General features: G+C 44.0%; 1 protein-coding gene across 3 annotated transcripts; it reads left to right on the forward strand.

The window, feature by feature from the left end:
- Positions 1 to 29,247: 29,247 nt before the first annotated feature.
- RAB9B (RAB9B, member RAS oncogene family) lies at positions 29,248 to 53,403 on the forward strand. 3 transcript variants are annotated; one of them, XM_085607697.1, is made up of 4 exons: positions 29,248 to 29,552; positions 33,631 to 33,696; positions 33,797 to 33,865; positions 45,417 to 53,403. In XM_085607697.1, exon 4 carries the CDS (start codon positions 45,443 to 45,445, stop codon positions 46,046 to 46,048), a length of 606 nt encoding a protein of 201 aa, XP_085463823.1. In that variant the 5' UTR covers positions 29,248 to 29,552; positions 33,631 to 33,696; positions 33,797 to 33,865; positions 45,417 to 45,442; the 3' UTR covers positions 46,049 to 53,403. The 3 variants fall into 3 exon arrangements, with proteins under 3 accessions (XP_085463823.1, XP_085463824.1, XP_085463822.1); XM_085607696.1 differs by lacking the exon at positions 33,631 to 33,696 and having other exon boundaries at positions 29,249 to 29,552; XM_085607698.1 differs by lacking the exons at positions 33,631 to 33,696; positions 33,797 to 33,865.
- Positions 53,404 to 72,089: the final 18,686 nt, after the last annotated feature.

Genomic DNA, 72,089 nt, shown 5'->3' on the forward strand with positions numbered 1-72,089 from the left:
GACAATTTGCTTGGATGGAGGCACCAACGAGATCTGGGCATAATGCTTAACCCTTGTGCAAAAGATCCCAGGGATCAAGTCATGTTGGTAAACTCTCTGAGTGTAAGTGATGATTGTTATGACAAATTCCCGGAAGTATTTTCAGATGCTTTAGGTTGTCTTAAGGGGTTTGAACATCGCATTGTCTTAAAAGAAAGAGCAGTACCGTGTGTGCACAAAGTAAGAAGGGTGCCGAACATGATGGTTGAACCACTAAAAGCTGAGTTGCAGAGGTTGCTTAAATTGAAGATTATTGAAGAGATTGAAGCCTCAGAATGGCTTGCACCCATTGTTCTTGCTCCTAAGGATGGAGGGGCAAGTGTTAGGATGTGTGTGGACTTAAGAGGGCTGAATGAGTGGATTTGGGTTGACCGTCAACCGTTACCCAACATTTCTGAGTCGATTAGTATGTTAAGAGGGGCCAAGATTTTCAGTTTGCTAGATTTATCTTCGGCCTACTACCAAGTCAAGACATCTTACATCTTTCGTGACGCCTTTGGGGGCTTATCGCTTTTTACGAATGCCTTTTGGGCTGGCTTCGGCGGCGGCCTGTTTTCAAAGGGTCATGAAGATGGTTCTTGGAAAAATACCCAATGTGATGTTTTTCCAAGATGATATTTTGATCTATGGGGAACACAAAGAGGAACATCATTTGACTCTCTATGCTGTGTTGGAGAAGCTGAGAGATGCAGGACTCACAGTTAAAAAACAAAAATGTCGTGTGGGTTTGAATTCTGTGACATATTTAGGGCATGTAATCTCGGGGGAGGGTATACAACCCAAGTTGGAGTTAGCCGAAGCTGTGGTGAAAGCTCCTGTCCCTCAAGATAAAGATCAGGTGAGATCATTTTTAGGGCTCGCCGAGTTTTACTCTAAGTTTGTTCCTGGGTTTGCTAGTGTAGCTGAACCGATTAGGACTCTACTCAAAAAAGAGACACAGTTTACATGGTCTGGGGAGTGCCAGGAGGCCTTTGCGTGCATAAAAGCTGAGATTGGTAGGATGCCCACTTTAGGTCATTTTGATGTGAATTGCAAGACGGTCTTGACGACGGATGCCAGTCTGAAAGGTTTGGGAGCGGTGCTCTCCCAAGTAGTGGATGGTGAAGACAGAGCAATAGCGTTTGCTTCCAGGGCCCTCAAAGATGCGGAGGCTAATTACTCTTGCATTGAAAGAGAAGCGTTGAGTGTCTTCTGGGCAATTCAACACTTTAAGTTTTATCTCTGGGGTATTCCCTTTCTGGTCCGGACAGATCATCGGCCTTTGGTTCAAGTCTTCTCGTGCCGTCCTAATGAAAATGTTACACCTAGACTCAAGCGTTGGAGTGAAGGACTCCAGGAATTCAATTTTGTGGTCCGTTATATTCCAGGTTTGTGTAACAAATCTGCGGATTGTCTTTCACGTCTACCGGTTGGACAGGTTTCAGACTGTGGTGTGGAGGAAGGTGTGCTGTGGGTGGCAGAATCTGCCTTTTCGTCTAAGGAGTGGGCGGAGGGTGTAAATAATGACAGTGATTTTGTTCTCCTTATAGAGTGGATAAGTCATGGTTGGCCTGATTACAAGACTTGGGATTTGGAAATGAGACCTTTTTGGGGTGTGAGAGAGAAGTTGTCTTTTTGTTACGACAACCTTATGAGAGGTGACAGAGTGATTCCTCCGAACGCTTTTAGGGATAGAGTAATTAACCTTGCTCATGAAGGTCACTTGGGCAGGAGTTTAACCAAAGCTCGGGTGAGGGAGAAGTATTGGTGGCCTAGTATGGATCACATGATCGAGGCTGTGGTTAAAGACTGTTTGTCTTGTGCTGCTAATGATAAGTCGCATACCCCTAGCAAAGTTCCTTTGTCTCCTGTTGAGGTTCCTGAGAGGGTTTGGACGAAGTTGGGCTTAGATATAGTGGGCCCATTTGAGCTGTTACCTTCTTTTGAAAGATTTGTTATTTTACTGGTGGATTATTCTTCAAAGTGGGTAGTTACCAAATGTGTGTCTGTGGCTAGCACTAAAACGGTGTTAAACTTCCTTAGGGAGGTTTTTGCGGCAGAAGGAGTTCCAAGTTTTTTGGTTACAGACAATGGGGTACAATTCGTTTCCCATGAAATGTGCAATTTTCTGAAAGATTTCAACATTGTTCACCAGAAGACAGCTTTGCACTCTCCCCAAGCTAATGGGTTAGCTGAAAGGATGAACAGGGTGGTTAAGAGTTGTGCTCAGCGGGCTCTGGAGTTGAGGTTACCCTTTGATACTGTTTTGAGGGACACCTGGTGGGCTCACCGCACCACACCTAATGCTATCACGCTTAAGTCTCCTTTTGAAGATTTGAGGGGGAGGAAGGCTTCTTCCAAGTTGAATCCTAGTTGGCTACCTGCTAGCATTGGCAATAGTATGTCTGCAGACATGAGACGCACCAGGGTTACTGATTATCAGAGGAGATATAAATCAAGTTATGATTCTAGGATGAATGTAAAATACAAGAAATGGTGTGTTGGTGATCGAGTACTGGTGAAGAATCCTAGACACACTTTTAAAGGTAGATCTGGTTTTCTAGGTCCTTTTACCATTGTGGCCATCAAGAAGAATGTGGTCAAAGTTGACACAGATTGCTGGTGGAGCATGTCTAGGTTGGTCAGGTATTCTGGTGGGTTCCATGATGAGGAAGTTTCCAGACCTGCGTTGACGGGGGTAAAATGTTCTGATGACAGTAGTGTTTCTGGTGGTAGGGAGTTCAGAATTCCTTCTGCTAGGTGCAGAAATATGCCCGTCAAATTGAGGGATTATGTGTTGCATTAGGGTCATTTTCATCCTTGTGTAGCTGCCCTAGTGTAGTTATTATGCTGTCCTGTGCTCACTTTTACTTTTCCTGTTTAAATTATGTTGTCACATAGTGTTATCTTTTGCAATTGTTTTATTGTTGTTTCCTTATTTTGAATGTCATTACTAATGTATTGGTGGTTGTTTATTAGGAGGGGGATGTGTTGTGATCTGTGTTTAGAACATTAGAATGCTCTCCATGTAATGGAATGGAGTGATGTACTTGATGATGTTCACTCATTCCAGTTGGAGATAGAGCAACGGAGTAACGTTGGTGCTGTGCTGTATAACCGGCTGTATGTCAAATAAACCTTTGACACCAAGTTTCCTGGAGAACAGACTCTTCATTACAAAGTTCGTGCCCGGGAGGGTAGGCGAACCCTCCTTGGTGCTCAGATATTGATATTTTAATATTTTGAATTCTTCAGAAACTACTGAAAAGACTTACACCATTTAAAAAAAAAAGCACTCTTTCTAGACCAAGGTCTACCTTTTTTGCCAAATTTGGTGTAATTCCTTTAAGCAGTTCGGGCTGCAGCTTTGTCTAAAGTTTCCTATGGAAATTAACATGTTTAGCAAATTTCGGAAAGATTTGTCAACTGGCGCCGAATATATTGGCAAATCAAAAGCCGCTTTTCCTAAGGCTAATAGGTCCTAACAGCAGGGCATCTCAGCCTTTCATCCTTTTGAGTAGTTTGGTCAAATATGTAGCATTAATATGACTAAGAGCCTCATTTGGAGCTTGGCGCATGGAAGAAATATGCAATAACACTGACATTGTTTCTGTTGTCACCATCCTTGGCCTCACTTCTTCGTTAACGCTAATTCTCTTTTTTCACTTGAAATTTGTCTGAATCTACCTTTATACATGAATTCATGGGGTTTTACACATGATCTGTCTCAAACTCATGAATTCCATCACTTTGTTTTGAGTTGGGGGAAGCCCCTTGTTTCCGATGACTGAGACTCTGCTAGCTAAAACCTTTGACAACTGGTCTGTCAGTGCATGTATGGCAGAACGTTGGTCTATTTTAAAGCAGCTGTTCTTTTATGCATTGTTCCTGTTCAGGACTGCAAGGGAAAGCCTGGGGTGGCCTCAGGTTGCATATCTGACCTGAGGACGGTATCCAGAGATGGCTAGACATGTGCCTGTCCAGTGATTCCTGCAGGCTCCACTAACTGTGGGTGTATCAACTCTGCAGTGATCCCTTGACGTGAGGAAGCATTCTCATTGCTGGAGGTTCTATAGAGGATGAAGGTACCTGCTAAGGGCAAGGCAGGGCAGTGCACCTCCTGCATTATAGTGGTGCAGCAAAAGCAGAGTGCAGTACTTCTGGATCCAGCAGAAAAACATAATGCCTTGACAATACTGGTATAATAACACAGGACATCCAGAGCAACTACACAGCGAGCTGAGAGAAATGTGAACATTGGGGCTCTTCTACACTGAATAGCATTGTATACATCCGAGACCCCCCATGTCCATAGTAAGTGCTGCTCACAAATGATAGTACCATAGACTATTGTCTATCCTTTAAACTGAGCCTGCTCAGTACAGATATCCACCCTGACTGGTTTTAGAGCTTTTTTGTTGTTTTAATGCTCACTTACAAAGGTTAAAGATCAACAAATAACACAGATCTAGGTGACCCAAATACTTTATTATACCACTAGACACAGGGGCCCTGACTGCAGACACAGTTGATCCTGCACTGGGGTGTCAGGTAGCTGTGGTGGAGACCACCCCCTCCGACATTTTGGCAGCCACTAAGATTTTCATTCTGAATTGGAGCATAACATCAAAACTGTTCCAATAGAGATGATACTTGTTGGAAATTTACTCTTTCTGCAGGGTAACACTGTTGTTTTGCCTTTTTGCTAAACATAGGAACATTGGTATACTCTTTATTGGCATATTTAACTTATCTACAGATCCTTAGTATGTAGTACGTATAGTCTACCCAGGTCCTGTAAGTTAAATGTTTTCAGTGGGCTGCAACACATATTGTACCCCCAAATGCAGTGACAGGATAAACATGAATGTAGGCCTGCAAAGTGTGAAACAGTAGGGCGGGTTTTAACTGCAAATCCAAACTGTCAAAGTAACTGCTTTTGACAGGCATAACCCCTCTTTTATTGACAAGTCACCCCTAAGTAGACCTTGCTGTCCATTAAGGCAGGGTGCATGGTATTTAAGAGTAGAACATGTAAAAGTTTGAAGTTTAACATGTCCTTAAAGTGAAAAGACCCAAAAGGCTAGTTTTCAGAGTAGCAGGGTTAGCTGTTCCATAGGAAAGCATTGGTATATAATATTAGGTTTAATTAATGTTATCTCTGCCTCTGAAACAACTAGTGAAATATTTGAAGGACTCTTTTTTAATAGTCAAATAAAATTCAACTTAATAGTGAAGTATGAATTTTGGCTAAGTACAGTATACAGACAGGGTACTTTACAAAATGTAGCTTTTGCCAGCCTAAAGCCTATAGTAGCCTTTCCGTAAGTATTCACCGGCTACCTAGCAGCTTGATGGCTCCCCTGTGGTGAGGTGTTAACTGCTCCCAGGAGCAAACAATGGCTGACCTGAATGGGCAGAGATTACCCATCTGAATCGGATAGGGTATGCAGGGGAGGCTGGGGGGATCCTCTTTGACATTAAAGTGTCAAGCCTTGCTTGAATGTCACACCCTGCCTGGGACTTTTCATATGACGCTTGAGGCACACTTGAAAGAGGCTTCCCCAGTCACAGGCAAATGTTAAGCGACACTTCGGCTTGATTCTTCCCTTGCCCTGTCAGGCACCAAACACAATGGGACACTGTTTGACAATACTGTGTCACAGATTGTTAGGCTGGTCTGCTGGGTTTACATAGAACATTTGGGGTACCCTTCAAAGGAGGGAAACAGAGTGCCCAAAACACTTTGCATGCATCCACTGTCTGATTGCTGAAAGCTCAGCTTTGACTTTACCAGACTTCTGTCTTTGAGTTTGTTGGGAGTACGGAGACTACAGAAAACTGGATTTTAGTGTTCAATGTGAGAGGACACCAGAATTGCCATAGTACCCTCCTCGCATAGTTCCTCAGTGCCCAGGTTTGTGTGGCCAAAGACTTCATCCATCTTGAAAGTGCCAGAACGGAGTAGGGTTAGCCTCAGGAACCTTTACCCCACTGGTTAAGGCATCCCACAGGGTCATTCCCACCCAGTAGCTTGTGCCAAGCATAAATGTGGCCCTTCCAGCCACCCACTTCAGAAACCTCCATGACCTGAGGAAAATCAGAAGAGGATTGAACCCGCTGTCTGCAACCTAAGAAGGACCCTGAAGGGGCGAACCTGCTCTCTTTCTCTTGTACCCAGTACAAAGAATTAGACTCCAAGGGTCATAAAGATGACATCATTTTAAAGCTACAGGAAAAAAAACCTACAAGTTGCCTTGTCATGCAACTGCTCAGCTGGCAGAGGCAACAGGACCTCCTGTTGGTGTCTGCCCTCCACTCTGTGAATCTCTTAGTGCTTCCCCTTAGGTTCTGGTGGGGGGGAGGCTTTAGAAATGTACTTCTGTGGTGGAATGGGACCTAAAAGACTAAAATCAGAAGGTAAAATGACAAACCTGGTTAGTATATCCGACTACACTCCATTGCAGTCAGAGTCAAACTGCACCTAGGTCCTGTACTACCGCAGTACTATCGCGACCATAGATTATCACTGGCACTTTGTACTTCTTGGTGCTATTTCTACTTAATCTTAAATCTTTAAAAATGTATATCTCTGGTTTCCCTTACATGGGTTATTGTCATTTTGCTCATTACATTTTACTCTATTTTTCTAATTCATTTTGGGAATTTTATTGTTCTGCATTTTGACTTCATTACTGTTTTAGTAATGGATAAATACTTTACACATTGCCTCTAAGTTGAGGCTGTCAGCTCTCTGCCATAGCTAGCAGGGAGTTGAACTCAGGATACATTAGTGACTTTAAGGTTTTACTATGGCAAGAATTCTAATTATTACTTGAGGTAGGTACCTACCCCCTCAATAACTCAATTTTTACAAATCTGATAAGAAAGGACCAAGGTGTCATAAGAGGCAGTAGATACCATCACCACCAGTATGAAGTAAATGAGGTTTGTGGTTATTAGGCTGAATTACACTACCTGGGTATTGGAGGCGAGAGTAGAAGAGCTAGAAAAGTCAACAAGAGATAATACCGAAAAAATGAGGAAAACAGTGCACACTCTATCACAAGAGCGGTTGTGATTGAGAGTGGTAGATTGGGGGTGCATTCTTGATTTAGTCTACCCAACTCCTTCTTATACAGGATTATGTAAGCTCATTAACATATGATGCCTTCTTTCTGTCAACCTCTCCTGCCACTGGGGAAAGAGGAACCACATAGATTGACAGCCCGGAACAGACCTTTGATGAAAGTTTAACTACATGGTCTGCCTGCCTCCCTACCCTGATGGAGCTCTAAATAGGACGCTACTAAAGAAATGCAAACATACAGACCAAATGGGTCTGGCAAATATGAGTATGGTGAATGGATTTTTTACAACTGAATGCACACCAATATGGTTCTAACAGGATCCTTGTGAGGTCCTGATGAAAGCCAACTAGCCCAATGAAGTATTGGGTGATGGCTGAAACTGTTGCCAAGAATACAGAGGATGCTAATTTCCTTAGTGCATCCCCGCCTGTTTTTAACTCTACCAGGTTATACTTTGAAAATAAAATTACCACTCTAGACACCCTAGACTATTTTAAATCTCTCCCACCAATAAGCAAATTGCTCCCCTTGCTACCGAGGTTGAGTCCGTCCATATGCACTAGGTATCTGGACTGTTGCATAAATTGAGTTTTTTGGCTCAGCCTCAAAAAGGTGTGTTTTCACACCCATGGGTGACACTAGTACGCTTAGTTCAATGCCCCAGTGCTGAATGTGAAAAATAGGTTATTGTAACCACGCAGAGCCCCCACCCAGTACATAAATGAAATAGTGTCAATGCTTTTGAGTTACTAACAGGGTGCAGCAGTAATCCAAATGATCATTAATTAGTGGTTTACATAGTCAAGATCACTCAAATTGGAATTTGTATTTCCACATTTTATTTTAGAATAGCTATTTAAAAGTATCGATATCTAGTGTACAGAATATTGGCAACACCACAGAAGATAATAAAAAGCAGCTAATCTTTTCAAGCGCAGTGAAAACAGGAAGGAATCATAACATCACAATTTATAGCCCCTACACCTTACAATGCTATCTCTAAACACTATGCTAGTTCTAGAAGATGAATAAATAATAAGCCTGAGTTTCAGAGGTGGTGCGCATACCTAGACAACAGGGTTTGTTGTCTGTTTGGATTAGCGTGTTAGCTATTTTGAGCACAAGGCCAAGAACTAGGAGATTGCATCTACAAGAGAACACAATTTGAGCACCAGTTTGTGAAGGCAGAATGGAATGCTTAGCACAGCCTTGGGGAGTCTTACTGGAGGTTTCTTCATCTACATGGAATCTGGCACGTGCTCATTTAGATCTGCGATCTCCATCTGTGACCTGGGTGAAGTTTCTTGCCTTACAAGAGGTTAAATGTCAATCCTTATATAATAAATCTTATCAGAGATTGGAATTCCTGACATAGGAGCACATTAATTCAGACTACACTATTTTGGCTTTATGTCTAGACATGTTCTTATTTGACCTAGACATGGTAACATGTAGACACTGGCCCCAGACTTAGTTTGCATCAGGTGTTATATCTATGTCAGTTGACCACACATTTTCACAAGGTCAGACAACATCTGTGTCAGATGGAAGATATGACCATGATTCTGCATAACTTGAGAAAGATAGGAGCCTGCATTGTCAAAGATGGCAGCCTCCATGGACTTAGATGGCAACCTCTATTACCTAAGATGGATTCAGGTCTAAAGGTAAACAAGCTGGACAGGCTAACTAAAATGGAGGCTAGAGCTAAAATGGAACCTGTCCAGTATGTGTTAATGAACCTAAATTAAAACAAAGAAGCCTAAAGGCTAGTGATTTCTGTAGATAAAATAATAGAATTATGAAGGGAAACAGTCATAAAATGTAAGACACTCCTGGAATACTTTCTAAGCTAACTAGTCGCAATTATTTCTGAATGTGTTTTTGACTAATCTTGTTTATCAGAGATATATTTACAGAATAAAATCATATGCTAGAAATGTGCATTTGATGAGGTAGCAATTCATCACTTGTTACATGTTCAATAACATGGGAAAAAGTGGTCTCTGAGCTGAAAGACACTATCCTGCCGCAGGACGTGGACTCTATGATGAAACATGCCACTTGGAATCCCAGTGGGTGAGAGTCCTTTTAACCCCATAGGGTGTTCCCTTGGGCAGGTACGGAGAGATAGGCTAAGTATGGTAGGAGTTCCCTCCTTTTGTTTTTGAAGTATTATATTTTTGCTCACATGATACATGATGGGTGTGCTGAAAAAAAGTGTTTTTTTGTGCTAGTTAGGTTTCCATCTTTCTACCTCCTTATCTTTTTAGGATAATTGATGACCTTATTATTATACGTCAGGAACAGTAGAACTATTGACATGGAATGCCAGTGGGTTAAACAATTATACAAAATTACTGGGGCCTAGTCATAAACTGAATTTTGTGGTGTGCAGAGTAATAGTAGAGTAGTGCTACTCAAATACTACAAAATGCTATTCACAAACCTATGAGTATTCTATGCAGGAATCTCCACCAATATGGCATGCATAGGCATACTTTTTTTTAGTAAATGAAGAATCAGCAAAGTGGAGCGCCTGCCTGAAAAATGTGGACTACTTAGTACTAAAAGGGAGGGAGGAGGGGATTTGTTATTAAGTGTTTGGGGAGGGGCATGCTAATACAAACACACACCAACAAAAGAGTAAGACCATTGCTATTCACAACCTATACTTCTAAAGTTACAGCAAGTCAAAAGGTGTTAAAACAGGTGCAAATGTACTCAAGCCCAGCCTTGGAGTAAGTCAAGCACCACACATGACCTCTCACAGGTACAGCAACACGCTTCAATGGAAAACACTGGAGGCAGGGAACAAAATAACATCTAGTAAGAAGTAAAATTAAATTAAATAAATTATATTTGTGTGTGTATGTGTGCGTTAAAATGATATATATATTCATCAATTAGATTATTTAAAAATTCAAAAAAATACATTTTACAATAATTAAATTAAACATTTAAACTCAAATTGAAACTCAAATTGAAAATAATTAACATTACTTTAACACATACATTTTCTCAAAACTTACTACATATTAAGTAAAAATAAAACTATCAGTGAGGCTGGGATATTTTTAGATAGTATTTAAAATAATTACATAATAGTTAATAATAATGACATAATAAAATAATTTGATGAGAATGTGATCTCAAAATGTTTTTTAAAGGGCTAGGTTAATAATACATATTGAAAATGTATTTAAATTTATATTATACATTAAAGAATTTTTATAATTTAAAAAATGTAACTAATATTTTCCCTATACTTTCCTATAGGAAGATATAGGCAACACTCGCACATCCTATTGTAGCAGACTACATTTCTTGATTTGAGTGGGTGGAGACATTTAAGTCCACACCTAACCCACTTTCAAAATTGGTGAATGGCAAAAAAGTTTAAAGTTACACCTAGGTGTAGGAGTAAATATACACAAGAATAAATATGCATGTGTATATATACCTTTGTGATTAGGCTCCCTAGGGTGTGTCAATCCTTAGGATGAAGGAGGTTGGGTTCCCTTTACTTTAGAAGACACACACAAATGCACTGGAACTGTTGCAAAGTCATCCTGTGCCGTGGGCATCCCCCAATCTTTTGCTGACTGGTACTGGTGGTAACTGACTTTGACTGACCCTGGGCTCTGCCTAACCAGGCCCAGGGCCAGTGCTTTGCTGAACACACTTAGAATACAGTGAAAACACCTACATACACTAGGGTACACTAAGAGTTGGGGTACCCATGTGATTGGCATGACCTACCCCATAGGGCCCTAGTATATATTAGGGCAGGGGGATTGCCACTACCTATCAGTCCCTAGTATATAATAGGGCGTGGCAGTTTAGAGGGCAGCAGACCTTTCTGCACTTGCATGTGTGCACTGCTGAAGCCTGCGGTATTTTTAGAAGTGGCTCTGTGTGGCAGGCCTGGTTTTAAAAAGTGAATTGTGCCCAAACTCGACTTTTGTGTTTGGGGCACTTAAGAATGGTTAACCTACAATGTTTGTGCATATTAGGTACCCTCAGGGTCTCCTCTATGTGTCCCAGGGGTGGGGGGTCAGGTATCTATAAGGTAGACCCTTTAAAATGAGTTTTATATGCCCTGTGTAAAGTGAAATTGCACATTTCACTCCCCACATTGTGATAAGGTGCTGCCCAAAATCAACGTTGGTGGTAGGAGCATTGTGGAGGGAGGATCTGCAATATTTCTGCATATTCAGAACCCCTAAAGTCTCCCCTAGGGATACCAAGGGTGGGGTTCCTGTAGATATAGGCAGAGAACTTATAAAATATGGTTTTATATGCCCTGGTATTGGAGAAATTGTCCAGTTCATTTCTCCATTGCAGATCCCCAGCCTATAGGTTAACATTGGAAAAGGTTATTAGTTAATAACTGGAGAAAGAAAAGCCATAAAACTAGGATTACAAGACTCAGTAGAATGGTAATGATAAGTCCAACAATAAGGTGGTGTTGAATTTATTGTAAAATGTACAGACAAGAAGTAATAGGACTTTCTTTTGTCTTTAAGCCAAAATTCAACCCTGTACTGCTCTGCCCTAATTGGTCAGAGATAAAGGGGTGAGCCTGGCTGCTTTGAAGAGGTGATAAATGACCCCTGGGGTTAGGAAGCCTCTCTGGAAGGAGAGGTTGCTGTGCATAGGAATGCCAGAGCAGGGGCAAGAGTCGTAAATCATGGTCTTCAAAGGAAAGAGAATGCCTCAGTGTCATTTACAACTTTAAACTGTTCACCTATAGGCAGATGCTAGGATTAAGGAAGGAATGAGCAGATGAAAGGGGGAGAGACTATGGAGTATATCCATCCTAGGGGTGTGTTTAACCAGGTCTTCTCTGCCTGCTAAAAATTCTGACATATTGAATTTTGGAAGAATAGTGGTTTCTGGGTCAGCATTTTGCCACACTCTGCAGGAAGTGGTCAGACCTTTGGGTGGAACCCTGCAGCTCATTGGACAGGAGTGCCCTCCTGCTTGACCCCAGAGAATACTGAATTAGTATCTGAGATGGCCAGAGCCCCTTAGATCTGCTGCTTGAAACTTAAGAGAATCAGGAGGGTCTGCGCTGAAGAGTTTGATGTGCCTTTCCAAAGGCCTGAACTCTGAAGATTGCACCTTTTTGCACCATTTGAAACTACAGCCCTGTGGATGAAACCTGCTTCAAAAGGACTAAAGAGTGAACTCCCTGCAAGCTACAGGTTAACAGAGCTCACATGGACATCACCACAAGGAATCCCCAGCCTGGAGCACTACCAGTGGATTTGTAAGGGTTTTGTTCAAGTGGATTGCGGGAATTGAATTCTCACACTTTCAAGGACCCTCTTGGAGATTCCAGAACCTTGGATTGTGTGTTGGATACTTTGGGACCCGCAAGAAGAACTTCAGGAAGGAGTTCTAACTGGCCTGCTGAAGGGGGCTGCACAAGAGTGGTACACCCTGCAGTGCCGACTCAGCTATTCATCCTTTCAAGGTAAATATGAGTACCATTGCATTGATTCTTATTACGTGTTACTCCGTCGATAAGGACAGTTCAGCGTGTGCTGTGGTGAGTGTGACAGCCATCTCACTCAGTACAAGGCCCGGATCTTTTTTCACATGAATGTATCTTTCTGAGAGGTGACAAATAACTTCCCAAAAGCGGCTAGATATAAATAGTAGTTTACTTTTTTCCATTTGAAGTTTTTTTTAATTATTATTGATACATACAGAAACAGGCAGGGCCGTGCTATGTTTGACCAAGGCATGGGATGGGCGGCCTTGAGATCTGATGTGTCAACTCAGAGAAATGAGGCGGCTGCAGCAGGCAGAGTAGTCACAGGCCTCCGAGCTGCGAGCCCATGCCCCCTCCTTCCTTGCTTGTTCCTTTTCTCTCCCCTACCCGTTTTTGTGGCTTTCCTCTCACCCCCACCCCACACTCCCCCTTCAGCTCTGCTATCTTGCATTGCCTGAGCCTGGACTTTTTTTTGTGTTCGAAACACTCTGTGATCTGAGTGTGGGAAGCAATCGGGTGGTGGGGGGCATGAGTGCAGCTGTGACCTGTAGATTTGAGGAGAATTGGGGTCAGTTCAGAGGTCACATGGCAGGGGTCAAGGCCACACCGAAACTTCCCAGCACAGATTGCCAGGATGTACTCCTACCCTAAAGTCTCAGTTTAAGGAGGTTCTCAAGGCGGGTATATAGTCAGCGATGCGTGATGCTCTGTCATATCGATGTACTACAAATTGATTGAGGTTTGTCCTTCATTAAAAAAAATGGAACTTAGAGTGGATGTCTTCATGGTGCTTTACTATTGACCCCAGATTCACCCAGCCTGTCGTTTGAATGACATGCAGCTTCTTTCTTGTTGGCGCCCTTTGGGTGCCTCGGTATGAATGCTACACGTCAGGCTGCCATGTTGTCAAGCTTCTATCCCATTGTATTGTGCATTGGCTCGCTGTGTGTTGAAGCGGCCTGCGGCCGAGCATGCGTGCAGATGATGCCCCTCATTAGAACAAGACGGCTGCATTAAGGAAGCCCAGGTACTTCAGTTTTAGCAGCAAGTGTGTGCTTCTGCTACATAGATCTCCAGCTATGGTTCCTTCTCTTCACCTGGTTAGGCTCTATTATCCCACCCTCCAGGCTCTTATCGACCAGATCGAAACCTCTGAGACTCGACCCCATCCCCGCTACAAACGGTTCCTCAAGAGTCCATCCTGTCCCGAACATTCTTATAGATCAGCTACTCTGGAAACTGGCTCCAGTAACTTATTGCCGGTTGTGCAGCTGACCCTGGGGGAGATGTATTGCTCATACTAAATAGGATGCACATTTAAATCCTAATTGAAGTGGCCAGGGTTTACGCTGCCTGCTTTGATGTCGATTTGAGACTTGCAGCACTTTGAAGCCCTCAAGTAGGACTACATTGAAACAGGGAGCATGAGGAGGAATGTTAGTGCATAGACTTCTAAAGCGCCACAGAAGTATTTGGACCTTCCCATGTGTTTTGAGCGGCAGCACAGACTAGTGTGAATTGAATTTGGTTGGTGTATACCCTACACTGAGCTTTTGCTATTGCCGAAACACACAATGTCCTGTTTGTGTGCATTTGTGTCAGAATGTGCCTTGACCAATAAGGAAAATAAGACGGTCTATTTTACATTTGAGAATTAGGAAAAGCATTGACGCCGTAGTAGCTAGCTTTATTGATGGCACTGGCCCGCAATCAACTGGGTGCATTTTAAAATGTATGGGCTTAGTCTTAAGAAAGCTTTTAAATTGCTCTCATCAAACTTTAGCTTTGTGCTCAAATCGTGAAAACTTTTTATTGACATTTATATTTACCTTTCTCCTTTTAATTCTTGTAAGTTAATGAAGACTTGCCTATTGCTACCAGTTTATTTTTACATTTCTAGTTCTGATTACAATGGTTTTAATTTATTGTGCAATTGAGGCCGATTTGCTACTGTATCTGCCCCACTGCAGAATTGAAGTGGACCTGAACCTCGTGTAGCCCTCCGCAGTGGCAGAGTGCCCTCACGGGAGTCCTCTTTTACACAAGGCACTGTGCAGCGGCCTGTGCACCCTATACATCATATATGCCACTGCGCAGAAGCCGATCTTTAAATGTTTGTGATGTATGTAAGACTGTTTATACATATATAAACAATTACATGGCTTTCTAGGCATCATTGAAGGCCTGAAGAAGTTACCTTAGGCTATTGCAGAGACATTTACAAAACGTTGTCAGACTCGTCACGTGTAATACTCAGGGGTCGAGACACCATGCACTGGGAAGCTCTGGGGCACTTGGGCACCCCCTTCCCAGCTCCGCATCCGAACTTTCCAATGAGTGCGACATAGTGGTGAGGAGGGTCTTACTACCCCTGAAAACCACGCAATGGTCTGGGTAATTCTCCTTCATTTTGACTCCGTTGCAGCCTGTGTGTAAAAGCGCACTTGTGCGTGCGACATTCGTGAATGGCGCTTCACGCTCCACCTGATTTATACTGTTGTAACAATAGTGCAGGGCCACAACAAGTAGGGCTGCAAGTGCAGGATATTTAACTTACAAGCATGGAAAAAACCACAATGAAAGCTCAGGGTCATCAGTGTGCCATTCAAAGGGACGTACTAATTCATTCCAATGGTTTCAACAAAGCTCCAAATCTGTTTATCGCATTTCTGCATTTTCATTGTTCTAGGTTTTTTATACTTGAAATCTCTTTATTGATGTCATAACTATAATTGTACAATTCCTTTATTAACCTTCTTGTTCACTCAAATTTGCTTGAAAATGCACCACTTGACAATCTTTTTTTTTTTATTTACCGGGGGAGACACCCCCGAACCTCCTTTATAGCAGTCGGGCTCGCTCACTCATCAAAAACCTTTACGCCACACTACTTTCAAATGTCACCAGCCGCCACTGCTAGTGGTGGAGCCTATGTCTGATATGTGTAGAGCACATATGTGGGATGGGGGCATTAATAGGAAATGTGATGCAGGTAATACTGTATCTACGGAGCATTCCTCCAAGATGTCTTATTCCATGACCCGTTGTTTCAGAAGAATGCCACTGAAATGCACTCATTACTTAGCATTTCCATAAGATGTCTTATTTTAAGATATGGTGCCACATCAGACTTCCATCGAAATACACTCATTAAATCACATGTACAAATTCTAGACTTATCTTTTAGCTGAGTTGCCCTTCTTGCACTTCTGCACAATTAATATGTAAAATTCTGTTGTTACCACTGGTCATGGATTGAGTATTTATCAGTGATTAATTTGTAAACAAATAAGTGCCTGGGCTCTCGCCGGAAGGCAGCTTGCACCAGCCCATTTCTCCTGTTAGCGCCACCTAAAACAGAACCAACTACAAACCATGAAGGTGAGGAGAGGGTGTGGCGTAATGACCAGAGCTGTCGACTTCGAAGCGGGAGAATCAGGTTTGTGTCTCGGCGTCAGATCAACTTCCGATGATTCTGGGCAAATCACTTAATCTCCCCTTGCCTACCATAAATAAATGTATCCTTAACTGGTGCTCATTAATAGCACTGGTATTGATGATTAAGTGCCAGTGCGGTCACCGGAAACCACCGGCTCAAATTAAGTCCTGGTTATTTATTCTGTCTTGTGGGGGCACCTTGCATAATCATGTGTTATTAATGTCTGTACCCATGTGTGTTTCTACAGCCAATATCATTCCATGCGGGCTGCATTTAATGCTATGAGATTACCCAAACAAAAGATAGTCAGGAAGATATGGTGGGAGATGAAACTTGGGTTCACCATAAAGAACCAAGGAGCTCAGATTCACCATTTTTCTGAGTGAGAGAGCCTGGGTAAGAGTCACCCCACCTAGCTGCAAGAGAGTTGTCTCCTGTCCTAACCTTACATTTTCCAACTAACATACGTTTATTATGTGCTGGTAACGTAGCATAAACGGACAATTAGCTAAAGAAATCTGTTTAAACAGTACGTTGTTAAGTCTTGTTAGGACGAGACCAATGGCACATCGTGTTTTCAAATGCTCTATTCCCTGGCTATTTTTCAGAAAATTGACATTCCATACTGGGTATTGCTCCAGAACAGAAAGGGGAGCCACCCTTGACTAATTCTAACTAAGATCTGAAGAAGGCTCTGCCCACTCTTTTAAGTATAAGCTCCCCGAGGTTTGGTTCTAGTTCAGCCTCGGTTTCCATCATATCATTACCATGACTTTCCACCTTAGATGACATAATCAATGATAAAGACATTGTCCCATTACTTGCTATCATATCATAACTTGTTAGATCTCACTCCTGATAATATTAAACATTCAAACTTAGTCAATTTTGACACCATGCTGGCACTTGTCGATTTATATATTTTATGCTAGCTTCAGACTCAGCAGCTAGTTAATCAATTTATTTTATTCTGCTGATCAAACTGATTTGTACACATCTGTAATCCATAATGAGTAACTCCTAGTTTTACTTTATATATATCCATGTACACTTTCCAATGTAACTATATAAATATCAAACTATATTATTATGTTGTTAAAAAGTGTGTTCCTTCTATCAGCTATAAAGTGCTCCGATGCCATCTTGCTGTGGTCAGCGCTATATAAAACGTCAAAAAAATAAAGTACCGAGCAAAAATGTTCCTCCAACATGTTTAACATCAACAACATATCACACTTGTTTTTGAGCGTTTCTTGAGTTAGAACAATTTAAGACCAGCTGCTGCTTTTAATGGATGGTCGAAGTGGAAGAGTGTGAAGGTTACTGAGACACTGTAGTTCATGTTGTTTTCTTTTTTTGTGATTAGGATAGAATTGCTCTCCAAAATGCACTAATAACAAGTATCTCGGAATAGTTGTTTCTCAGATACATGTTATCTCGTCCACTCATACGTATGCATGGTTATCCGAAAACTGCATTTTCGCGAGCACACCAGAACAGTTCATCTGCTTATTACTATAACGGCTTCCTGGTGCCGTTATTGATCAATCAGCTTTTTTCTATAAACTTGATGTGTTCATAGTTGTAATATTGGTAAGAATGTTATGCATCGCGCGGCCAGCGCGCGATACTTTAGAAGTAAATTACTGTATTCTTTTAAATGTGGCTCACGCATGGAGCGTCCACTGGATGAAGGTTCGAATGGCATGAGTCAGTTGCTCTTCGATCATCTAACCGGGAAGACGCTCTGTGTGTTGGGTGGAGTATTGATCTGAATAAACTCTACAAACCAAGATACGTCTATCTTGAACCTTTATTTCATTTAGCGACGAGCGGATACGACTCCACGCACATATCCACACCTCAGATTACCTACTGTCCAGTTTGTATCTGCGCCGACCTCTACCTCAGATTTTGACGGCAATTCCTCGGCGGACATTCAATGAATCTTACACTTTGTAGTCTTCACAATCAATTCCTGTGTAAGAACATACCTTTTGGTAGAGGTGCGTGTGTTTTAATTAACTTTACGGAGCCCCCGCACGTTCAGGCTCTCCTTCCTCGTGAAGAGCTACTGGTCATGAGACCCCTGAGCGCAACGAACATTCCTCGAGCAAGCGCTGTTGTCATTACGTTACGTGGCACCATCTTGAATCTGGATCGTTTAAAAAAAGCAACTCAATTAACGAAGAGTTTACATTAAAGCCCCTCTGCATAGTAACAGTTCCACATCCCGTCACGCACGTTTTTTTTTTGCAAGATTGATCAGCTGTATGATTTACAGTCAGCGTGTCTGCTATTTACATTTCAGCGACACGCATGCCTAATTGATTTACATCTACAATTACAGCGTGTCCAATTTTAACCCTACAGTGACACGCACACTTAATACTCTTCATACTCAGTGACACGCACACTTATGATCCTAAATTCCTTAGATTTAGAACCTGCGTGTTTGTTTCTTTGTTGTATTTCAGCGACACACACGCTATTATTTTCATGTGTCAAATTTAAAGCTGTTTTAAACATTTTCAGGGATTTACAGTGTTTACATTACCTGCGTGTTTAACGTTGGTGAAACGCACATCTTTTCTGCGTGTTAAACCTCAGTGACAGCCACATCTTTGTGCTTCTATTCTCTACTTTAATTACAGTGTGGTTTCCAGTTCGTCATGGCTAATGTCAAGCAAATAACACAACCTCCTCCATTTTTAAGCAAACCAGGGAGCCCATCAATTATTTGGTCAGAGTGGTGTTAAATGGTAGCGGCAGTTTCAGTCGATAACCTTTCAAGTATTGCCCGGCGGTAATTTACCAATGAAAGAGGCAGGCGCCGGAGACTGGAAGGCAGGAAACAAAGTTTTTATTCCGTCGGAGCAGAACACATCAGATCAGACAGCAAGGTATCGTCACGAGGTGCTCTAACTGCATCTCTGAGGCCTGGCCTCTTATACACAGGTTTATGACTTTATTGCAGGTTTATCACACATGGCACATTCTTGAGATCACTTTGATGCATAAAAGAACGTCTTCAGAATCCTTGGCTCAGATCCGATCCCACGCATAGCTACAGTAGAAGTTCCCACCCCACCCGCAGTAGGAGATGGCTATCACACAGCAGGATATTCCGCCAATTCCCGGGGGTGTGTGTGACCGGTCAGGTCTCAGGGGGTGGGGGGCCTTGATCTACTGTAATCCCTTTGATGTGAGGCGTTTCCCTTACAGTAGGGACAATAAACTGCATCCGCAGGGCTAGGTGATGGCCTGGGATCGGTTTGGACAATGGGGCGCAGAGGAAGGGGGTTATCAAAGGGATGCATGACCATGTATGGGATGTCGGTCAGGCGTGGGATGCGGTTCCATGGCAGGGTCGCGCAGAAGGAGAGGGTTTATGGCTCGTGTATGAGAGAGCGGGGGTGGCCGGCGCGCGGGGGATGCTTGCAGCGCCAGGGGGACGCGCTGGCGATCGGCAATGAGCAGGGAGAGACCAGGGTGCCTAAAATGGCTGCCGTGCGCTTTCCTGTGTGTCGCGCTGGGGAGAGACAAGATGGCGCAGATAATGTTCAGTTTGCAAGCTAAATTTCCACAGTCCTCCCTTTTAACATATCTCGCCAGCTTGTCTAGTTCGGATCTATCCCCATAATACTACGAACTTCCACCTCATACAGAGCTTTCATTCGTTCCGCTTCAAAGTTCAAAGTCTTAGGGCAGATGCAGTTCATAAAAAGCGAACATAAAGGTGGCAGACACTGAATCCCCAAGCAACATCCACATAGTATCACAATCGGTATTAGGATAAATGAAAACAGCCTCCATTCCCAACTTTTAATAGAGTCCCAAAACCAACTCCCAAGGGACCATCCTTCTTGCTCCTGATGAACCTATGCGGAAAGTCTGTGGAGGTGTTCAATTGCTTTGTAGACCGAGGGTGAGTTATCCGGTACGTAGGTACAACAGCTGGACCCAATGATGCGGCATGCTCCTCCACGATCAGCCAGAACCACATCTAGAACGAGGCGGTTCTGAAGAGCCACCAGGCGGACGGCCTGAAGCTCGGCGGTGTTGTTGGCGAGGATGCCAGCCGTAATGTTCATCGCCGTCTCGACTGCCTGAGTTAAGTGGCGGATGGCACGGCTGTTTGCCATTGGACCCCAGAGTGGAACAAGTCCCTTTACTGCATCCAGGAACTGTGCCCCGGTGGAGTCGGCTTGTACAAGGTCTTTGGCACGTTTCTGTCGGTGATGGTTTGCTGGAGCCACATATGTCGGAGGAAGGACAAAAGCGATGTAGCAGGTGCCTCCCCAACCTTTCGGGAGCCAGGTGTAGGCCTTAGTACCACAGATGAAGTACATATTCGGGGAGGCAACAAAGGAGGGTGGATCAACTGAGTCCAATGTTCGGGTGATGAGGCAGGAGCTGTGGCCCACCAGCTGCGCCCCCAGGCCTTCGAGGCACACAAATCCAGTGATGTTGATGACGGATAGGGCCACTGTCAGGGTGGCGGCCGTTCGTTTCCGGAGGTAAGAGAAGGTGGGTCTGGCTGGGTTGTTGAACACTTGCATTTCAACTCGTTCTTTGGCAGGGATGTTCATGTGAAAGGAAGTGTTTGATCTCAGAGGGCAGAAGGGTGCAGAAGTTTTTCCAGTTTTGTTCAGCCAGAACCCATGGTAGAAGTGCGACACAGTTTTGCCGGAAGTGGCATTGTCCCTGTAGCTTTCCTGCAGGAGGATTAGCCAGGCGAGGCAGGAACCATGGACAGAAAAAGGTGAAGGGATGAAAGGGATAGAGTGTCCAGTGGCATGTGGTAGCAATCCACAGATCCAGCAATTAGTGGCGTTGGCGGCAAGATTGTGTTGGTGGAGCAACTGCACAAAAGAGTTATTCCAGAACTCCTTACGCCTTTCTCGGAGTTGGGGTGAAAGCGAGATCAGATGGTGTTCTTTCATGGTGGTAGGTTGAACGGTGGTCAGCAATGTCTAAGTGGTGTTTAGTGGGGGTGGAACGCATTGATAGCAATGCTAGCGGGAGAGCGTCTGGCCATTTCAGTCCTGTGGTGGCAACTATTTTTGCTATCTTAAGCTTCAATGTGGCATTATGTCGCTCAACCAAGCCTGCAGATTGGGGATGGAAGACCGCATGGAATTTCTGTTTTACACCCAGCCCCTTTAAGATGAGTTGGATAACCTCGGCTACAAAGTGGGGGCCGTTATCGCTCCACAAAATTCGACAAAGGCCGTATCGGGGGAAGAATTCTTTCAGTAGTACTTTTGCGGTAGTCATAGCGGTGTTGTCGTGGGTTGGGTAGGCTTCCACCCACTTGCTGAAGGCACACACAACGACAAGTACGTACTTAAAACCTTGGCACATTTCTAACTGGACATAGTCCATTTGTAGGACATCAAAGGGGTGATTGAGAACCCCAAACCCTCCCCGGGGTACAGCAGTTCCTTTCCCAAGGTTGTGTTGGAGGCATACCAGGCATTGTTGGACCAGACGTTTGGCTGAGTCTGGGATTTTGTCGTTGTGCCAGACTTTGGAGATGAGTTCGATCATGGGGGCAGACCCTATGTGTGCGGGGGAGTGTGCCATGGTCAGCATGGGGATCAAGTATGAGTCGGGTAGCAACCATTTGTTCGAGTCTTTAGTTCGCCAGCAACCGTCATCGTCCTTCAATCCCACCCGGGCCCATTCAGTTAATTTGTGTGGTGTGCTGGCTAGTTGGATATCCCTAATCGTTTCCCTAGCATCCTTCCATTTCTCAGTTTGTGACCTGGTCACGTACATATGGGTCGTGGACCTATTCTCGGCTGTGGTTCGGGCAGTAATGTCAGCTAGTGCATTTCCCTGTCCTATAATGTCTGTCACCTTCTTGTGTGCCTGGCATTTGATCACAGCCAGCCGTGTGGGGAGGAGGACTGCTTCGGTCAGGGCAGAGACTAGATCTCGATGCAGGATGGGTGTGCCATGGGAAGTCAAGAATCCCCTCTCTTTCCATAAGAGCCCAAAGTGGTGAACTACCCCGAAGGCGTACTGACTGTCTGTGTAAATGTTTGCGGTTGTCCCTGCTGCCAGGATGCATGCTCGTGTGAGAGCAATTAGTTCCGCCGCCTGTGCGGATCGCTGTGTGATGCGGGCTGTCTCAACAACTGTTCGGGCTGTGGTGACTGCATAGGCAGCTGAGGTGGTGCCATCGGGGAGCTTGATACATGAGCCATCCACCCACAGTTCTCCGTCAGGGTCCGGGAAGGCAGTATCCCGGAGGTCAACCCTACTCTTGGTCTGTTCGTCGGTGAGGGTCACGCAGTCATGTATAGGGGACGCATTGGGGTCAGCGTCAGGGAGAGGTAGTAGAGTAGCTGGATTCAGAGTGGTGCATCGTTTCAATGTGATGTGGGGTGCAAGCAGAGTTAGTTCGTAACCAGTCAGTCGTGCGCTAGTCAGGTGTTGAGTCTTGGTTTGGTTCAGGAGGGTGTCAACCGCATGGGGTACCAATACTGTGAGGGGGTTCGAGAGCACGATCCCCTCACTTTGCCGGATAGAGACAGCAGCGGCGGCTACTGCTCGAAGGCAGGCAGGCAAAGCTCTGGCTACAGGGTCAAGAGTGGCAGAGAAGTAGGCACAAGGGCGTTGTTTAGGGCCTATGGACTGGGTTAGGACAGACAACGCACATCCCTCCCTTTCGTGGGTGTAGAGGGAGAAAGGTTTAGTGTAGTCTGGGGTTCCTAGGACTGGGGCCGAGCAGAGGGCGTCTCGTAATTCTTTGAAGGAGGATTGGCATTCGGGTGTCCAGGGGAGGGGCAAGGGGACATCTTTAGCCAGCAGGGAAAGCAGAGGTTTTACAATAAGACTGAAGTTTGGCAACCATTGTCGACAAAAGGAGGTGAGGCCTACTAGAGACCGCACTTGCTTCTGAGTTTTGGGAACAGGGGTTTCTAGGATGGTCTGAATTCGGTCAGGGGTAAGTTTCCTACCGTCTTTGGATAGTAGGTGGCCTAGATATGTCACTTGGGGTTGGCAGAATTGCAACTTCTTCCTGGAGACCTTGTGACCGTTTTCCGCGAGGAAGTGAAGGAGGTGAATGGTGGCTGTGACGGCAAGTGGAGTGGTGTCGGCCGCCAAAAGAATGTCATCGACGTACTGTATTAACACCACTCCATCGGGTAGTTGGACTGCATCTAGTTGTCTCTTGAGGGCTTGGCTATAAATGCTGGGACTCTCAGTGTAGCCTTGGGGTGCCCTACAGAATCTGTACGAACGGGCTTTTAAAGTGAAGCCGAACAGGTAGCGGCTGTCTGGGTGGATGGGGATGGAAAAGAATGCGTTCTTGAGATCAATAACGGTAAAAGTGGTGGCAGTGGACGGAATCAGGGTGAGGATGGTGGTGATGTCTGAGACCACGGGGTACTGAGGTATGACTACTTTGTTAACTTCTCGTAAGTCAACAATAAAGCGGTATGCTTTCTCATCTCCCTCGCCTTGCTTTTTTACAATGGGTAGGATAGGGCTGTTGCAAACATTACTGACTACTTCTTCTACCACTCCTGCATCGACTAGGGACTCGATGATTTCCACCAATGCCTTCTCGCCTTCGGGCGATATCCGATACTGTGGAAGCTTTGGGAGCACTGCGTCCGGTCGGACGGTTATGTGTACTGGGTCGATCACCATGCGCCCTACATCTGAGTCGGTTTTAGCCCATAGATGTGAAGGTAACGTGTCGAGTAGGGACAGGTCAGCATCGGTTATAGAGAGCATACGTCGTGTGTGACAAGGTCTGAACAGATCTGGGTTATCGTGCAGGATGACTCGAACTCCGTCTGGGGAGCATCTGATGGTAGCTCGAAAATGTTTTAGCAAATCAAGTCCCATAATAGCATCGGGGGTGTTGGAGGAGAGCAGAAAGGTCGTGTCAGTGGCGTTATCTTCTAAGTCAAAGGAGATTGGTGCTGATAAGGGGTTAGTGGAGGGCGTTCCATCGAAGCCTATTGAGGTTACGTGTGAGCCAGACAAGGGTGCCCCAGGAATCAGTTGTTTAGATAACGCACTACGTGTCGCCCCAGTATCTACCAGGAATGGAGACTTGGTGCCCAAGACCTTAGCAGTGACGTAAGGACCTTGCTGGTCAACACGGAGTTCGACTGGATCCCTCCCTTGCCCCTGGCGGTCCTATGCGAAGTCATGGGTGCTTTCGTAGTCGGACTGCTGACACTGGTTTTGTCGGGGGCGATTAAAGGTGTTTGGTCTGCCTGGCCTGTCGTTGATGGCGTCGTTCGTGTACCCTCGTCCCTGTCCTCTATTTCTGGGGTCATATGCTGTGTCTCTGGGGTCCCTATTTTTGTTCAATTCCAGAAGGATCGGGCACTGGGATTTCCAGTGTCCGAACCCTCTACAGAACGCACATTGGTTCCCATCTAAGTCTCTCCGTCCGTTGTAGGGTGCAGGTGTATGGTCTCTAGGGGGTAGCTTTCTAGGGGCGGTTGGTTGGTAATTCCCTTTCGGGGGTTCCCTTCCTATTGCAACTGTGCTATCATTACCCTCTCCTTCAGTTCCTTTTTCTTCCTCTCTGACGCCCTATCGTTCTCATTCTTTTGGTTTTCGTAGTATTGGGCCATCTGGAGGATTGCTGTGGGTTTGGAGGCTGCCCAACTACTCTCGCTGGTCTGTAGCTTCTAGGAGACTTCTTGTGACAGACCCTTCACATAATTCTGGACAAAGAGGTGATGTCCGGTTGCAGTGGTCATGTCCTGGCCACTATAATCGGAAAACACAGTCTCGAATCGAGAGAAGTATTCAGACACATCCTCCTGGGGTTTCTGGCGACAAGCCGTCACTATCGACCAGTCTACCTTTCTTTCTGGGATTAGAGTCTTCAACTTCTGTACAATCTTGTCTGGGAGCTCCAATATGGCTTTCGGGGGTTTCTGTCCCGGTTCTCGCTGTTTATCTATGGTATCGAGTTGTACCCAGGTATATCCGAACGGCTCAGCGTGGTCAACTTTCCGGATTTGCTTCCACACATCAGCCGGCAGACAAAACCCGAAGAACAAGTCGATATCTGCTAAGGTCATTATTGTTGAACCTAAGGCTGTACCTAGTGCGGTGTAGAAGGCAGTCGGGTTCTTTCTTAAGTCGGGTAGGGTTTTTCTAAAGGTCAAAATGTCTTGTCGGTCCCATGGCTGGTAGACCCAATTATATACAACCCTTCCCTTCGCATCTTGGTGGTTGATGTCGTCATGTGTTCCCTGACCTCGTGGGGGGACCCAGTAGGGGGCGGCCTCTTTGATGGGCATCATGGTATCAGTCCTTCCTTCCTGGGGCTTAGTCGCTATGGGGGTTTCTGCTTTGGTTGTCTGTCTGTGTTCTTTAAGGTGTCGATAGACCTCGAGTGTACGAGTGAAGAGGTTCGTCACATCGCCCTCTCCTTCTTCCCCAATGTCTACCTTTCTATATAGGGCCGCTAAGCCTTCGGGACCTTTATCGTGGTACCTATCCTCATATGTATTCAGGGCGTGATAACAAAGTCGTACGACAAAGTGTCGTCTGCGGCTGTCGGCATACGAGTTATACACGTCTGTTATATACTCCTCACTTTCCTTACGCTCCACCAGTGTCCCTACTATCTTGTCGATTCCTGCTCGTTCATCCTTTGTTAGTCGATTCATTCTGGTGGAATCTTTCTTTCTCATCTCAGGGTCATCCAACGTTATTGCCGACGTTGTGTTCAGTACAAGAGGCTCGGCCGGCGCGGAGGCCGTGAGGACCGAGGCCCCTGTACTGCTTTCGCTCGTGTTTGGGGGTTGTGGGTTTTGCACTACCGATTGGGAGGGTGCGTATTGAGGGGGCATGTAAATGATCAGGTGACCTAATAGTAATTCATCATTCGTTCGTTGCTTAGAGGACAACTCAGGGTAGAGCATAGAGGGGGTCCTAACAGCGTACTGGCCTGATGTTTCGGGCTCCTGTCTTAGTTTAGTTTCCCTTCTCTCCTTTATTTCTTCTTCTAACTTTCTAGCGGCAAGGTGAGCTGCCTTTCGTAATTCTTTTTCTGCTTTTACTTCTTCCCTCCTTTTCCGTTGTGTTGCTTCTTTGCGCCACATGCCGACACTGTCAAGCATAGTAGGCGTCGTCTTATTGCTACGCAGGGCTATTTCTAGCATTTCTATCTTATGGTCGTCGAAGGATCCCATCAGTGGCCACTGACTCTCGGGGTCCTTCCTTGTATATTTATGCCATAGCTTGCTATAAGCTACGGCGACTAGTCCATATTTAGTGAACATGTCCTTATTAGGGGTGCCTTCCAGTGGAGCCGGACGGTCCACCTCTAATAAGCGGTCCGGGCAGAACCAACTACCAATCAGTGGGGAGAAGATAGGCATGACGGGTTTCAACGGGGACAAAAGTCAGCACTACCTATCTTTTCACTGCTTGCAAAGACTAGACAGAATATCTCTATTCCTCGTTATTTGTAAGCAGAGAATACCTCCAAAGAACCAATATCGAACAACTAGTGTTCGGACAATCAATCAATCAATGGGGAGATAAAGATAGGCACGACGGGTTTCAACGGGGACAAAAGTCTGCGTTACCTACCCTTCACTATTTGCAAAGACTAGACAGAATATTTCTATTCTACGTTATTTGCAAACAGAGAATATCTCAAAGAGCACTATTCTTCAAAACAATCAATGTTCGGACAATCAATCAGTGGGGAGATAAAGATAGGCATGACGGGTTACAACGGGGACAAAAGTCTGCGTTACCTACGCTTCACTATCTGCAAAGGGAGAGAGAGAGAGTATTTCTACTCCTCCCCGTTTGTAGACAGCGAATATCTCAAAGAGAACAATCAATGAGCAATACTAGTATTTCAGTCAATCAATCAATTATTTCGCAATTTGTCGTGTTTCACGACCTTACCCGACCGCGTGGACAGTTTCTCGTCTTCCGCCTCCAGCGCCCGATCGTCCTCTACTCCCTGTATTTGCCGCGGCACTCCTGATGGTTCCCAGTCAGGACCGTAGATCACTCGAGAGAGGTCTGCTCGGAACCAGTGAAGTTCGGATGATCGGCTGCCAGACGAGGGTCTATCGGGCAGGAGCTCTCCCGATCGTTGCAGTCGTTCACTCTGTCGTCGGGACCTCTCCCACTGGATCCACGTGTCGCTGATGGGCCCCACGCTTGGGACGCCAATTGTTAAATGGTAGCGGCAGTTTCAGTCGATAACCTTTCAAGTATTGCCCGGCGGTAATCGCCTCTTATACCATTCGATAATTTACCAATGAAAGAGGCAGGCGCCGGAGACTGGAAGGCAGGAAACAAAGTTTTTATTCCGTCGGAGCAGAACACATCAGATCAGACAGCAAGGTATCGTCACGAGGTGCTCTAACTGCATCTCTGAGGCCTGGCCTCTTATACACAGGTTTATGACTTTATTGCAGGTTTATCACACATGGCACATTCTTGAGATCACTTTGATGCATAAAAGAACGTCTTCAGAATCCTTGGCTCAGATCCGATCCCACGCATAGCTACAGTAGAAGTTCCCACCCCACCCGCAGTAGGAGATGGCTATCACACAGCAGGATATTCCACCAATTCCCGGGGGTGTGTGTGACCGGTCGGGTCTCAGGGGGTGGGGGGCCTTGATCTACTGTAATCCCTTTGATGTGAGGCGTTTCCCTTACAGTAGGGACAATAAACTGCATCCGCAGGGCTAGGTGATGGCCTGGGATCGGTTTGGACAATGGGGCGCAGAGGAAGGGGGTTATCAAAGGGATGCATGACCATGTATGGGATGTCGGTCAGGCGTGGGATGCGGTTCCATGGCAGGATCGCGCAGAAGGAGAGGGTTTATGGCTCGTGTATGAGAGAGCGGGGGCGGCCGGCGCGCGGGGGATGCTTGCAGCGCCAGGGGGACGCGCTGGCGATCGGCAATAAGCAGGGAGAGACCAGGGTGCCTAAAATGGCTGCCGTGCGCTTTCCTGTGTGTCGCGCTGGGGAGAGACAAGATGGCGCAGATAATGTTCAGTTTGCAAGCTAAATTTCCACAGTGGTACAGACTCTTCGAAAATCATTTAGTGGCTATTGATGCTGTGGGTTATTCACCTGCACGTACATTTGCTTTATTATTTGGATGCCTTGGTCTAGAAGCCCAGAGGATTTTCGACAGTATTGTACCTATTCCACCTCCAGCATATCATTCTGGCAAGGGTCAATGGAACGTTTATTTGGAGGCGGTTGCACGTCTAAAAAAACAATTTTCCGACGAACCTAATATCATGCTTGAACGGCATAACTTTTATAAAAGGAAACAAAAAGAAGATGAGAAAGTGGAGGAATACATCTCGGCACTCAGAGTGTTAGCAACCACATGTGGCTTTGGTCCTTTAGCGGACAACTATTTGTATTTAACTGCGCATCTCGGAAGATCAAGGAAAGAATTTTGGGTTTCAAAAATCCTTCTTTGTCCGAAGTAATTGAGTTAGCTCTGAGTAGTGAACGTTCAGCTATATCTAGCAAAGCTATGCAAGAAGATTCCAAACCTGGGGTTAATCTGATAACTTTTCTTGATATTGAGCAAGAGATTTCATTAGGTGTTATGAATGTTAAAATTAAAAATGTTAATTTTCGTCAAAGGGAACAAGTTTTTTTCTGTTACAGGTGTGGATCTAAAAATCATATTGGGAAGTTCCCTGGTTGTCCCGCTATTCCAATGGCATGAGTCAGTTGCTGTTCGATCATCTAACCGCGAAGACGCTCCGTGTGTTGGGTGGAGTATTGATCTGAATAAACTCTACAAACCAAGATACTTCTATCTTGCACCTTTATTTCAATAGTGTTAGTGTTTTGTAAATATGATGGCATGTTGAGAAATTCATTAAAAAGCTTTACATCTTTTTTAAACAGACGGTCATCCTGAACCGGCACGGGGTGGGGGGGGAGGGGGTGCAGGGTAGTCTGTCCTGACCCTGTGTTACACCCGCAAGTTAAATCTGATATCGATAAATGAGTAAGAAAGCAAGGGATGAAAACATTAAGCACGAACCCAAAAACCGATTTAACAAACTAAGCGGTGGACCCATGATTGACGGATGGCTGAACCAGACAGGCTTTGTTTTAATTGTTGCGCCCTGCAGCAGGTCCTGCGAACAGCTGTCACTAACGGAACTACATCTTTCAGCACTGTGGAAAGGCATCTAGGCAGGGTCTTTCCACCCTTTTCCCTACCCCCGCCTTTTCTCGTCTCGCCCGTTCTCCAGCGCGCAGGCGCACGCACCAGAGTGCAAATCCAGGAGCGCGCGAGCGTCCCTTCTGTCTACCGCTGGTGCGCGCGCGTTGCTGAAGTCTTTGCGTTTATCCCGGCTGCTGCTAGTGATGTAATCGTGCCACCTGCACCTTTAACGCTCAGAACAGAGGAGTCCGAGGTAGCGCGGAGAAACCGACCGTGCAGTCAGAAGGCCGGTTCCTAGACTTTCACGGGGCCGGGGAGAAGCCCTCGCAGGTAAGTGAGGCTGCGACGCTTGCGGCTGGAGCACTGAATGAGAAACCCAGAATCGTGCTGAGTAATCGAATAGCGGGTGGTGAGGCTGCACACCGGCGTCCCAGCTCAGTGCGCCTGCGTGCTCGTCTTTACAGGGTTGCTGGCTCAGTACTTGGGAGGTGGGTGTGAGAGGAGAATCAATGCTCTCTGCATCTCCGATGGAAGAGAGGCACACGGACAGCATCGCCTAACAAGGAAAATCCCCCATACTACACATAGCCAACCATAAAATCCAGATACCAAATCAAACACGCATGCGGCTCAGATGAACCAGCTAGTGGGGATTTTAGTATTAATCATGCCACTCCTTACGTATAACGTGTACAACGAGGTTCATTTTGTCAGATTACAAGATATCATCATTTTAAATTAAAATAATGTTTGTATCTAGTACGGTTTTTCTATCTTAATGCAGTTCCATAGAGTATAAAAAGAGGAACAGGTGCTCCTTCGTTAAGAAATTGTTGCGAAATGGAGTGGTCTAAAAACCTGAGTCATTATTTTCAAGGGCAGATGACGTCCAAATTCTGATAAGTTGTGTCTGCTGCAAATACATTTTGGGAACAAAGCTAGCAAACCTTTCCAGACATGTTGACGCTGCATAGCTGAATCTATTTTAGGATTCATTGGACAGAATTACTCCTTTTTTTCCCAATGAAAATATTTTTACCAAGTGCTGAAAGCCCCGTTTTCACACCGATCTCGTGAAAACTAGTCACTGTTCTCAGTCAGGACATTTGTCTAACCACAAAAATAAAGCATTCAATCAGTAAACGATGTAGAAACTCCAATGCTACCACTATCAGACGTGAATTCAAAGAATAAATATGGAGGCTACTTGAAAATGCCACCACCCACCTAAGACATGCTAATCTAAAACAAAATGACCTCTGAGAACAGCAGGCTTTAATAGAGTGCTTGTACAACTTGTTAAGTCCCGCTGTTTCTGAAGTGTCAGGTGTCATTTTGACCTTGAAGTAAGTGATAAAATCACATGACTTGATTCCCCCCCACATTTTAATATTTGTGCCTGTTGTAAAATATAAATTAATTCTTACTATTCCTCAACTGCCAACAATAACACGTAATCAATCCTTTAGAACTGAGTTTTAAAGACAGCGGTAATACCTAGCAGCGATAATTGCATAACAGTAGATCCCTAGACGCGGATATTTCAGAATACTCAGTAGTTCCTGACAAAATAATTATATGGACACTACACAATGAAGAATATTCACTCAGTAATAACATATATGATGCCAACCTGAACTTCTATTTTGCATTCTACTGTGAAAGTTAGAGAAAGGCTGTCAACTGATTTCACGGACCCAATGACGCGCATATTCCTTCTCCAGTCTTATGCTCTTGCCTACAGAACACTTTGCAGATAATAAACAGGGCAAACTAATTTAACTTTAATATAGCCCCATTGCTCACATTTGAAAAGTTGAGAAGAATCAGTGTGTTACTTATTGCATCACCAGAAAACGATTAAGTAAAATGTATATGCTACAGTTTTTTGCCTTTTTGCATATCTACACATATACACTAATCTGAGATAAGTGATGTGTATGAACCAATGCATGAAATCTGCTAGCCAACCACATCGAATTTATTCAGTTGTATATTGCTTATGCTAGAGGCCGTGTGCTGTGAACGTGAAGCTTCCAAAGTCAAGCAGTCTTTGATATAAGCACTTTCTCCTACTACCCTGCAGAGCTGCATGGGGGCGTGAGTTACAAAGTTACTGTAATTTAGGGGAAAAACAACAGAAGGAAAGCGAAATGTCTATGGGGAATTTTAATTTAGGATAATAAATATAACGGACGAGAAGAGAGAGCATAGGGAGAGTTTTCAGTTCATACCAATGCTGCCAGTAACTCCACCAGTGGAGACGGAGATGCATTGTTATTTTATAAAAATCTAAATATTTGAACTCTGATCCATTTATTTACTTGTATTTACGTGTTTTCCTTTCATGTCAGTTTTCCACTTATATTTGTTTGTGTCATCCTGTATTCACTTTGGAATGCACCTACAAAATGATACGGATAGTTGCATAAAAGGCTTTAGCCACATTGTGCAGCTTTGCAGATGCTCTGCGGGGTGGCTAAAAAACATTGGCAAATCCCATAGGTCACAAAGGCAAGACCTATTGGCTTTGTCAATGCTCATGTTTGAATGTAGTAATCTTGGTCAGTATGGTGAAGGAAAAGCTGGCAAAGAAATAATAATGTTGGACAATTCTTGATGGATTTACAAATGTTTTCAATTTTAGATTTGGAAATCACTAGAGGTACTTGAAGTGCTGCTGGGTTTCACTGTAGGTGTTTTTTATTGGTCTTTGGGTCTTATGGTTAATTATGACTGTCTACTTTGGTTCTGTGTCTCCTTGATGTATTTGATTAAAGCCAATTTTTTGACATTTTTAATGACCTTGTGACAACCTCTGCTGCGGATTTAGCATCAGGTGTTTTTCGGCTGTGTGCCATAATGTGAGCCACTGTCGTTCTAAGTTACAGCTAAGTCTTTTTAGGCCTCTCTTGTATGTCTTTTAGGTCAGCCGGCTCACTGTTGTCCTACTTGGGGCCGCAATTCGTTTTAATATTCGATTTCTTTTCGTTTAGGCACTTTTTTGTTTGTGAATTAGCTATGTTCAGATGAGGATTTTATAGAAAGGTCTCTTAGCTTTTGCTGAGGCTCTTGTATATGTTGGGCCTAATTCATGAAAAAGAATGAATCTGAACTCGTAAAAGTAAACCCCTACATTAAGTGCAGATTTTTGCAAATCACGAATATTGCCAGGAGTACACCTGGAAACCTGCACCAGGCAGAACTTTACTATAATCCTACAGTGTCGCATAACAGCTACCTCTGGTTTCAATTCTCGCTGTCCATAATTCTAGCTCAGAATTACTAACAGGGGGACTGAGGTCTGTTGTTTTTCTCCAGAGTAAAACATTTTACCCTATGGAAAAATACCTTCCTACCACCCTCACCAAATCTGTGGTGATCTATTCTCCTTCCCATCTTGGAAGTGGACTTATTACTGTCATAGGCTGTAGTGAATCTCTAACCGTTTCCAGGGTGGGAAAGCACTCGATCTGTGCTTGGGACTATAATCACACCAGCTACCCAACTCTTTTGTCGGATTTACTCTTGCAGGTTACTGTGCACTTGTTGGCGACAAATCTGAAGTATTACAATTATTTATCCGTGCCAGGAATCCTTTTGTGAATCCTCGACAGTAATGGAAGTACGTTTACGTCCTGAAATACCTTTACAATTGGTCCCATTTAGTCAAAATCGTGCATGCTTATTTTGTTCGTGTCTCACTGGATGTGGTCTGGTTTGAACAGTGTAGGGCTCGGCGTGTTAGCTAAGAAGGTGATTATTGAGTAGACTGTCAAGAAGGAAGGCTGCATCCTCGCGAACAAACCCCCGAATGAGTATGAGTGATTTCTCGCATTGATCAAGGTTCTCAAGGATTTCTTCTCCGCTGTGTGCCCAAGTGGTGTCCGTTCTCTTCCTGCATCCGAGGCCATAATGCTGATCACCGAAAACAGTGATTTGTACTGAGAATATGGTTGGTTGGAAGTCATTCGTAATGTTGTCAAGAAATATGTGGGTCTACCCTTGGCTTATTCAAAGGGGGTGGGTTGATGGATTCAGTAGACAGGGAAGTGTTAAGGCACTTGTTGAGTTGGAGGGAAATATTTCATGTACGCCACTGGTTTTGCCAGCCTGGTTACCTCGTCTTTCATGGCTTTGAAGGTAATGAGCTTGGCTTTTTTGTGGTAGACGAGGAGGAAAAGTGCGGAGAATCTAATGCCTTGTATACAGCAATAGCCACCGGTGAGCATGTAGTGTAAAATGTCTTATTGATTTGAGAAGTTTTGGTCATACTTGGTGCTATTTCCTGAAATAAACAGAATTGGTTGAGTTTGTTTTCATTAAATATGATCAGCTGACAACTCTCAGCATGCTTTCTGATTTCCTGATATTCCTGATTTTACTTTTTTTTTTTTTTTTGCCGTAGGTCAAGGAGCTGCTGAAGAGTCACAATTCACCTGTTTATTAAAAATTGATTTTCAGTGTTACCCAGGTAGAAAGTACCACATAAAAAAAGACAAGAACAAACAAATGTGTCTTGCAGAAGTGTACCTCTAGTAAGCTAACTCTTATTTTATTTTTTTCGTTGCTAGATCTCAAGACCCAATGGGTACCTTCCTCAGGCAGTTACTGAACAACTGAAGGTTATCCTTACATTACAGGCAAGATCAATATAATTACATTTTTCTGGGAGAAAGATGCATGGATGTTTGGTAATCACGGGAGCGAAAGAAACATACACTGTTCACTATAATTACATTTTACAGTGAGCAAAAGTGTAAGCAGCGTTTGATTAAAAACCATAGCAATAGATAAATATAACTATCCGAGTGCTGTGTTCAACTGTTGTTTAGACCAGTAACGTGCACGAGGGAGCGCGTGATCTGCAAAATTCCCTTCGGTAAACACCCTTGCCTAATAAATGAAGAACGCCGCTTGGCAGGAAAAGGAATCTGTGAAGAGCTCTGCACCTTGAAAAACCAGTTCAGTGTTTACTTGGGAACAAAGCAAAGGAGTTTTCGTGTCTCCCTGTTTTTCTTCCTGACTGTCCGAACGTTTGGGAACGAGTGTTTCAGAGTTTCTTTTTTGTATAATTTTAATTTAAGATGTTCTCCTGTCTTTGGTTTTTAGGTACTTCCCAAGCCAGGCACTGTTTACATAGAATCAGCTTATTAGTAGATGAGCAAGTGAAGGAATCGTGTGTTCTCAAGCTCAAGTCAGTATTGCTTTGTGCTGTGCTGGTTTTATGTTACTCGATTTTGTGTGAGTTTGTTTTGGTTGGTTTTTGTGGAAATAAATAGGAAACACGAGGCAAGATTTAAAAGGTTTGTTCAGCATCGAGGCAAAACAAGATGAGCAAAGCTGCCCCCTCAGCGCAGTCTCACCCTCTCAATTGTCACCCAACGCGTCACCCCAGCAGAGGAGGAACATACCACGGGCAAGAGAAGAGGGTAGGAAAATAGTGAGGATCAAATCAAAGTGTAAGATCTTAACACAGACATTGGTACCATCGCATAAGGGGAAAATACAGCCGTATTTATTTTATTTTTTAAACTTGTAAGGCGCAACAGCTACCCAAAAAGGGTTTCCCAGCGCATAGACACAGCATAAGAATGTCAGGCGAAATTACTAGCTATTCTTGTTATTGTTCGAATAGCCAGGTCTTAACGTGTCTTCGGAACCTGACGTGGTTTTCCTCTTTTCGAATGAAAGGAGGGAGTGCGTTCCAAAGGGAAGGTCCAAGGTGGGCGAAAGATCTGCCTCCCATTCTTGCCAATTTAAATCTTGGTACACAGAAGTTGGAAGCTGATTGCGAACGAAGATTGCGCTTGGGAATATAGGGGTGAGCCAGAGCTAGAAGGTATTTGCGTGCCGTACCTGCTTTGATTCTGAACATATAATTCAGGGCTTTAAAACGGATTCTGCTTTCTACCCTGAGCCAGTGGAGTTCCCGACGGTAGCTTGAGACCCCGGAATTTTTAGGGATTCTGCACAGTAGTCGGACTGCAGCGTTCTGGGCAAGTTGTAGTCAACTGACTACCGCTTTATTAGAACCAAGGTACAGAATATTGCCATAGTCAAGCCGTGATGTTATGAGGGCATTGACTACGGTCTTTTGAGTGGAAGAGGGCAGCATCCAAATAACTTTCCTCAGCCATTTGATGATGGTAAGGCATAAACCGACGACTTTATTGGCCTGTTGACTCATGGAAAGGGAGCTATCCAAGATGACTCCCAGATTGCGAACTTGAGTCACTGGGGTAGGAAAAGTAGCCATCTGGTCTGGCCAGTGTGAAGGATTCCAAAGATCTTGACGTTTTCCTAAGAGAAGAATCTCTGTCTTGTGTCCGTTGAGCTTTAATTGGTTTCTTGTCATCCAATTAAGGATGTTTTGAAGCCCTGATTTGAGGGGAGATGGGAATGTCGGACCGGGTTCAGATAGGGAGAATATAATTTGGGAATCATCGGCATAGGTCATGAGGGAGAGTCCGGCTAAATCAGCTAGGGGTCTGAGGTAAAGATTAAAAAACAGGGGACTCAATATAGATCCCTGTGGCACGCCGTGGAGGGCATTGAAGGTGTCGGAGCAGGCCAGTGAGGATGTTATTTGGAAAGTCCGTTCTGCTAGGAAGGATCGAATCCAGTTAAGCGCTTTTCCACGGACACCATTTCTGTATAATGCCTTGATGAGAGTTTCGTGGGATATGGTGTCAAAGGCCGCGCTCAGATCTAAAAGCACGAGCGCGACCGTCTGGCTTTTATCGAGGAGATTTCGGATGTGTTCCGTAACTCCTAGAAGAGTGGTTTCTGTCGAGAAACCAACTCGAAAGCCCGATTGTGAGGGGTGCAAAAGCGAGTTTTCTTCGACAAAGGTGGAAAGGACTGCGTGGACGTGTCGCTCCAAGCATTTGGAGAAGGCAGGGAGCAGGGATATGGGTCTATAGTTGGCTAGACTTTCCTCGATTTGCTGTGGGCTTTTTTAACAATGGCGTAATCATGGCGTGTTTCCAGAGGGTCGGGACTGTGGAGAATTCAAACGAAGCGTTAAGCGTATCAACGATGACTCCCAGGGAATGATCATCCAATTGTTTAATAATTTTAATCGGGATAGGATCCCTGGGAGAGCCGGACTTGATGTTTTTGAATATGGTTTTCAGTATTTCCACCGAAATGGGAGGCCAGGCTTCCAGGGTATTTTCACAGGAGGGGGCATGTTCCGAGTCAGACAATGGTGGTGGTTCGTTATTGTTGGTGTTAATGTCCCTGATGATTTTCTCAACTTTTTCAGTAAAGAAACATGCTAGATCTTGGCATTGTTGAGTATTCAGTGGGGGAGCCGAGGCTGTGGTTTGTGCGCCTGCTAGTTCCTTGACTATATTGAACAAAGTTTTCGGCTTATTTGTTGCTTCCGTGATAGTATTAGAAACGAAAGAGGCATGTGTTTTTGCACAGGCAGTATGATATAAATTCCTGCCTTCATGATAGGTGTTTTTTGCGTCAGGGGCGTAGTCTTTACGCCATTGACGCTCCAGTGCCTTGCATTTTGATTTTTCAACTTTTAAAAGGTCATTAAACCGTGGGGCAGGGTGGCGGTGTCTATTTCCTTTGATATAAGTGGTGGATAAACAGTGGTCAGCGGCATCGCTGAGCAATATGTGATTAGCTGCCGCCATGCTGTCCATGTTATGACCATTTCTAGGCGGGTTTTCATGAAGTGCTGAATTTAGTTTGGCCAAGTCCAGTAGCTTCCAGTTTTTCCTAGACGTAGCTGGAACGTCAGGTTGCGTATTGGAGGTAGGAGGAAGATTTATGCTGAATTTTATTAAGTGATGGTCAGACCAAATAGGAGTGGTATTGTGCCATTTTAGCTCGTTGATATTGGAGATAATGGGGTCGAGCAAGTGGCCCTTTTTATGTGTCGGTCCGGTATTGACTAAGGTCAAATTTAGGGCCTTCAGGTCCTCTAGCAAATTAGAGCAAAAGGGAATGGAAGGGTCATCCAGATGTAAATTTAGATCACCAATGAGTGAGAAATCTTTTGATGCAATGTGGTAAGGAGTGATATAGTTGGCTAAATTTGGTGCCCATTTGGATGAATTTCCGGGGGGCCGGTATATCAATATGCCTGACATCGTAAAGTTCGGATTCAGGGAAATTTTGAAAAAGCCGGCTTCGCAGTCGGGGATGGCAATTTGTTCTAATGTACATTTCAAGTCTCTATTAAAAATGATTGCTATTCCACCTCCTAGCTGGTTATTTCGGTCTATCCTAGTGATAGCATAATTAGCGGGGAGGGCAGTAGCAACGTCGGGGCCAGCACTCTCGTGCAGCCACGTCTCTGTCAGAAAGAGGACACTAGGGTTAACATCCAATAGGAGGTTGAAGATGTCCAATTTGTGTTTAGGTAGTGAGCGGCAGTTAGTACTGTAGAGCATGTACTTTTGTGCCTCAACATTGCGAGGCTGTTTGCTTTTCCTGTGCCTCCTTGCAGCGTCAGGGTAAGGTTGGTGGATGGTAGTGGTAAGTTTGCAATTTTTACAGGAGGTAACTCCTGTTTTGTGGGGATTGAGTGTTGTGCATCTTATGTTTGTAATTGGGTGTAGCGCTCTTAGTTCCATAGGGGATCTTACCAGCTTTTTATGGGCGGGGGAGCATAAACTTCTGCCCCATGCCCCGTACTGGCCCGGACGGGCACAGACGGGCTGGTCTTTGGCGTGTCTTCGGCGTGCTGAGGGCGCGCCCACTGTGCTCGTCTGCTGCGCTTCCGAGGAGTGTGCCTAGTTATGGGGAGGAGGAGGAGGCGTGGCTAGCTGTAAGGGGCGTGGCCCAGTGTCTCGTGGGTGCCGATGGCGGCTGAGAACTCGCCCTTCCCACAACAGCACTGTCTCCGCTGTGCAGGGAGGTGTCCTCACCAGCCCAAAAGCCACAGAATAAAGGTGGGTAACCAGAAACAGAAACACAGTGGTTTAAAATCGGCAATGTACAAATTACCCGTTGTTAAAAGTTAAGGAGCGACACCCCCGGCTTCCGCCTCAAGGGTAGCTGTCTATCCGCCTCAAGGGTAGCTGTCTATCAAGCCGTATTGGTTGGCAGGGGTATATCCCAGGTACTGTTGCTTTGACAATCAGATATTTCAACTTTGTAGGCTACCTGAAGTCAAGTTGTGCAGTCTCTTGTAAAATATCTATCAGTCTTTGGTCTTGCAGAATTATCCAGAGGTGTTTAGCAATCTTGCCCTCGACTTCCAATGAGGCACAGGTGATTACCAAGAGAGAGAGACTACTATTGCCCCGTAGGAGTGTATTTAAGTAGTTTTGTTTGTTCATTCTCTTAATGTACTCGTTACATTTTGTTATTTGCGTTTGTTTCCATATATTACTAATTCAACTCTGTGGGTGTCTGTCTGTCCTCATTTGGTGCATCCGAGCATATTAGATTGTAATGTATTGCTAGGCAAGAATGATGGTAATATGTGTGTAATTAGGGTGTTAGCAGTGTGTTTATCAATAGTGCAAAGGCACTCACAGTAAGTGTATCCTGCTCTTAACGAATTGCCAATTTATGGTTCATAATAATAATGTGGTTTTCTTGATCCAGTTGCTTGGTTCCTATTAAGTTTACCTTTCTTACGTTGATGTGGAGTTTTTAGTCTGTTTTAACATTTGTTTGGTTAATGCACTAACTGTTCATTTTTATTCCTTTACCAGTTGTCTATAATGGTGGTGATCTCTTCCTGGATCTTCCTATGTGGTTGCAGCTAACGTCAGAGAAATTATTTCATATTCTGTTTTTGTTTTAATAAGGGATTATTGTGCAAGCTGGTGGTGTAGCTATGGATGATTGGGCTCTGACAAGTTAATCCTTTTGGGATGATGTTCTCTTCCTTGTGATCACTGACAAAAAATATATAATTAAGTGATGCAAATGGTTTGTTTCAGCCGCAGCATCTTCCAAATGGCTTTGTTGAGTCATAAAATTCCACAGTGGGGTGACCTCTAGGAAGATGCCATTGTGGTAGCTTCTTTGCCTGTGTGTTATTCTGATCCGCTCAATCATAAGTTCTGGGTCCGCAGTAGTATCCTTTACCCGAATATGCAGGGTGTTGGAACACCGGACCCGATTTTACGAACCAGAAATTCTGGCCAGGTAAATTACTTGTGGTTCTGGCTACAAACGCAGAGAACCTTGGTCCACAAACCCCACCGACCCCCCAGCAACAGCCATATGGGAGCATGCAGTGCTCCCCCTTCCAAACCTGCTTCCTCCTCTACAACCTGCCCCTATCCCCCACCCTACAACCTGCCCCTTACCCCCCACCTCCAGCCTTGCCTTGTAAGGTCTTGGGCTATTCTCTACAGTCCTGGGGCTTTCATCAGCAAAAGCAGATCTGATGGCAAAGAATCAAGATAGCTCAAATTTGAAAGAATTTGTGTTGGCACAAGCTTGGCACTGTCTGGTCTAAACTGTCTGTCTGATTGGTCACAATTTCAAGCCCAATTCATCCATTCTTGCCTAAGTTGCCTACCCTCTTTACTGCAATCTGGAGAGAGGTGTTTGATTTAGGACATAACTTTCCTGGTAATTTCCTGGGTTGCCAAAGTGGCTTCTGCAATTTTTCCTGGGACGCTTTTTTGTCAGTGAGTTTGACCTCCTTTAGGTGACAATAAACGCGAGTTTGACCTCCCTTTGGTGACAACAAACACTATTGCTTCAGTGAATCTGCTCTCTCCCTTTGTGCAAAGGACCTGCATATCTAACGAAAAGACCTTCTGTTGTCCTCCCCACAATAGATTACATCCCTGTGGTTATTTTACAGCAATAACCTTCATCGAAGAGGCAAGGCTCTGAATTATAGATGTGCAAAATAAGAAATAAAAGCACATGGGATTTCCTTAGTACTGACAATAACTTCGCAATAGGCATTCCAATAGCCCTGTCAACAATAAACTTGGCTAAAATGATAATGTTATAGAAAAATGTATCAAACTTTTGCTTGATTTGAAAAAATTATATTTTCACTTGTAAATATAAAATATATGCACGATATCTATGTCTGTGAAAAGCGCCATGCATATATCATGGTGTTCAGTTAAGGACCCATGAAAGTGGTTGTTGAACTAAAAATCAGTAAAATATGTGTACCGGATTTCAGAAGCAAATTGTGTAATGCAGGCGGCTTTACTCAAGGCTGCTGCCATGACAGAAGAATGTTAATTAGGCATTATGGCATCTCTGATACTGTATTGACCAGGGCAGTAGCCAGTTTGTGTGAAGGCCCTTGTAGTGGCCATGTTGTGCCCTCAGTCACTACTGTCCAGGCATATTAAGTGAGTGAGGCCTACTAGCCTTTGCAGGTCTTTGCCATTACAGTTTCCTGACTTGCCATTGAAGAGATGAAGGCCTTCGTTTGGTCTGCAACCTGGGTCAAGATGAGAGGATAAAGATCTAGGAAAACAGTTTCTAGGGGCCCACAGGAGGGATGGATACCATTTAGTATTTCATGTAGGCCTGGGCGGTAAATTCCGTTCCGTCCGCGAAATTTGCGGAATTTGGGTAATTTTGCGTTCCGCGGAGAACGCGAAATTGCCCAAAAATCTGCGTTCCGCAACTTCGCGAAATTTTTTGCTTGTTCGCGTTCTCAATATGCGTGTTCGCGAGATATTTCACCCCGAGCACGCAAACAGCGATCGCGAACAGGAAAAAAGTATCGCGAACAAGCAATTCTGCGTGTTCGCGGAGATTTTTTGCCGTTTCGCGGAGATTTGCGTAACGCGATTACGCAAATTCCGCCCACCCCTAATTTCATGCTCACTGACAGAAATGACTCCACTCTAGAATGAACATATTTCTGTGTTGATGATAAGATAATTATTCCAAAGGTAAAACTGCAATTGAATGTTCTTATCTTATATTCTCGAAATATTGGCATCATGCTGTTTGCTTTTTAGACTTTTGGCTAAGATCACCCCTTGGACTGCAGTCATAGGTCCTGAGACTCACCATGGGTTGACAACCATTTTGATGAGGTTGAGGAATGCACTTAGGATGTGTATGACTCTATTGAGACAACTGTCCCAGACGAACGCTTAACAGACTTTTACTCTGGCCTGAGGCAGAATGGGTGATATAAGGGTATAACAAGTTCTGACGTTACTATGATGACTACGTTTGACAAGACTCGCGTTACATGCCGTCACACACTAGTTAGGTGTTAAACTCAACAATACTGAAACGTGTCTGGGGCTGCTTGTGTTCCTATACTAATTGGATATGGCCTAGTAATTTAACGTGAACTGTCCCTTGTAGGCAGTGCCCAGACTGATTTGGATGTTTTTGTCCTTGATTGTAGTGGAGCAGTGACGAAAAAATGATGGCCCAGTATGGCTATCGGTGCATAGCAATCATTTAAGCATTCCCTCAGTCACTTATTGTTTTTACATCGATTTTCAGACTTTTATTAAGATGACTGCACCTGATTTATTATTATCATTATTATTTTTCAGTCTTTGTAGTTCCTTCCGCACTCTTGTGATCTGTTTCCTTATTAATTACATTGCGTCCAGTAACTTTAATTGTTATGTAAATTGCACTACTATAATTTACTTCTCTTAAGTTTTAAACACCGTGACTACAGCTTGTTTTCCACCATTCACTTGTCATAACTGGAGCCTCAAATGTAGTTTTGGTGAGGTGAACAATTTGCTTCATTTACTGTTTCAGTTAGTGTAGCATTTGTTTTTACATTATGAATGTGGCTCTGACTTACAAACTAATGAGTGCATTATTTTGCACTTCCTGTGTGTCTCATATGCTGATTGTTAGGGAGTCAAAGTAACAAGCAACTTTGGCAGTATCACACAGTCGGTGTGCAGACGTCACAAGACCTTGTGCTCTCTGAAACATGGGTATCCCACTTAACATCCCTATATAAGAAACCACCCTTCGTTAACCCACTCCAGGATGCACACTATGAGGAATCCTTGCTTATCTCAGTTAACATTGTGAATTTGATGAAAATGATCAAGTTTCTAAAATCGAGTCGATCTTGGGGTCCTGATTGGGTCCCTAGTGTTGTCCAGGTTGTGGAATTTAATAAGATATCTCCTTGTCCATGGGGCAGGTTGCTTCATAAATGTTCTGTAACAAAATCCACTTGCCCCTTTGGTGCCATGTAGTGCAGCAACAAATTATGGCAGCAATTTCATTATATAAGAGCTCTGATATAGCCGCTCTGATTATGCCAGGGCTCATATAGTAGTAGTGTTTGAATACTTGCAATTTCCTTATGCCGCCATGTTTCCCCAGATCCTCATACTGGGGGCTGAAGGTAGTGGAAAGCAACAGTTCCAGGGTTAGAATGCCCTTTTGAGTCTGTGCAAACCTACTAACTTGCATGTTTCAAGGGTTTTCAACAACTCTTCTCTAATTTTTTGCCATACTGAGAAATGTTGGCAATTTGTTCCTGACAATGGTAGACGTAAACCTTTTTCCAGAGTTGGGGGAAAAAAGTGGTTGTAGGGAAAGCGAATTGGAAACACTCAGATATTCGCATGAGCAAATCTACACATGCATATTTGCTCATGCTAAAATGCAGTTCACCAACATTTTCTAGGAGTATTATTTCTTGTTCTACTTCTGTAAATTCTTGGGGATTCACGAAAGTCGTAAAGCTGCACTTAATGCAAGGACATATACCATGGGTGCGCTTTTGAGACTTTCTTTAATAATTGGTCCCCTAATTTGGTCTGGCGTTGACTGTGACCTTTTGCATTTATTAAAATTATTTCTCTCTCTCTCTGTATCGACGGCTGGCTTCACTGTGAGTGACAGCATTTTGCTATTTCACAAGGAGAATATCGGCCCACAAAGTAGTTTTGATCAGTGCCAGTAACTGTGTGCTTTTTGAGACCAAAAAACAATTTTTGCTTTTGCCAATCTTTGTTATAATGGTTAGGGCCCGGCAGCTCTCCCACCAATAAGGTTTTACAAAAACAATGTCAAAATAAGTCACACATTGCCAAAACTAAAAAGCTGACCACCAATTTCAGACCTACTGACTTTGCCAATGCTCGTTTATTTTTTTCCCCATAATCTTATTGAAACTGGTTACACTGATTTTCCATTATGAATATTTTTGGGAAATACTAGCATGCATCAACACATGTTACTAAATGATGCTGCAAAGAAATGCTACCTGTAATGTTACAGTAGTTTAGCAAAATGTTTTTTTTCCTGCTTTCATATTTTGTATGAACATTTTATTTTGAAAGCAAAGAATCATCAATCTTGCTTTCAAGCTTCTGCAAATATTTACATCAAATCTGAGAGCATTCTGGGAGCATTATGCATAGCCTCATATTGCTAAACTTTGAAAACGTGTGTACACATTTTTAAACTGGAACCACTGACAGTAAGTAGTGCAGTCGGAGGTTACAACGTTTACTCAGAGCGCTCACCTAAATAATAAAGGAACTCAATTAATGAACCATAAATACAAGTTTGAACAGCCTTAACATATGGGCAAAAATATTACCTTAACTACAGACAGTGCCCTTCCCTGATCCATATTGTGGTACTTCAAACTGGCAGCCAAAGGGTTTGTGCTGCAGGGAGTTGTGCCTACTTGTCCCAAGGACAAAATACACATGAAAACCTGTTGCCCTTGACCCCAAACAATATGTAGTGGACGTCGGGCTGTAGGAATTCCACGTCCAAATACAGAATGGTAAGTTAAATAAAAATGGTGAGCCCAATTGATGAACTTAATATCACTATCTTCACACCTTTAAAATGAAAGAACGACTATTGACAAAACTTAGGGGCCTAATAGGATGGCGGGCGGTTCACAACCGCTGGGCCCGCGATGGCTACCGCCGGCCCGGTGGGGGCGAACCGCTCACCATCCACACCAGAAAGACCCCCCACCATATTAGGATGGCTGGGGGGTCCGCTGTGGACGGAAAGACTGTCTGCCGCTTTTCCGCCGGTCGACTCATCGACCGGACGGAAAACATGTATAATATGGTGCCATCCATATTAGGATATTTGCGGAGATCAGCTTTTCCATGGCATGCGGTCTTTGCTTTTGGGGACCCGTTGAGGGCCCCCAGGAGGGTGGGGGATGTACATGGGGGGGTACCTATAGTACCCCCCTGCATTGGCATGGACAAGGTGGCAGGCACCGCGCGGTGCCTGTCACCTTGTGCATGCCAATGCATAAGGTGCATTCCCAGCATTGTGGCGGGCGGTGCTGTGAGCACCGCTTGCCACAATGCTGGGAATAGGGGATGCAACTGCCCGCCATCCACACCAGAAAGAACCCCCCTGCCATATTAGGATGGCTGGGGAGTCCACGGTGGTTGGAAAGACTGTCTGCCGGTTGACTCGTCGACCGGGTGGAAAACATATATAATATGGTGGCGGTGTCTGCAAGACACCGCCATCCGTATTAGGATATTTGCGGAGATCAGCCTTTCGCCATGGAAAGGCATGTGGTCTTTGCTTTTGTGGGCCTGTTGAGGGCCCCCAGGAGGTTGGGGGGGTGGGGGATGCACATGGAGTGTACCTATGGTACCCCCCTGCATTGGCATGGACATGGTGGCAGGCACCGCGCTGTGCCTGTCACCTTGTGCATGTCCATGCACAACGTGCCTTCCCAGCATTGTGGCGGGCGGTGCTGTGAGCACTGCCCGACACAATCCTGGGAATAGGGGATGCCACCGCCACGGTGGCGGTGGCATCCTAATTGCAGGTGCGGGACCGCCGCACCCCTGGCGGACGGTCCCGCATTCCGTTCCATGGACTTTGTCCGCCCGCCATCGTAAGAGACCCCTCAGTTGTTGAGATACACAAGTAAGAGTATTATGCTAGTGCTTGCTAACCTGTTAAAACAAACAGAAGAATGAATTAGTAACGGGTTATGTGAACACCAATGTATCAATAGTCTTAAAAGGGTCAGAGCAAGTATTCCAGATGTATTTACCCAGCATGTTTTATTACATGTTATGAAACCTTTATTTCATACGTTTAAATCCTTATCCATTCAAGGTGGATAACACGAATTACATTTTTTGTTTTATCATCGTTGTGATTAAATTGTTCTGGTTCTCATTCTGTTTCCATGTCATATTCAAATAATACTTTAGTCTTACCATAATAGGTTATTATTGTGGCTCATATTCTTATCCATTCTATTTACTGTACCCTTAACAGGTATTTTGAGTTGTACTGGTGCAACAATGAGTGGAAAGTCTCTGCTTCTCAAGGTTATTCTTCTCGGTGATGGTGGAGTTGGAAAAAGTTCGCTCATGAATCGATATGTGACCAACAAGTTTGATTCCCAAGCCTTTCATACAATAGGCGTTGAATTCTTAAACCGTGATCTGGAGGTAGATGGAAGATTTGTGACTCTTCAAATCTGGGACACCGCAGGCCAGGAACGATTCAAAAGTCTACGAACACCTTTCTATCGAGGAGCAGACTGTTGCTTGTTGACCTTCAGTGTGGATGACCGTCAGAGCTTTGAGAATTTGGGAAACTGGCGGAAAGAATTCATTTTCTATGCAGATGTGAAGGACCCAGACCACTTCCCATTTGTAGTCCTTGGTAACAAGGTAGACAAAAGTGACAGAGAGGTCACCACAGAGGTAGCACAAGCTTGGTGTATTGAAAATGGAAACTATCCTTATCTAGAAACTAGTGCTAAGGATGCTACAAACGTGGATGTTGCCTTTGAGGAATCAGTAAGGCAGGTACTTGCTGTAGAAGAGCATATGGAGCATTCTATGCTTGGGAATACTATTGATTTGCACAGCGAGTACAAATCTAGTTCTTCATGCTGCTGAGAGTAGAGTGCTGCTAATTGCCTGTGAAACAGGATGCTGTCCATTGGCTTTTGGCTACCAATCAAGGTTGCTCAAAAAATGGCAAAGGAAGGGATATTTCCTGGTGAAGGCTTTTCCTTTCTGTTCAAATGGAGGATGCCGTTTGCGAACCTGCTATAGGGGGAAAAAAGATGGAGTAGTGTTTGCAGGTGATTGTCTCATTTTGGTTGCTGGCACAATTAAGGGGAAATAACATGTGAGCATTTTCTTTATTGGAGGAAGAATGAACTAATCAGCCAGCACTTGGAATTAGCGTAAAGACCAATGCATATGCACTGTGAAAGTATCGCCGTATGAACAAATGCATATGCATTCCCTTCAGCATTTATTCCTCAAGAATTTTAATATCAGAAGATATAAAATCAGTAAATGACTGCTGAGAAATAAATGTTCTCTTAAACTTAAGCAGTAGCTAATTGACTGTAAACGTTATCTCCTCTTCAAACAGTCTATTCACCCTCAACGCAGTTCTGCCTGCATCAGTTCTCCCAATTGATGTCTACTGTGTTGGGCAGTGTCTGAACCTGTGAGGTGTTAATTGATAATGAAATATTTAAGTAACACCACAGTATAAGAGTTTCCCAATTTTACACCTGAGCAATTCTTACATTCCAGCAATATATAAGTGTATTTTTTTTAACTAGGAATGTTAATGTCTGTTTTGATATTGTGAAATGTAATAGTTTGTTCGTAAAAAGGTGGGCAAAACTGTAGGCAGCAGTATGGCAAACTGACTTGTTTGCTTTTGTTAATTGGTAAACTACTATTTGTACAATCAACTGAATCAACAACATAATAATGTACGTGTATACAAAGAGTATACGTCAAATATCTTGTCAAATTCTCATCGGGAAAAATTTGTTCAGAAACTTGAATAGAATTTAACGGAAATACGTAGGAAATGTATAATGCCAGTTTCGCAGTACTAATGTCATGTGGGACAAATGTTAAACCTTTGGAGATACAAAAGGCATTTGATGAAGTACACAGCTATTAACTGCGAAAGTGCTTAGCTAATTTACTTGAGTGTCTTGTTTTTATATTGCCTGGTACAATCCCTGCTTCTAGAAGCCCTCCATTGTATTTGAGAGAATTCCACATATAGCATCCCTTTATGCCATAAACAAACATGCTTGAAAAAGCACTCAAATTGCACAACCACACGTTCCCTTTTTTTACCCACAAACAAAGAGCAGGCCTTTTTTTAAAAATTCATTTTTTTGCTCTATTTATTTTTAATATAGAAAAATTTGCTTCTATTTCTAGAACGAAGTCGATGGGCAGAATGCTTAATAAGTGATGCTCTTCTTGCAGAAAAAGACTATAGTGATAAAAACGAATTATTTGTCAATAATTGAATGCTTAACATTGGCCCTTTTGTAATTTGAAAAAGAAAAGGGAAACATAAGTGATTCAGGGTGCATTTATCTGCATTTAGAGAAATACTATAATAAACTCAGGCTAGGTATTTAACAGATTTCTGTATGTATTAATACATGTTTGTATTATATGTTTTGCCAGTGATTCCATCATGCATCTCCATTCTTTTCCCTTCAAGCTGAGCACGAGGTTTCCAGTGGTTTACCGAAAGCTGTCAGTGAAGACCTAATTGGCTCAAAGCACAACTGCTAAAGCCCCTCCTAGTTATCTGATATTTGAGCGAATAAAACCTAAGAGCAGAAGTAGTGGAAGTTGATAGTATTTCAGGGCTTTGATGGGTACACATGTCCTCAAAAAACATAAAGGAATATTGCTATCAGGGGTGAACCTGGGGGCTCTGTAAAGTGTGTTTTCTCTTAAGAAATATAACTGAGCTGGCTAAATATACTCTCTGAGGATACTTGAGGTTTTATTACTATGCTCAGTTCTCAAATGGAAATTTGATATGTGTAGTTTGGTGCGACTCAAAGAAACCATAACCTCTTTCACAAGTATTAAGTAGGAAATTGCACCAACTGTATTCTGTCAGCCCCTAAATTGTAAGTACTTTCTGGCTAGCACAAGCATGGTCTTGACTAAACTGACTGTAACCTCATTTTAAGCAGGTCATTCCTGGCAAACTAGTTCTTTGTCCCATATATTTCTTTGAGCACCAGCCACACAGGATGAAGACCACTTCAGCCTCACTTGCTGCACACCCAGATGTGTTCCTGTCCTTCCAAAGGGACATCTCTTTATTCATGCCACTGATCTCAATCCCTTCAGCACTCCTACTTGGACCCAAGTGAACTGGACGAGTCACTAGGACCGATTCACTCCATTCATATGCTTTATTAGTGGGTCCATGATGTAGCACCCACCTGCATTAGACCTGGCATCCTTTGCTTCTGTCCCTGTCTCTGGTCCTCAGTGGCTCATGAGTGTAACTTGCCCACAAATGAAAGATGACAAAGTGATCACTCAGCTAGTGGCAGGCATAACTCATGCTGTATGAGATCTCTGAAATGTTTACTTCTTGATTTGTAAACCACGACTGCCCTTTAAGCAGATAATCCAGAGCTCTGTCTGTTGAGGTCTGTGAAGCAAAAGGTTATCTTCTAGAACAGACTCAGAAACGTAAGTGATGATGGGTGTAGGTAAATTTGGCTTTCCCAAAATTTGACTTTTTGCTATAGTCCAGGACAGGACTTCTTTTCAACTGGTTGTAGGTTCAGGGATAGAAGTGCATTCAATATGTGAGTCATATCTACTTGTCCAATGCCCTTTGTAGATTATGTAGTGATAGCATTTAAAATGGTAAGGATTAAGACTCATCTAGCTAGACAGTAGTATTCACATAAACCTATAGGAAGTATTCAACAACAAGGATGGAATTTGAAGAACAGTTTCCCACCTATTCGTCACAGTAGGCAACACTTCATAAGACATGCATACTTAGTGGCAAACCATGTGTATAGCATAAGAGTCCTTTTATGGAGATTGTGTTTCGACCAGTTCGGACTGAAGAAGACCAGAGAATCTCAGACGATTATTTTCTGTCATCTGACTTGCACTTCGCCATTCTCATATGTATCACATTATTGTGGACAGCCGCTATATGTTTCATAGGTGGGAATACAGAATCTCTTACAAGATTGTCATTCCCAGGATCAAAAGGTCAAGTGCAGTATCAAGGCATTTCTAAATCGTGCTAGTTCTTCAAAATGTATTTTGCATATACATGACAGATTCTATCGGGTCAAAGACAGCGTTTACAGTCAAGTGTCACATCATTGTCTCTGCAGCAGGCAGAGCAGACCTATTTACTCCGTTACAGTTTTTCATAGATCACACGTATGCAAAAGTAACCTGCTAAGGAGCTAAAAGTTAATTCACTAATATACACCTGCATTAATAGTTTCAGATACTTCTCTTCTAACCTGAACTGCACACTGAAAATATGAAAAGTGAGGTATGGCAGAATTAAAACTGCTCATAAATCTATTTCTGATTAAAGGTTTTATGTTTTTTTATTTTAGGTATGTGTTTAGTACCAACCTTGCCACAGGAGAGGCAAAAGGATGACTGTAGTAATTACAGTACAATGTCAAGGGGTGGGTCTCGTACATTAGTATCATTTAGATGGGTTACAGAGGCTTGCTGTGAAGACATACTTAGCATTTCTATCAGAATGATATGGCAGAAGACCTGATTAAGGTTTCTGGGAATGTTGGTTGCCTGTAGGTATTCCACATGCGGTGCAACAGGGGTGTGGTCATCTTAAAGGCATCGGTTGGCTCCCAAGTCTTTACTTTTTGAGTTTGAGCATTAAAAGTACTGATTATGTCACACAATACTGAAATGGTCTACCTGACCTTAGCAAGACGCTTACTCAAAGTCCTGTTTTCAGGCTAACTATACATTAGTATGGACTAGACCTGTCCGAACACGTGTGCCAATATCTTGTGAAGTCAAGAAATTGATCTAAAGAAAAACATATGGAAATATTTTAAGCTTGTGCAAGAGCAAGGGAAATCATCTTGTTCTTTTCACCCAAGCTGAATTGTTGCCCATTCCTCGTTCCTGGTTAAATGTGATTCAGCTGCAGTTGCATTTGTAAATGAAGTTCGGACAGTTGGATCTATGAAGAACTTAATTTTAAAATATTAGTAAAATTTGTGAAACATTCTGCTCTCGCGAAAGCCTGTGGTTCCATGGGAAATACATATGATCCTTTACCAGTGATGACACCCTTTATTTTTAATGCAAAGACTTTTATTCTTACCATCACTTTTTGTATGGAAAGTTATTTTTCATTAGAACACACCACACTCTCCTGCCATGGAAAGTGTCTCTGATGTTTACCATTATAAATCCATTATTTAAATTGTATTTCTTTTCCATTCTTTTCCATGTCCACATATTTTCAATGCAGACAGGATATTGAATTTCATGAATTATAGAAGGGTGATGCATCAAATGAAAAGCTTACAAATACGGCTGCGCAAGCAGAGTGTGCGTGACTTTCTCGTAGCTCATGGGATGTTAAAAAAATAACCTTATTAAGACACGTCATATCTGTATTGCAATGTGCAGGGTACATGCATGGAAAGAGGCTTCTGTGCAACCAAGGCTAATTTTACCTGTGACAAAGTTATACTGATAACGAATCTAACTTTGTTGGCACCAAATACATCTTGGGTAACTCTCTCCCACATTTGAAGCCTGCATTTTGAATTTCAGTGAACTCATTGTTTTAACTCAGATTCAAGAGCAGTAGTTCAAGGTAGCCCATAAAATCAAAGATTTTGCAAAGTTCATTTTGGACTCTGCTTCATGCAGTGTTTGTCATTTAACTGAATGAGCACAGCTAGGCATTACTTTACAAGAGTTTCACTGTTGTGAAAAGTATCCGTAATCAAAGTGTTTTAGCCAGAACCAGCAACTTGCAGCAATGCAGCTTCACTAGTTAATGCTGACCTAACAACCTCCATACTGCAGTTGATGAAAGGTATGGTTTACCTTTTCTAGATATGCGGACTTGTTCTTGTTATGTTATGGTCAGTGGTGCTGGTAGCTGCTTTATACAGATAAGTTCATTAGCGGACTTGTGATCCTCTGCATTAGTGTAAGTAGACATTTTATAGTCGTCTGTGTCTTTCTTTCTGGCACTAAGCAAGAATGGGTCTATAAAGATAATGTGAAATGAAGGTCAACTGGATTCGAGATAGTAGTCTTTTTGTATATATGTCCTGCAACAGAGCTTGGTCAATGTGGTTGAGGTCAATTAAGGAATATATTGATCTCTTGTACTCCATCCAGCTTATGCCTAGTGCAACAAGCATTTCAGCTTCTCCTGCAGTTTGGAACAGGCTAAGGCTCTGATTCTGAGTCATGCAGAGAATTTTGCTCCGCCTTATTGAGTTGGTAGGTTTTCTATATGTAGTAGAGCCACTTAGAAAATCCAAGCCTCATTCCCTGTTTTTTTAAAATTAAATTTGTCCCCCAGCCAGAGATGTCTTTCCCTCCCCTACTCCCCCCTTCCTTGCTACCCCACCACACCCCACCCATAGGTCCTAGCAAACATTTAGCACTGGCTCAGGATAGATGGTACCTGTATATGCTAAACTGCGCGGAACTGGGAATTCCCTCTAGTTTTAGGACCAGAGTAATCAGTCCCTTACAGTAATTCTACACCCCACAGGGTTCAGCTTATAATTGGAAACATTATTTTGCAGACAACTGCACAGTACTGGTAAATTCATGTGGAAATCTACCAATCAAACTATTTTTCAGAATGAACTTTACAATGGAGCAATTCATATTTGAAAGTTTACCACAAACTAAAGGCGCACAGACACTTAACATAAAGATGGCTCCCAGGTTTCTGTTTCTACTGATTTCTTCTTATAAATACAGACAGAAAAATCTTTCCATTCCATTTCTAATCTGTATTTTATTTTTTCAATAAAGATAATAAGAACACATCGGTAGATTTTTGAAGGATTCCCATTGCTGGCAATCATGACTGTCAGGCCAGTATCTGTGCCTGTTGACAGAGATGATGCACTAGTTGCAGCTTATTTTTTTCAGAAACCCAAAATGTGGAAAAATGCAGATAAAATGAGCAACAAATGAATATCGATAAATATAGACTCAAATTAGAATAAATGCATTAAAAACGGGAATGCTAATATAATTAGTAATCTGACTCCACACATTGTCTTTTTTATGACTATGCAAATAGCATTCATTGACCTCTTAAAAAAAAAAAAAAAAAGTGTGCTTATTGGAATTTGAGTTTCTTTGGGGGGGGTACACTTTGTTTGAGGCAGTTTGTGTTTGTAAACAAATGTTCTTCTGTTTAAACAATATCTGCTAGTAATATCTTAGAAATTACCAAATGACCCTGCCATAGACTCGAGAAGTTGTCAAGGTAACATATTTTGGGCACTTAACTATGATGCAAGTATTCGAAATGCATCATATGGCACATTAAATTTGGTACTTATAAAAAGTTATTTCTGCTGTACAGCTGTGAGCAGATTTTGCATTGACAAAATGGTTCTCTGTAAGTTTAACGTTTGACAGTTATCTTTTTTCATTGTGTTGGGGGTGTATATATTCTTAAGCTCACAAGTTCACATGGATTGTATCTGACATATTTAACAAGGCGCCTTGTAGAAACCTTTTTACTTTGAAAGCACACGCCATTGCACTAGACCGTCTGGTGGATGAGCGACGAAGTTTGCTTCTATGTTATGTTTCATTTATGCTCACTCTTGCAGACATTGTCTTTCTGATATATCTGCAAATCCAACTAACCAAATGAGGAGTTAAGCAGAGGTGGGTGGCCTATCTTACCAAATTACATTGCTTGTACATTAACATTTTTTTCTTCTCAGACTTGCACAATTTAATCCCTAAACATTTTGTCAGATTGTTTTGCATTTCATTCAGAAAATAAAGGAAACCTAACAATCGGTTCGCTATGTGAAATGTTACAAATTCTGAGTGTCTGACAATTACTTTCCCACACTTGTTGGAACTATTGCAAAATATGTTTGGCTACTCTTCATGCCCGTTGGCATCCAGTTTAGGAAAATAGCCAAAGCCATCTATTGCTCTTTTAATTCTGTATTTTGTATGTGAGGTGCATGAATTGGCAAGTACAAAAATAGATCTTGGCTGCCATTGCTCTTATTTGTTTATTGAAAAGATTGTGAGTACAAGTAACTTCATAAAGTTCTGTTTCAAGCACCATCTGCTAGAAGGAAGGCTGCGAGAATTCCATCTGTTTTGCTGATGCCTGTTTTTTTTTCTCTCCTAACTGAAGTACTTTAACTCATGATGTCACCTAACCACTTTAGCACTGTGGGCAGGTACCCTCTGGTGTTATGTACTGCGTCCCCAAAATATATCGGAACATTATTGACATGTTAACTTCTATTTATTGTATTTGTAATCCATTTTCAAAATAGCTGTGTATTTTTTATAATTCATGCAAATTTGTTTCTGTCGGAGAGATAGGAGTTTAACCTGATGGAATGGATGCCTTTTTATTTGACTTTCCCTCTATTACTACAATTTCCTATTGTCCCTTTAAATATATTGAGGTGAATCCAGATGGCTGATTGTAGCTGTACTACCTTCCTAGACGCCTAAAAAAGATGCTCTCTTTTTAGTTTTCCAAAATGTTTATTTAATGTTCCAAGGCAGAAGTATAAAACTGGAATGTATCATTTTTTTTCTCGGTTTCTTTCGAATGGCATTTTATTGTATTAGATAAGGGGATTTAACCTCTCTCTTGCATCCCTGAAGGCCTACTTCGGTAAATGGGCATGCCTGACTGGGGCATTGAGTAGTTAAATGAAATATGCACTCCGTGCATAGCCCCGTTTTTCTATAAAGATGCTCGATGCTAGGAATATGAGTTCTCTATTGGGAGAACATATCTGTATTAATACTGCTCTATCCTGCTAAGGCCACAGAAGACTGAATGCCACAGCTGAAAGAGTTCTTCAGGAACGAGTTAGACAATTCTCAGGTAGAATATGCAGGTCTTATGCAAATTCTCTGAATACCAGAAACAAATATTTCCTGAAGCCATGGCTCCTCACTTATGGTGAAGTGTGGGCATCTTCTGGTTAGAACTGCTTGCCCTTATGACTCCCCCCTCCCCCCCTATCTTTTGAAAGGCGATTCTGGGCCTGATTTAGAGTGTGCCAGGTGGGTACCCCGTCACGGTGGTGACAGATATCCCCTCTGCCTTATCATAAGTACATTCTATCCTAATACACCTGTAATAGGGTGAAGGGATATCTGTCATTTGATGGAACACCTGTCCACAGAACGGTTAACCAGGCTCCTTGTCTCCTCCTGTTCTAGTCATCACTTTATGGGCTTACATACACACTTTTGATTTCTAGTGTCCTTATGGACATACTTCACTATCTCGTCAGAACTTCCCAACACTTGGCAGACCATTACAGCACCAGCTGCACACCTTCGCTCCTAAACCATTGCTCACACAGAGTTCTGTCTTATTAGCAGTTTTTTCCACTTTTGAACTCTCGCCTACTGGATATCCTTGTAAGGGTGTATTGGCAGGCAGTCAAATGACAATCTCCAGTGATGGATTGTCCATTGCAATAAGGCTTATGACGTGCAAACTCTGCGTATGTAGTATGCACTGTGCTTAAGGAAATTATGCACATCTGGAGAATATTTGTTACTCCACAGTATACCCAAAAGAAACAAGAGAAGCCAAAGTGAATTTGATACTGCTGTCTGGGATCTAGCTGGATCACCCTCTGTCCTGATGATGATGATTTGCAAGTGAAGAGAAGGACTAACTATCATTTGTAGAGAGCTTTGTTAAAACGTGATTCTGGTGCTAGATCGAAGCTGAGGGAACCACTCTAAAGAGATTCCAGGTTTTAAGGGATGTATAAAACTGGGAATGGAAGGACTGTAATCTTAGTGCAATTGATAGCTGATTCCACAACATAGTATCCAGGAAAGAGAAAGCATAACTCCACCATCGTGCCTTTTTAATCCTCTGGACATTAAGAAGATGAAGATGGGAAGACAGAGAAAGCAAGATGGGGCATAAGACAGTAACATTCTGAAAACAAAGACAGTCCTCTTGATGGCACAATTAAAAATAAACGCTTACACAGCATTTATTTCTAAGTCAGGAACCAGTGCAACTCAGGCAAGAGTTGGTAAAGAGAAGTACGCAGAGAGGGGGCAGAAGTAGTGAAAGGCATGCACTAGCGTTTTTTACCACGTGAAGCAGCTTGCTTCAGTTTGTACATGACAACTCTTGACTGTTTCATCCGTTTAGGCCTTTATGTCATGACCTATGCGGATGACATCACAGAGCAAGAGATTTTGGAAAAGAAACTTAGCAGGTAAATCTAGATATAGCGATTTACAGTAATCCTGTCATAGACTGGATGTTAGACCTGCCATCATTGGTGTTGGTTTCCCCTGTATTTTTGCCTTTGCCTCCTGTGTTTTTGCTCCGTGTCGGACTTCATTTTGCTGGTCTAGATGCTTTGGGCACTTTGCCACTGCTGTTCAGTGCCAAAGTGTAAGTGCTTCCTTTGTAAATTATTGTTATGGATTGGTGATTCCATGATTGGCATATTTGATTTACTAATCAGTCCCTAGTACAGTGCACTGTGTGTGCCCAGGACCTGTACATCAAATGTTGCTAGTAGGCTTGCAGCACAGATTGTGCCACCTACTCAAGCAGCCTTGAAACAAGGTTTCAGGCCTGCCATAGCAGAGCCTGTTTGCAGTCTGGTACTGCCATGTCGACTTGGCAAGTGCACCGACTTGCCAGGCCCTAACCTTCCCTTTTCTTACATGTTAGTCACCCCTAAAGTAGGCCCAAGGTACCCCTATGGGCAGGGTGCAGTGTATGTGAATGGTAGGACAGGCCCTGATGTGCGTGGCATGTCCTGATAGTGAAATACTGCCAATTTCATTGTTTCACTATTGCAAGGCTACCTGTTCTCATAGGATAGAATGGGGAGTTTGCTTATAACATCTTATAAACATGACTACCCCTGGGAACAAGGTAGGAAAATAACGTTTAGTATGCCTGATCTCAGAATGTTAAAATGCATCTTTTAGTGACAGTGATTTTTTCATTCTGTGTTTGAAAATACCACTTCTAGAAAGTAGGTATTTTCTTGCTAGGCTATCCAGTGTGCCTCTGCTAGGATGTGTATTGACTGTCTGGCTTTGGAGTGACAGGGTCTGGGAGGTGCAGTGGCTCCAGAGAGTCTGAATGAGTCCCGGCTGGGCTGAATAGACCTGTGCTGTATTTAGAGTAGGGGGAGGGGATTTCCTTTCACCTGAATTGATCTAGTTTGCCTTCCACAATGCTGTCTCCACCTCCTGCCAGGAAGCTGCACCAGAGAGGACAGAACTGATTTTGACTGAGCACAGGACTTATCTGCCACCAAAGAACAAAGGATTTTGCTGTATAAAAAGAGGGGCCCAGACCCCAGACTTTTAGATCACTTCTGGGAAATCAATAGGAACCTTTGCCAGGGAGAAGAGCTGGAGAAACTGAGGAGGAGTACTACCCCTGTGCTGATTGCTGTCTGGGGTTGGCCTGCAGTGGTTACTTTCTGCCAAGGAAAGGGAAAAGGACTTTGCTGTTTGCTGTGTCCCCTGCTTGAGGAAAATCTCCAAAGGCTTAAAACTGAGCTTGCCTCCTGTTCAGAAGTCTCAGGGACACAATGACTTCACCACCAGCTCCCCTGGACTTCCTTGCTGGGAGATCGGACCTGCTAAGAGGTTCTGGACCTCTGGAGGCTGTTTGCCGCTGGCAGCAGGAAAAGTAACGCAATTTCGAGAAGCGTGACGCATCCACACCTGTTTCCGACGCATCGCCCAAAAAATCGTCACAGCGCCTGCCCACGGCTCAAGAAATGACCGTACGCCGCATCAAGTGCATTGGTCTCCGAAGTCCGAGATCACCGCACCGATTGATGCAAGCCCTGCTGTGTGGCTGCAAGAACCCACGGATCATTGCATCGCTTAGTGGTGCCAAGTCTGTCGCATCATTGGGAGACGCAGTAAGAAACAGACGCCTCCCCTCCCCACGCAGTAAGAAACAGATGCATCGCCTCCTTTCTGGTAAGGAACCGACGTATCACCTCCCCTGTGAAGCAGTTAGGAACCAACGCATCACCTCCCCCGGAGCAAGGAACCAACGCATCACCTTCCCTGGGTGTAAGGCACCGACACATCACCTTCCCTGTGGCCCTTTTTGTGTGTGTGCGCAACGCATCCAAGGCACTTTGTGTGAAAAGTGTTGCACCTGCAAGTTGGTTGGAATTGAACTCTTTCTACCATTTAAAAGTCATATTTTTACTATGGTATTGTGTATTTGTGTCATTTTGGTCTTTATGGTTTAGATAAAGATTAGTTATGTTTCTAAACTGGTGTGTCCATTTGTAGTGTAGTGTTTTCACTGTATGTGTTCACAAATGCTTTACACACTGCATCTGAGATAAGCCTGTCTGCTCGTGCCAAGGTACCAAGGGGGTGGCAGGGGTTTTTTTAGAAGTGTATCCCCCTTACCCTGGCTAGAAAGAAGGGTCCCTACTTGTACAAAAGCACCTACCTCTGCCAACAAGAGACCCCCATTTCTAGCACTGGACCACTATTTGTCTTCGTGAAAAGGGTAAGAAAAGAAAAAGTTTCCAGAGGAGACAAAGATGGAAAAGAAATGATGCAGAGATTTTGCTGACTTGAGCGAACAGCAAAAGATCATTGTCGATAAGAAAACCTAAGTGAACTGTCTTCAGTGGGTTAGGAGGGGCTCCCAAATCAGTTGGCCACCAGTCCTTTGACCAGGCAGTGGTTTGTCTGCCAATAAATAAAATCATTGACAGTCTTAATGTTTCGGAAGTTATTCATCCACTCAACTGCTGCAATTAGGCAGCTCTAAAAATTGGGTTGAGAGTTCAAGAAGAATCCTCTAGACTGATAATAATTGGTTTGTCACCTGCATACATCATAAAAGATAGACTACAAAATCTATTTGGAAGTGCTAAAAGATAAACATCTATTTTTACTTGTGTGGGGCTCAAAGTTTAGCCCAGAGGGACCATGTGCTCTAACTTCATGGAGATAGATTGGGAAAGATCTAGGTAGACATTGATCTGGAATGTATGAGGATTTCCAAGTAAGGACTTTTCCCTTGGCCACGACCTATAATAAATGGGCCAGCATAGCTTTGTGGTTTACGGTGCCAAAGGCCACAGAGAGATCAAGTAAGACAAGGGCCACCAAATGACCCTTGTCTACCTGAAGTTGGATACAGTCTAAGATGGGAAAGGGATGGTTCCTATGCAATGTAAGTGGTGAAGACAATCCAAAATCATGTGTTCTTTGTTCCAAGAAAATAGCAAATATATTGGTCAGTAATTGCTGAAGACAGAGGGCTCAGCTGACTTTTGTTTTATTTTAAAGAAGGGGTTAGTAACATAGCTTGTTTCTAAGTGTCTGGAATTGTCCCAGTAGTCTGGGATTAATTAGAAATGGTCAATTATACTGGGGTGAAGTAGACAATAACCATATGGTTAATATGGGAGGGCAGGGGTCAGATGGAGACACTGATGTAATTGTTCGAACTGACTTTCTGATTCAGAGATTAGGAACTCAATGACCATAAATTTGTGAAGGGCTGCATAACTGGGGTCATTAGCCCTAGGTGTGTTTTCTATGCCGAGATCAACAAGAACCTCACCTGCAAACTCCAGAATGCCACATCAGCCAACCCCTACGAACCCTACACTGGCTCCTTTTCGAGAAGAGAATCACATTCAAGCTTCTTATCCACTCACACAAGGCCCTCCACAACACCAGACACGCTAACTTGAACCACCGCCTCGCCTTTCACGCTCAACAGCACTCTCTCCGCTCGACCCAGCTCTCCCTCGCAACGGTTCCTCGGATGAATATTTTTAATTAAAAGGGGAGAGTAGAAAGGAAAACAAGTAGAGTGAAGTAGGAAAAAGAAAACAAAACTCCATTTCCCACCCAACCCCTTCCCGAGGCTGCCAGAGTTAACAAAAGAAGTCCGGTAGGCTCCAGTCATTTGTATCCCACATGTGCTGGGGGACAGTGTTATGCTGAGTCAGTGTAGTTAATCTTAAGAGTCTTAGAATCTTGGACATGTTAGTTCTGTGAACTCTTGTGACAAGAGTGCAATGAAAGGCTTCCAAGTTTTGCTATGAGTCGCCTTGTTGGGTTAGTGTGAGAGAGATAGTCTGTCTACACCCAGGAGGTGCCACAGGTGGCGCAACCAATTCAGTCTTGTAGGGACTCTGTCCATGCCCCAGTGTGCCAGCATGCATTGATGTGCTCTCCCTAGAGCTAATGCTATTTGTCGGCCTCTTCTAGATTTGAACGGAAATGTTAGTGTATTAGGAAGGCCTAGCACAACATACACAGTAAACCTAGGCATTTTAGTGTCAAAATGCGTATCTATATCTGTCAGGGCGGCAGTCCAAAACGGTGCCAAATTTGGCCAGTCTCAAAGGATATGAAGCAGTGTCCCAGGGTTATTGCAGCCTCTCCAGCAGCTTTCTGTTGGTGTTAGATACCAGTATGTGACAATTGCTGTTGCCATACTGGCCACGTTCGAAGCTGTGTCTTGCTCGATAATATATATCTTCCCATTCCTTGGTAGTGAGTTGCCTGTCTATCTCTCTCCCCCATCACTTTTGTGCTTGATTACCTAGGTCAAGCGGGGTCTGTGAGAGCATGGTGTATAGTTCCGAGAGAAGACGCCTATCTGCCTCTTTAGTCAGTAGTCATTTCGTAGGGGCCGATTACGATTGCGGAAGGCCCATCACTGCCAACCATGCGGTGGCAGTCCTTCCGTAATGGTACCGTGAGTTTTCCCCCTCCACATTATGATGGCGGAGGGAATCGCGCTTGGACCATGGCAGACGTAAAGACCGTCTGCCACGGGTCCGCCAAAAGCAATCTGTAAGATTGCCTGGCAGATGGTCCCTATAGCCAGAAATGGTGGTGGTGCCTAGCAGGCACCACCCGCAGCAATGTTAAAATGCAGGATCCGTCCACCATGGTGGTGGTCACATCCTGATCGGGCGTGTGGGACCGCCGCATACATGGCGGATGGTCCCAGTTTACACCAGGATGGGGGATGGACTCCAGTCTGTCCGCCATCCTAATGAGCTCCTTAGTGTGGTGTCGCTGCGCCACCTCCCTCGTTGTTGACTGCATCACCCAATGATGTATCTGTGTATACCTAAATCGTTCTGTCTCTGGGATCCCCCTCTCAGTGCGTAAAACATCAAATGAAATAGGGCCGTCTTCTTGAAAAAATAGTGTCCTATTGATCGTTGTCCTTCTCTTTGCCCCTTTTTATAAGCAGCGATATCCAAACCTGATGTGAAATCCCAGTTCTCCACCACTGTAGTTAGGGGAAAGGGGAACATAGAAAAATCCCTTCCAAGTCACCACTGTGTCTCATACTCCCAGGGTGGGCGAGGTGACCGCTGACAGATAGAGGTTCTGGGGGTGCTGAGGCTTATCCAGGAAGGGAATTTTCTACACACGTTTTGGTAAGGGCCCTGTCCATGAACAGCCAACCCTTTTCAGAATTGGGGTGGCGCCTCTCCACTATATATCAGAGTTGATCAGCTTGGAAGTAGCAGGGAATGCATGGGGCGCACAAGCCTCCCTCCATTGGTGATTGCCAAATTCTGTCTCCCTTCATCCGAGGACGCCGGCCTGCCCGGGTGAAGCTCTAAGATATGCTCTGAAGAGTTTGGAGTCTGGAGTGTCCGAGGCGGGGGCCACAAGGGTAGCCTCTGAAAGTTATACAATATATGTGGGAGGACCGTCATCTTAAGCGCAGCTATTCGACCCATCCATGAGAGTGGGTAATGTTGCCATCGCGAGAGGTCCGATTTCAAACATGTGACGAGGTGGCGGTAGTTGAGGGGGGGGTCACCTCTTCTATGGTCAGTGCTAGCTGAATACCCAGGTAGGAGACAGTGTCTCTCGCCCACCTGAGGCCAAGTAGAAGGGTTAGGTGGTCTTGCGTGTCTTGGGAAACAGTTAGGCTTAGTGCCGGTGATTTAGAGAGATTAACCTGGAACCCTGACAGACCCAAATAATCTCACTTCGGCTAAGAACTTGGAGAAGGTCTCTGGGATTATCAAGCGAGGCAATGACGTTGTTCGCATAAAGCGTTATTAGATGTTCTTCACTCCCAAATTGAATTCCTGTAATCCCGGGGTTATCCCGAATCCTTTGGGCGATTGGCTTCATATAGAGCGCAAACAGTAGGAGAGACCAAGGACATCCCCGGCGAGTGTCCCGTCTGATGGGGGAGACGTGGAGATGCTCTGCCGTTTACAGAAACCGAAGCACATGGGCTGCCATAGCTGCTTAGAACCCCAGCACAAAACAACTCTCCCGTCGAAGAGTTTAAGGACAACAGACAGATGGGACAAGTGGACGCGGTCAAATTCTTACTCCGCATCTATGGAGAAAAGCAGAGATTCACTTGGGGAGCAGGGAGCCTTGTCCACGAAATTGTAGTATCCTTTTGGTGTTGTCTGGACACTGTCTATTGGGGATAAAGCCAGATTGATCTGGGTCCACCAAGCTTGGCATGTGTGGGGTTAGTCACACTGCGATAATCCCCATAAAAAGCTTAGCGTCTGGGTTTAAAAGCGATATAGGTCTATATAACCCACACTGTCGCCTATCCTTTTGTGGTTTGGGTATAACCACAACAGATGTCTCTGTCATGGCAGTAGGGAGCTTTGACAGGTTAGAGATTGAATTAAACAGTTGAGTGAGGAATGCCACTAACGTGGTGCAGAATGTTTTATAAAAAGATGCTGTGTATCTGTCGGAGCCCGGGGATTTGTAGGGTTTCAATCTGGCTATCGCGGAGATTACCTCCTCTATTCTAATGGATACATCGAGTGTCGATGCTTGATCATCCGTTAGGCGAGTAACCCGCGCCCCTTTCAAATACAACTGGATTCCCAGAGAGGAAAGGTCTTGAGCGGCGTAAAGCTTACTGTAGAACATTGTGAATCGAGATGCTATCACTTTGTCTCCCTGTATCCTAGCTCCCTCGTCAGATAAGAGTGTCTCTACGGTGTTAGATTGACGCTGACCCTTGAGTTTGTTAGCGAGCATTCTTCCACATTTATTGCTACCAGCGCAGAAGGCGTGCTTAAGTGGGAGTATAGAATACTCTGCGTTTTTCAAATCCAATCCAGCTAACTCTTTCCTGGCAGTTTTCAATTGTCGCCAGACTCTAGGGCCCCCTGTGTAGTGGTGTATTTGTTGAAGTTCTTGAACTTGTTGCTTGAGTTGAGAGTGTTTTTCCTTCCTCAACTTATTATCTGCCGCTGAGTAAGCCAGGAACTTTCCCCTTATCTCTGCCTTCAGCGCATCCCAGATTGTACATATGGGTGTCTCAGCATTATCGTTAATTTCTAGGTCATTTCTAATTGCCTTATCTATCTGTGAGATGACTGTTGGCCTGCGAAGCAGAGACTCTCTCAGCCGCCACAAACGGGTTACCCGGACCCCACTGGAATATCTAGGTCAGTTCGGACCACCAAGTAATCGGAAAGAGAACGGGGCTCTATCTCTATGGACTTAGTTGCGATTTCAACTTCCCGAGAACCTGAGAAGTGGTCAGCCATGCATAGGACTTGTGGGCATGTGAGTAAAAGGTTGTGGGGAGATGCGCCTTAGGTCCTTTAAACCCATCCCTTGTAGCCATCGGGTCCCCTCTGATCCAAGTGCTCCCGCTGTCCCATGTCTGTGTTTCAACCTATCATGGTCGTTGTGGAATACTAAATTGAGTTCCCTGCCCATGACCACCCAACGTTCTTGGGTGGACATAATTTCCGCCCAGCTCCCCTTAGAAATTGTTCCTGGGCATCATTAGGGGCGTATACTGACCCTATGATGATAGAGAGGGAACGTATATGAATACGGTACCCTAAGAGGCGGCCCTTGATCTTGGCTACCTTAGATCCTACTTTCCCTTGAAATGTGCATGAGAATAAAAGCACGACCCCTGCTGATTTGTGTGAAGGAGATGATTAGAATTGCTGTGAGAAGGCTCGTGAGTGCATTCTAGGCCAGTCTTTACGCAGTAGATGAGTCTCTTGTAATAAGCAAATGTCAGCCTGGGAATGTTCTAAATAAGACAATATTGCCTTCCTCTTTACAGGGTTATTCAAGGCCTTCAAATTAAGGGTTATCACTCTCAAGGGCACCATTCTAATCGCGATATCCACCCTCCCTCAGCCTTCATACTGGCCCCCACCTCAGACACCTCCCAAGCACAATGATGGACATTATATCTGGGGTTCTGAACACCCTTTTATGACAAACAAAAATGTAGCTGAATTTGCTGGCACCCCCTAACAAACCCCAAAACTTAACGGAACAACATCAAAGTCCCTGGAGTGGGAGAAAGACAAGAGTCAAATCCCTTACCAGTGGTGAAGTCCTTGACCAGGGTAGTGGGCAGTCTTGAAAGATCAGTCTTCTGCCCGCCCAGGCACCCCCGCAAACCCAAAGCTTCTCCGTTATTTCTCAGGAGGGCTCATTGAATGTAGTACCACACCACCAGTGTGTCCAGAAGTGCCTTCCTCTCTGAGGCCATTGTGGCCGAATCGGGCTGGTAGATCTGCGACCCGTCGGGTCCTGCCGCCATCACAGATGGTCCCCTGTCTTGCATGTATGAGGATGTGACGCTGTCTGGTCCTCATCTTGTGGCTCTATTTGTAGCAGGTCGCATGCTTCCTTTAGTGAGCATATTGGGTAGAGTCAATCTTGCCAACAGAAGATTAGCCTGAAGGGGTGTCCGCAAGAGTAGATGATGTTCCTGTCTCTTGAATGGTTCATGACAGGGTGGAATTCCCACCGTTTCTGCAGGATCGAGACAGTCAGGTCCCGGCATAGGTGGAGTGTGTGCCCTTAGAAGACCACCGTAGCTGAGGAACGAGCCGTCCTTAAAATCTTTTCTTTGAGAGGGAAACTGTTGAGACAGGTCAAAATGTCAAAGAGTGGGGAGCTCCCGAAGACCATCTGCCTACTCTGTGCGTGCGTTCTAAGTGAATATCCAATGCTGGAGTATTCCCCAGAATTTGTGCCAAAAGTTCCTGGACATAAGCTTCAATGTCTCTTCCTTCTGCGTCCCAGGGCCCCCCCGAATGCTAATATTGTTCTGCCTAGAGTGGGTTTCAAGGTCTTCTGCATGCCCCTGAAGATCAAGATGCTGCTCTGAGAGGCGGGTAATCTCTTATTGCATCTGCTCTATTTCCTCATCTCTTGAGGGCTCTCTGCGTTCCAGGCCATCCACTCTATCTCCAATACTAGTTACGTCCTTCCGTACTGATTGAAGCTCGGATGTGAGATCTTTCTTCACTGACATGAGGTCTTTTCTCAAGGTGGAAAACAAGGCTTCCAAGTAGGGGCGCGTGACCGGGGCCGCGGTGTCTTCTTCCGATGGTGATGCAGAACGGCTTATAGGCCTTTTACTATCCCCTTAAGGGAGGCATGTCAGCATATCTTTAATTGAAACCCCCCTCTTTGTTCTTCCAGATGCCATTGTACTAGGCTTCGGGCATATTAAGAGCAGGAAAGCTGGTGGCCTCGCGGGGGTTGCTGCCGTTATCTTTGCAGAGACACTAATGTGCTATGTGGGTCCTAGTGCCTTTCAGGTGCAGGTGCCTGGCCCCTAGGGAATCTAGTTAATGCACTTTGTGGTTCATCGTCTCCAAATAGGTGTAGCAAACAGCTTGATGAGTCCAGGACAATAACTATCTGACGCTTATTGGGGAGACCAGTCTATAGGCCCAACAAGGCCCTGGGGATTGCTGAGTTGCAAGAGTGGTGTGTCCCACCAAGGCCTCTAGTTTTAGTTAAAGCGTTGCAGGAGGGAAGCCTCTCAGTTGTGGAGCAGAGAGTCGCCCATAGCACACAATGCTTCTTCAGCCGGGCCCACTCTCTCCCGGTGCCACGGGCGAAGCGCTAGTCCCTGCCAAACCAATCACCACCGGGTCTACATCAAAATTGGGGAGATTATATGCCAAACAATCAAGCCAATTAAAACCAGGCGCTCAGGAGAGGCGTCTCCCAGTATAGTAATTTCTCTCTACCTCTCAGCCTGAAATATGAGCCTGCCCTCAGTGGCAGCGAAACTCCAGGGTTGCAGTGCCCCTAGGGCTGTATGGCCGATGCGGATGAGCAAGCCCGGGGTGCCTCCCTGATGTGTGCAACTCAGCAGGCAGTGGATAGGGCCTGGCGCTGATGGGGCCTTCGTGCCGCTGAGGACCCTGGGAGCCCAAACAACCAGGGAGGCCCTCTCGCTTCACAGGGTGCCGGGCGCCATCCCCTCCAATGATAGCTGCTCCTTGATCCCCTTGCTGTCACTCGCTCCCTCGGCCTCTTCAATCTAGCGTGGCTTCGGGGCAACTCCTCGCTGGCCGACTGGAGTGGATGGCCTACGCCCGTAACTGCAGGAGCGAGGAGCCGCCTATCACTATGGCAGGGCGAGGGTCTCGGCAATGTAAGAACTCGCCCCTCTCGATGATGACCCCAAGGGAGGCTCTTAGCTGCTGTGTGGGGGTTCACAGGGAGGCCCAGGGCACCGGAGCAGGAGAGACAGAAAAACACATCTCACACGGCCGCCATGTTAGCCACGCCCCCACAGGGATTGTTTTTGGGAAAACCATGCTCCTCCTCTCTGGTTTAAGGCACGTCTTGGCACTTACTTGATAACATTTATTTTACTCCTGATATTGTCCTACCCTCTTTTTTTTTATCTTAGGGGACTTTAACATTAGGGTAGATGACATCTCAGATGCTGTTTCTAAAGACTTTATCGATTCGATGAAGGCAGTTTGTCTGACACAACTGGTCACAGGGCACACTCATAAGGAAAGTCATACTATTCACCATATTTTTGTCTCTAATAATTTGATTACTATCTGCAAAATACTTCACCCAGATATGAGCTTTCTCATTCTTTTGTGTCTTCAAATTTGTGATTCTTCACAGTCCACACCCCCTGCCACCAAAACTTTGTGGCACATCCTTGGGCAAAACTGTCACCTGTAACTTTGTTGTGCGCACTTTCGACAACCTTTACTTGGCCAAATAATTATCTAGCTGACTTTGACAATGTTATTTCAGTCTCCGCAGGGACACATTAGTGCTCGAGTCTGCAGCTTTTTTATCATCTGAATGTTCTTTAGAGAACACTGCAGTTTTATGTCAAAATTGGATTAAGCAGGCCTTGGACTCTTGTATTCTGGTTAAGAAAATGAATACTCGTCAATGTCTTTCTGCACCATGTTACAATGACCACCTCAGATTAGCTAAACTTGAGTGCAAAGCTATTGAAAAGTGCTCGTGAGCATATTACTCCCTCTTAAGCCCGAATAAAGAAGAGTTCAAAAAAGTTATAATAATTATCACAAACATGTTGCTAAAGCGGAGAATATATACTAGAACACTACTCAATGTAGCCAATACCTCTAAACAACTTTTTCTGTAGTCCAGTCTCTAGCAAAACCATCTTGAACCTCCAATACAGTTAAACATTCCCAATAGCTGTGTAACTCCCTCTCACGTTATTTTGAGGAAAAAGTTGCAAATATAGTTATGAGTTTCACTGTCCCAGTTAATCTAGATAATTTAGATTTACAATCGGACCCCCTGCAACAGGGAGTTGTGATTGACTGTTCATCTTGATTATGAATTTTGGGTCTGTCCGTGCCAATGAGTTTTGTAGCCTGGCTAATTCTTTATTCTCAGGCTCATCCTTATATCCTCTACCCCTCAAGCTCTGGAAACTGGCAACAAACCCCCTAGTGCCTCTCCTCCAATCTATTTGTAATATTTCACTGTCTACTGGTGTAGTGCCATCTGACTGGAAAAAACCCTGGTGGTTCCTCTTTTGAAACAACCTTCAGCTAGCTCTTAGGTGTCGTGTAATGTGAGTCCTATCACCTTGCTCCCTTTTTCAGTGAAAACTATGGAAAAACAATTCAAGAAGCTTCTTTCCAATTTTCTTGAAGATCATGATCTACTTGATCGAGTACAGTCTGACTTGTGGCTGGCTCACGGAACAAAATCGGCTTTGATAGACATGTTAGATGATCTTAGAATGGCAGCGGACAATGGCCATTTTGTAGCTTTGATGCTACTAGACTTGTTTGCTGCCTTTGATACAGTAAACAATATCTTGATTTCTAGGTTGAAATGTTGGAAATCGAAGATGTGGCCCCCAGGTGGTTTTTGTCCTCTCTTGCTGACGAAACACCTCCCTCCTTTTGTATCCAGGTTCAGAGAAGTTTGTCAGGGAGTCTCTCATGGCTCTTCCCTTAATTCTTTTTTGTTTAACATCTATCTGAAACCTCTGGAAAAATTAATTCAAAGCCATGGATTTAATTTTATAACCTACACCGATGCCACACAAACTATTTTTTCAGTAGATCAATCTAGTGCTTTGTCTCCTTTCATAACTGGCTTAGGGATATCTTCTGGCTAGGAATGAATTTGCTTAAATTCAGTGGGAACAAAACAGAAGTTCTCCACTGCTTCATTAGCAATCTCCTTCTTACTTTACAGGACACTTTTTGGCCTCTGCATACCAACTCTACTCTGGTTGCCTCCGCAGTGGTACGTAAATTGGGGGGTTATATGGATGCAGGTTTTTTCATTTCTACTCGAGTGAACAAACTCTTTTACATGTCTTTGTCTGTTAAGAAAACAATGCATAATCTTGCCATTTCTCCCTTCAACATCGACTGCAAGTGTTCCAGTGACTTTTTTTGAGTGGTCTGGATTATTGTAATCAGTAGCAGCTGGTGACATTTGAAAGTGGTGGGGCGTAAACGTTCTGGATTAGTGCCCTGTGGCTAGCGAGCGATCCTTACTGTTATAAAAAGGGTTCGGGGGGATTCTCCCTCTAGGAAAATTTTGAAAACAGAGTGGGCTAATGGTGCATTTTCAAGCTAATTTGAGAAAGCAAGAAGGTTAATAAATCAACTGGAAAAGTGTAGTTATGACATCAATAAGAAGGTTTCATATGATAATGATGAAGCTAGGGAGACTTTGCCTCCTAAAGGGAGGTATTTGCTTCTGTGAAAACTTTTGTGCCTGATTTTGACACAAAAGCACAGTTGGTTAAGGTTGGAAAAACGTTTTAACCTTTGGGAGTAAAATGTCATTTACCATGACCTCTACAAGATAAAAAGTGGAGCACCTACTGGAATACCTATGATATGGCTTCCTATCATCATCATCAATCAGTATAAAGATGACTATAGATATATTCCCTGTCAAGCATCACCGGGCATTCATGCATATGCAATGGACAACAGAGATGCAACTGGTGAGCTGAATGTACTCAAGGCCTAGTAAGAGTTCTGATACTAGAATTAGGAGTAATGGTGTTGAGGAAAACTTGGAGAGCCGGTACTGGGTACACTTAGAGATGCTGGGCAACAGTGTCCCTATCGGATTTTGATACACTGAGGAACGTTTGAAAGCAATGCCACTGGGTGCAGTGGAGGACACTGGATGCTCTGATAGACACAGTGCAAGCAGCACCTTCATTAAGATGGACTGCAGATCACTGCCACTGGACATCAGTGAGCATCAGTGGATGATCATCAGACGTTAGAGGCCCTTAGAGGCAGTGGAAATCGATGACACCTTACGCACTGAAGGTTAGTGAATGCGAAAAAAACTGTGTTTCATTGGCACTGGAGACACATACGATTGGATGTATCATGGTTGCAGTGTTGTCTCTTAGGGACCTTGGGGGTGCATATGTAGTGGATGCACTCAACGACAGCGTAGGCACTGAAAGGTACTGAGGTGTACTGGCAGTAGATGCACTGACATACTAGATAGAAATACTGCTGGTGCATATTAGGACAATAGCACTTGATTCACCGAGGGGCATTAGAGAGCACTAGCTATATGAGAGGACAAGGAGGATCCCAGTGCACTGGGGAACATCATAACTTAAAAGTAATGGAGAGCCTCATGTGATAAATTAGACATTTTGTAAGGGCTGAAAGAAGGGCGTTCTCGCTCCCAGTTACTGTCCATGTACCTCTCTGATCTACTGGGCTCATTAAAGGAGGAGAGAGGTTTCCTTCTCAAAGTGAAGCTGGAGTAAGTACGCATCATCTTCTGCATGGAAGACCTGGCCATTATTTATGCTACTGTTTTCGGTCTCTAGCAGAAAGTAGACTGCCTGTAAAACAAATAAGCTAATAAGTAAGCTAACTATCAAGAGCACAAAAGCACAGGCAGCCTTTGTGATCATGTTGTGATTCACAGGAAACCCTTGCAGGTACTACACCATTACAAACACCCAGGTGTATTTTATTTCAACAATTTCATTAGTTATGCGACCACTGAGAGGTGTGTAAAGCTACACATGCCTCAATAGGCAGTGCAACATTGTTTAACCATACCGGTGATGGCCTATCATTATCTAAAGGCAAGGGTGCCCCTATTGCTTTATATGCACAATTATAATTTGTCTTGGGGTCACCATTCCTTTTTAATAAGCCCGAGGGTAACAACTGCCTTGCTACCTTGTGTTATACAAGCCCTCAATTTGGAATTGGGTTTATACTTAAACTCAATTTAGAGGTTGAGTAGTTGACTGTAAATTAGAAATTCAATGGGAATAACTTCAAGGTGCTCAATTTGCTGATCTTAACGAAGCATTACGGAAATATCTCTCTTATGTGCTTTAAATAGAGCATGGCTGTAAATACATCACAGGGAAGCACTCTTGATGTTGTCTGCTCAAGGCCCTTTGTCTAAAATCAGTGGCTCTGCATATTGTGCGCTTGATACCCTAACCTAAGATGACCACTGAAATTGGACATTGTTAGAAATTGGATTACTGGCTGACTGTGGTGTGAGCCAAGCAGCAACTACAATCCTAGTCAGGGTAAGGCACCATCAAACCCCACATATACAGACACTAAGCCGCAAGTCACATACTCACCAGCAGACTGTGACATTCTGAAGAGTTAAAACTGACAAAACAGTGATGTCAAAGACTACTCACTATTAGCTGTGCTTCAACACGCTCAAGTGCCTACAACAAAAGCTGCGAGTTGTGGACTACTCTGAATTGCATTTACCAGAATGAACTGGAGAGGACTAGGACAGACCTGTGGCAGTGTGCAACCCCAACCTGTAATGATTACAGTGTGGCAGTATGACACAATAATCACAATTGACAAATGCAATGTCCTCCCAGATCTACATAAACAATGTACATATTTTAAAGTGACTAACTAAGAGCATAGACTAAAACCCAATGAAACGTGATCAGTGATTTAAGTTCTCTCCCCAAACTAACAGCTTGTGATGGCCCCTCGTGGGCAATATTTCTCTATGCATTCAAGTGTTTCTCCCTGTGGGAATTGCCCTTTAGAGAGATAATGGAAAGTGGGCAATCATCATGACACATGTTGACAAGTCACTAAATAGTGTGAGACATATCAAAAGACAAAAAGGAGCATGAATAATTGGGTGATTCTGGCATGAAGCAGAAGATACAGTGTTGCTGATGTTGTGGTATTCTGACACCATCTTAACCTTGCACCTGTGAATGGGGAAAAAGTAAGTTTGCTAGAGGAAAGATATGACCACCGCTACTGTTGGGTGATCAATAGGATTAAAGCCGTTCAGCTGCAGGTGCCTGAAGAGAGAGCAAGTGCAAACTAAGGGCATCACGTCCGACAGCCTTGACAGGAAGTTTGTATGTATGACGGGTACACAAATTGGACATAATGTGTCATGTCAAATGTGGTCAGTGTCTTAGGAACATAAAAACTGTGGAACATGTCAGATGGGTGTGTGTTGGCAGAGCAATTGTTATTTTGTTCGAAGCGATGACAGAGTTGTTGTAACACTGGCTTTCTGACATCTATCTATCATGCATCCGTGGATTACGAGGAGGAACTCAAATAACAGCAACAGATAGCCAGCCTCCTTGAGGTCAAGGTCATGGAGGTCAGGAAAGTAATGTACAGGTGATATAAAAAACACAGTTTTCTGCAGCATCGAAGCAAATTAGTTCACGTGGGGACACACATTGGACTTTGTGAGACAAGACATATGGTAATGGGTGTCAGCCACCCACATGGTGTGAGACTCACCAGGATGAAATCTGTGTATAAAGTGAGTCAGTGATCCTTCAGGGAGACTGTGTTGCAGATGTTGTAACATTCTGATACCTACCTATCTTTTCTGCAGGGGATGAAGGGAATTCCGTCCATGTGCAAAGTGAATCCACTGTCACTGGTTCAAAGTGTGCAAAGTGAAGCCACATTCACTGGTTCAGGGCCAACCCAGAGGCAAAGTAAAGCCACCCCAACTGGCATAGAGGTCATGTCATAACTCCATGGGAGTAGAAAAGTGCTTCAATTTGATATCCTTAATAGGTTGCTGTATTTACTACAAGTGTGTTGTTCTACTTGGGGTTGGTAGTACATGTGTTTGGATACACGGAGAACAGTGCAGGAAGGAGTGGCTAATAAGAGCTCTTAGGGACCATGTCTCAGAAAAAAATAAAATAGTACTCTAGGCCAAACTGATGGGGAATATAGGATCTCTTTACAGTAAGGCTTTCATCACTGCACTCCCCAAGAAAGGGAAAGACCCCCTGCTCTGTGGCAGCTACTGGCCCCTCTCCCTCCCCAACGGGGACATATAGATCTTGGCTGTATTTTGGCCACCCGTCTCCAGAGGGTCTTCCCCACATTAATACAAAACATGGGAGATCGTCCCGTAACCACCTTCGCAAGCTGACCCACTCTCTGTGGATAGCCAGAGGCCTACCGGAGGAGGTGTTGGCAGTTTCACTTAATGACAAGAAGGCGTTCGACCAAATAGAATGGGGCTTCCTTTTTGCAACGCTGCAGAAAATCAGAATTGGTGCCAATTTCATGGCCAAGGTTCACAGGCTTTAAGACTCTCCCTCGGCGCA

The sequence above is a fragment of the Triturus cristatus genome, chromosome 5_2 (genome assembly GCF_964204655.1).
Source record: "Triturus cristatus chromosome 5_2, aTriCri1.1, whole genome shotgun sequence".
NCBI lineage: Eukaryota > Metazoa > Chordata > Amphibia > Caudata > Salamandridae > Triturus > Triturus cristatus.

Excerpts from the sequence above, each read along its gene's own strand:
- RAB9B (XM_085607697.1), top strand. The coding sequence starts at position 45,443 with ATGAGTGGAAAGTCTCTGCTTCTCAAGGTTATTCTTCTCGGTGATGGT.